The sequence below is a fragment of the Carassius auratus genome, chromosome 32 (assembly GCF_003368295.1).
Source record: "Carassius auratus strain Wakin chromosome 32, ASM336829v1, whole genome shotgun sequence".
Classification (NCBI taxonomy): domain Eukaryota; kingdom Metazoa; phylum Chordata; class Actinopteri; order Cypriniformes; family Cyprinidae; genus Carassius; species Carassius auratus.
In genome coordinates, this window is record NC_039274.1 from 7068595 (window position 1) to 7140683 (window position 72089).

A 72089-nucleotide genomic window follows, 5' to 3' on the forward strand; every position below is an offset into this window, starting at 1 on the left:
AAGTTGATAACACTGGCAATGACACTTTTCATTAACATGAATCTGCATAAGTTTCAGCAATTATGTGCTTGGACTGAAGCCCTCAAGCAACATACCACATTCAGCAGCTCTGTTTTTAAAATGACTGGAACTAAAGTAGCTGCAATAACTTACAGCAGCAGTGTTTAAAAAAATTATTCTGAATTTAAGAAGTCATTATTATAGATAGAAAGGGGCCCAGTCTGAGATACCTGCTCTACTGGGACATTATGGCATAATCAATGCATCCGGAAATACAGATACTTTTATATTGTAAATAAGAATAACAAAATAATGACTGCATCATATTCAAATAAATAATTTAATACGCCTGGTTTTAACTTTATTTATAAAATAATAATAATAGGCATTGGCTGTAATTTCATTTTGTCCTGTAAGTCAACCTGACTCTGATTATTTTCATGAAATTACATGATTAGCTGCTAGTGCAAAATATCACAAAATGATGCTGACAAGACTTGTCTAAACTGGTCCAGTCCCATGTTAGATTTTTTTGCAGTAGCTTTTGTACTAAACAAATATTAAGGTTCAGTTTATACATAAAAACATATATTTTTTTAACCAGTTCCTTCATATTATAATTGCATTTTATTTTTGTCTTGTTTAAAGGGACCATGTGTTAGCTGTATGGCTTGAGGCAAAGAATATGATGTTCTCCAATGAATCTCTGCCATAAGAGGGCACCAGAAGCACAAAACACAGGTTTTCCTCTCTGAATGTGTAAAAAGAAGCAGCTCTGTTTATAAGAAAGAAGCTCTATTGAAGTGCTACATTATTAAAAAAAAAATCGGTATAATGTGGTTTCGGGAGTCTCCTATAATAGGATTACATGCATACAAGGTTTAATATCAACTAACTTTCCAGCAATTCTCACATGATTCGTTCAAAGCAGTTCAAAGATTCTGTCCCTCCTTTCCGTGAACCTGCTCTGCTCTGATTCGTCAGATGTCCTGACAATCTGTTGTGCAATTTTCACTTTTGCCTCGGGTTGTTTTTCATGTCAGCGGGTTGAAGTGACCCCAATAACATGATATTTTGCCACAGGAATAGGGATTTTACTGGAGGAACCCCGCTAAAAAACGTTTGTTCACCCCCCAGAATGTTTTTTTTTTTTTTTTTTTTTTTTTTTTTTTACCGGTAAGACCCTCGAAAAGCGATTGGGCTAGTTTTAGGCTAGTTTTGAGTAGCAATTAGGTGGGTTTTATTTGCGAAAACCTGGTAACGCTCATCCTGAAAGGTGTTTCAGTGGAGCACGTGGTACAAATAAACAGAATACTCATCCATCTTTCAACAGCAAGGGTTTTGTGAATACTTCGGTTCCGTAGCTGGTTATCCTCACACATGCGCTCTAAAACTCTATAGAGCATCACAGTCCCGCCCACAGCCCGAGAGAGCTCTGGTGCCGGAAGTAAATTTCCCATTAATTTCTCCCATTGACTTTCGGAAAAATCCGTATCTAAAGAGTTTTAGAGCATGTGTGAGGATAACCAGCTACGACTGAACTCATAAGCATATAACATATCATTTCGAGTGAAAAAATTAAGAGAAAATCCAAAAAAAGTCAAAGGTACAAGACTGTGTACATGTTTTCATTTCGAGCGCAGGAACTACTCATCCCATAAACCACTGCGCCCCATTGAATTCGACTGAAGCCCACAGCCGCGAACGAGGCAACGAGCCTTTTCAGTGACTTCCAAATCTGATAACGGCCGCTCGCGCGAACTTTTTCCTCCAGTGAATTTTATTTTATATAGTGAATTTACAATCGTGTAAATAAATAGTGTTTTATATAGGTATTGTGTATTGATTTTTATATTTATCATCGTGTATTTTATATATTGTGTGCGTGTGTGAAAGTGGTTAACAATAAGGTCAGCAACATGGTGCAGTGCTTTGTACCTGACTGCAATCACCGCTCCGTCGTCAACACATGTCGTTGCCATTACACAAATGTGCAGTTAAAGGCACAAAAAGGTATGCCTAGGCTAAATATTGTTTTGACGGTGGCATTATAAAATGCTTGATATGACTCATACAATGAAGGCTACAGTAGCCTAGCTAAGTTACCAACCTCTCTGCAAAACTCTCAAGGCAACCATGGAGATCATGATTGCACTGATAAGTCTACCGTGCAAAAACGCAACACAGGTTTTTGTTTTATTTAAATTTTTTATTAATCTTCAGTCTTCACGGACCTTCACGGGGTTTAACCAGACGGTTACAGGAGCTCCACCTACTGTCTATTAGAGGTGGGCAGATCGATACTAATATCGATAATATCGATACCAACGTTGGTATCGGTATTGATCGATACCAACGGGAAAATATCGATACTTAAGTTTCAGTTTCTCTCGTTTTGCCACCTGGCCGTGTTTGTCAAAATGCTGCTGCTGTCACAGAGCAGAGCAAGCAGTGTTGCCAGATTGGACTAAATATTTCCAGCCCAACTACAGCTTAAAACCCGCCCATTAAAAAAAATACCAGCCCAAAATACATACTGTTATTAAAAGTGTTATAGAATAAAACACACCATTTTTTTTCTTATTAAACAACCAGACTAACAAATCGCACATTGGAGAGCACAAGGCTCGCCCCAAGTATATCCAGTGCATCTTTTTTTATTTATATATATATATATATATATATATATATATATATATATATATATATATATATATATATATATATATGATAATTTTAATAAAACACAAGGTCTACATCATTTTTTATTGTTCTTGTGCTACTATTGTCAGAACTACAGTTCTCTTCTAATAGGCCAATTCTCAAATCATTTCATTATACTTTTATTTTTGTATTAGTAGATTACTTACAAATTTGTGCTTAATTACCAACTATTTTTTTTTTTTATATTATCATTATTAATTAATATTAAATTATTATTATTATTTAACTTATAGACCACTGGGCAATCAACATGAATTCTCGTTTTCCTTCTTTTAATTTTAAATAAAATAATGACTGAATGATACACTGAATCATCATCAGCTATTACGTTTCAGAAACGATCAAACATCAGAATTGTACATCAAAATAAAACTGTAGGCTAATAGCATAAACACGCTTACCTTTTAATATGAAGTTAACGTAGATAATTGATGAAACTGATGAAAACGTCTTTATTATAGAACAATTCTAGAACTATTTAAAGATAGGACCTACTTTGTACAGTCACAACCAGTTTGATTAATAGATTAAGTCAAATCTCTCCAGCAACTGCCTGGGAGGTTTGAATGTTGCCGAGGTAAACCCATTCTGATCAGGCCAGTGCGCACATCCATGATGCTGGAGAGTAAATGTAGTCCCATGCGATTCATAGTGTCATCTTTTAAAAGCGAGACAAGGGAAAATGCCCGCTCAACATGGGCATTGGAAACAGGCAGAACAAGAAGCCTTGTGCCAATTCCTTGAAACACTTGTGCCAAAGAGCATGCTCTTTCAAATCATTTAACTGTGCTCTGATTTCTGATTGACAGTATTTACAAAATGCCTTTGTATCATCGCCTACCACAGGTGTAATCCATGTTTTTAAAGACTGGTCGCTCTCCCATTCCTTTCTGTAGGACTTTTTATATTTACCACACTTTGGCATGATGATGATGATGAATGATGATCACTGATGATGATAATGCAGTTTTGACTATATAACGAATTAGCCTACAACAACCCGCCAATCAAGCTTGAAGTCTGATTGGACAGGATTCCCCTGAACCTTATTGGCTAAGCTGAACCATACCTAATTTAAACATCATCCTACATTAGCTATATAATTTATTTTATAGTTAGTTTTCATTAAAAAAAAATAAAGAATACTGTTTATAGTCAAAAATAAAAACCCGCCTGTTGTATCAAAAACCAGCCCAAATTTTAAAGACCCGCCCAATGCATTTTTTTCCGGTAGGACGTGACCAAAAGGAGCCCAATTGGGCGGGAGCCCGCCCAATCTGGCAACACTGAGAGCAAGCTCTAAGAGTGCTGCTCGTGCTCGACACTGCTCTCCGCCCCCTCTCCTGTGTTGTACCGTCACGTGACTCACCACTAGCGCTACCACCAGCAGTCAGGCGCGCGCACCGCTCAGCCGCGCATTTCTAACAGCAGTCAGTCAGAGGCGGAGAGAAAGAAGAGCGTTGTATGGCTGTATTTTCAGGCCGATCTACCCTTTTTGTGTTACCTGTGAAAGGGATACTAGTTTCTATATTTAAACTTCACCTAGATGTGCACCAGAATTAATTATTTTTTATTATTTTATCAATAACTGATCCTCCAAGAGCAGTGGATATTACAAGGCGCCTATCAGAAATGATTGTGAAGGACCTGCAGCCTCTTTCCATAGTGGAAGATGTCGGCTTCAGGAATTTTGTATAAGGAGAATTTGTTTTACATTGTGAAGTAAAACGTTGTGACTTTAAGAAAACAATCCTGAAAAGAAGTGCACAAGAGGAGAAACATTTTTTATTAACATGCTACTTGAAAAGAGAATTTGTTTTTACATTTTTTATATTTGTGAAGTAATCATTTTGTAACTTTGTTTATTTAAATAAATCAGAAGTAACCAAAAGTTGTTTCTGAACAAAAGCTTTCGTAGTACTGATTAATAACCCAAAATGCAAATCACAAAAACAAATTAAAAGTCATGAAAATTCATTTAGATTTAGGTTGAAGACGCATCCACCTTAATTATTAAAAAGTATCGATATTGGTATCGGTATCGGCGATACTGGCCCTGTATTTACTTGGTATCGGATCGATACCAAATCTAGCGGTATCGCACACCTCTACTGTCTATGGCTCCACCAATCAGAAGCAACATTGTGGGATTGTTCAGGATTGTGGGTAATGAAGTACTTAGTCAAGACATCGCGAATAAAAGGCATTTATATAAAAACAAGGTTAGTGCCCCATGATCCTTTTACGTTTATATGAGCATATACTATCGCTTAGTACAGCTGTAGCTGTTTTTAAGTCTACCATGTATGGTTACGTTTTTATGGCTTATTTTCCAAATGTCAATGCAGAAATTGCATTGAATTTTTACTTTCGGCACCAGCTGTTGGCGGGACTGTGATGCTCTATTCGAATTACTAATGACTCATTTCAGTGTCGATTCTTTCTTTTGGGAGAAGAAAGGTGCGTCCCAAATCGCCTACTTAAGCACTATATATATATATATATATATTCCAAAAAGAAAAAGTGCACTTTAAACACCTGGGTGATGCACTTAAATAACCAGAAAAAAATGAAGTGTGTACTGTTGGACACTCAACTGTTGCAGCTGTAATTACGTAATGAAGGGGGAGGTGCTATCAGACTCCGATTATAAATGACAAAATAACCTTTTATAATTCATACACTACATGGTTGAGTACATAGTAGTGTATGTAAGGGATAATGTACATACAGCCTTCAGGCATATACAGGACCCCTCCGCTTTTCATCGGGGTCCTGATCATCCTGTCAGGGTTTATTCTTATAGGCTGTGTCCAAATTCAGGGTCTGCATCCTCCTTAGGATCCTTCCTACCCGGTTGAAGGAGGAGGGGTCCTCCAATGACCGCAAAACCCGGAAGTCGGTGTTTGTGAATTTGGACCATAGACAGTAAAAGAAATGGACACAGCGACCCCATTGGAACTCAATTGAGACAAGTGAAGCCCATTTTTAGCGTTTTTTAGCACTTACGTTTCTGACGCGCAGACTCAAACTAAGCTTAATGACATCAGCAACCTGTCTGACAGATGTAACTCTTCTAGTAGCTGTGCGTGCAAACTGCCATCGTTAATCTTGCAGAGACGGCGAGCTTGAGTGGGGAGTTCTTTGGTGTGAGTGAGCAGGAGTAAGTATTCTGATTAATTATTTTGTATAGTATTTTAAAATGTAACGCCAGTATGCCATATTAAGTTAATTGCCTGCGAGCTTCTCCTCCTGTCTGTACGGTAATGTGACAGAGAGACAAGTGGTTATGACGCAATCGTTAGCCTATTTTTTACAAAAACTGTTTCTACGGGGCCATAATGTAACATATAAGGTAATGGAGCCCTTTATACATTGTCGTGTATCTTTAGAAATAAATAATAGACAAACGGGGTCTTTAAACGCCTCAGATGTAAAGTTATTCGCTGTCAAAGTGACGCCAAAATGAATGGGAGTCAATGGGAATGCTAACGCAAGTAAAGTTCTGCTACAAGATGGCGGCACGCGGCCGACTTCAACTTCCGGTCGACAGTAGACAGTAAAAGAAATGGACACAGCGACCCCATTGCATTCAACGGAGACAAGTGAAGTCAATTAGAAGCACGCACTTCCTGGGGTCGAGCGTACTGCTGAGCTTGATGACGTAGATGTCACGTGAGCAACCTGTCTGACAATTGTAAGTCTTCTTATAGCTGTGCCAAGGTAAATTTGAATCACCCACCAAATCTTGCAGACGTTGTTGAATAATTTTGTCCCGTGTCTTTTATGGACCCTCTATGGGCTTCTCCCTTGACTTCATGCCTCCTACTGTGCGACAGAGAGTCGCAGGTTATGACACAATCATTAGCCTATTTTTTACAAAAACTGCTTCTACGGGGCCACAACGTAAGATACAAGATAATTGGGCCTTTTATACGTTTTCGTGTTTCTTTAGAAATAATTAATGGACAAATGGAGTCTTTAAACACCTCAGATGTAAAGTTATTTGCTGTCAAAGTGACGCCAAATTGAATGGGAGTCAATAGAATGCTAACAGCAGGTGGGGGTCAGTTAACCAATGGTTGCGCCCAGGGATGCTTCAATAAAATATGAAGCCCTGCCCCCCTGTTTATTCTGCGAGAACAACCGGCTGGATGTACATTATCCCACTTATCACTAGGGATGGGTACCGAAACCCGGTATTAAAATGGCCCCGGGGCTAAATTATGAAAGACCGTAGTATCAGTAAGATCTGACGGTATCGGTGCTGCTTTCGTTACTGGAGGGGGAAAAAAATTAATGTAGGCCTACTATGGATTTTTTCTTAATAATGTTATTGTGCACATTTTATCTCACCAAATATTTCTAATGTGCGATCATATTAAGTTGTTTGTCTGTGAGATCTGCGAGATCTGTAATGCGCGCCGCGGAGGCTTTCTGTCAGTCACACACACACACACACACATCACAACGAGCGCAGCGCACGCACACAGTACGAAAACTCCCACTTAATAATAAAGAGTGAGGATGGCAAAGAGATTTGCTTAATAATGTTATGGTGCACATTTTATCTTAGTAAACATTTGTAATGTGTGATCATATTCAGACGTTTGTCTGTGAGATCTGCGAGATCAGTTATGCGCACCGCGGAGGCTGTCTGTCAGTCACACACACACATAACAAGAACGAGCGCGGCGCACACACACGCATAAGGGGCATTCACATATCACTCAAGTTCGTTATTTCAAATGTAGGCGCGCTATGCGCACTCATAATGGAAGCGACGCGCACGCGGTGCGACAAGCTCGTTTTTTTGTTTCATTTTTTCTTTTCAGAATCCCGCAAGCGCACCGCAGGTCATGTAACTTCCTCATCTTTTCCGTAACAACGTTGAAAGCTCAGCCAAGATGAAGAAACAGCTGATAGCTGATATTAATTTAGTAGCGGTGCTACTGTAAGCAGTTTTTAGTGCTGCAAATCCATTTATCCATTGCTGAAATTTCCGCATCTTCAAGGAGAGAGCAGGTCATGGTTGCTTAGCAACGGCAGACTCCTCAGGAGCGCAAGTGCCCGAAGGATTTTTTTTTGGGGGGGGGGGGGGGGGGTATCAGAAAGCTTCGTAGCGTTTTCCACGCGTTTTTAGACGCGATATGTGAACGGCCCCTTACAGTATGAAAACTCCTGCTTAATACAAAGAGTGATGATGGCGGAGACAGCTAAACATTCCAAAGTGTGGTTATACTTCACTAGAGTTGATGCAAACAACGCTCGTTGTCATAAGTGCAACAAAATTTTTGCATGTAAGGGCTGAAACACAAGCAATCTGTCAAAGAATCTTTCAAAAGTGCATTATGTGCAGACAAAGAAATGCAAAGTTTTCGACTGCCTAACGCAACACAAAGTATCGATAAGAATACCGTTAAAGTACCGAACCGTTAAGCAGTATCGGTAAGAGTAGTAATACCGTTAAAACCTTAACGATACCCATCCCTACTAATCACATGGCTACTTGCCACATAAGCAGAAAATTAGACACAAAATATTGATTTGAGTTGAAATATTTGCTATTTCATGCATACTGAGTTTTTTACACTGTTAAAGAGTTGGATTCCCATGCTAAACATGGACAAAGTTTCAAAAATTAAGTTGTACGTTTGAAGGAGTATTTCTGTTCCAAAAATACTCCTTCCGGTTTGTCACAAGTTTCGGAAAGTTTTTTTTCGAGTATGGCTCTGTGTGACGTTAGATGGAGCGGAATTTCCTTATATGGGTCCTAGGGCACTTCTGCCGGAAGAGCGCGCGCTCCCGTATAGCGAGGCTGAGCACAGATATTTCACTGATCAGAGCGATTCACTGATCAGAGCGAGAGCGTGGCGAAAAGTCACAAAAGAAGTGTGTTTTTGGTTGCCAGGGCAAGACAACCCTGCACAGATTACCAAAAAAAAAAACAGCATTAAGGGACCAGTGGATGGAGTTTATTTTTACAGAGCATCAGCGGAGTTGTGCAAGTGTTTGTGTTTGTTCCCTGCATTTCTAAAATGCTTGTTTTACAAACAAAGCCCAGTTTGACGACGGATTTGCGTATCGTTTATTTCTTAAGGATGATGCAATACCAACGAAAAAGGGTCACGATTGTGTGTTGGAACCCCAGGCGGTGAGTAAAACTGCTTAAAATATCTCTGCCTCCTTGTTAGTGCGTCCGCCTCCCATCGGAGACCCGGGTTCGAGCCCCGCTCGAAGCGAGTCGTTGCTGCTGCTGCTCTCGTTCAGTTTCAGCCTCTGGATCTGATTCTGGATCATAAATATATGGCTGAATCTGACTGTTAGCCATGGTTTGTTTTGGATGATGTTTTTTTCCTCACGGTAAAGTCACAGCTTCCAAACGCTCTCAACGCAAAAGCCTACTCGCGCTTGTGATTCTTTAGCTCCGCCCACACGTCACGCTCGTGTTTTTCCGGGAAAAATCGGTACAGACTATCTTTCTCTTATGAATATAATAAAACTAAATACTTTTTGGAGTTATGAAGGATGCAGTACTACTCTATAGGTACTCAAGATTAACAGGATATTGAGTGAAAACGAGCATTTCACCCCCCCCTTTAAAGCATCCAAAAGATTCGTAGCAAAATGGCAGCAGCTGCATTTGTTTAAAACAAGCGCTAGTCCACGATACCAGGATGACATAAGTAAATTGTACATCATTTTGAATCGAGTTTTAATATTTTATAAGCTTAACAATCGCAAAGCTTCCACCAAGAAAAACAAAGGCAATATTGAAAATGGCATAATAGGGGCACTTTAAAATTAAATCTATATATGGCCTTTGCGTAGGCCTGTAGCTACACAGGTAACACTAAGAAATATAATTTAAAAAAAAATTGAAATCAATAAGCCACCTGATTCTGTCTTGACTCCTTCAATGTATTCTTTGGTATTCATTATTCACGACCATAAGCTTTAAAAATACTATCATTAGTATACAATAATAAATAATACATAGTATACACAAAAAATATATAATTTTATTAATGTTTATTTAATCCAATCAAGTAGCCTAGGTCATTTTGCTCAAACCAAAACCAAAATTTAAATTAATTTGTTTAGAATCTCTGCACAGGAGAGTTGGTGTTGTTTCAAAAGGAAAAATATATTGGTATTAGCAGTTGTCTAAAATAAGTTGGAAAATATTGTATATTGGCAAAATTCCAATATCATGCATCCCTACCATTATTAAGCAGCACACCTGTAATAAACATAAATAATAGTGTTTCTTGAGAACCAAATTAGCATATTAGAATGATTTTTGAAGGATTATGTGACACTGCATTAATGGTTGCTGAAAATTCAGCATTGTCATAAAAGGAATAAATACAATTGAATTTTTTTTTAAAACCATAAACAGTTATTTAATTATTTAATTATTTTTATTACACCATAACATTACCGAATATATATATATATATATATTGTACAAATACAAAATGCAAAGAGGTCCACAGCAATTATTTAGAAATTGCAATATTTCAAAAAATGTTTTATTATTATTATATTTTTTTTTCAAATAAATGAAGCCTTGGTGAGCATAAAAAAAAAATTATAATTATCGATCACAAGCTTCGAACGGTAGTGTAACATTGAAATGTAGAATACACATAAGTGTATAAGTGTTTGAAGACTGTAAACAGAAAATGCAAATGCAGAAGGACATGGCTTTAGGCAACCAAAAATGGAAACCTTAATTACAGACTACTACAACGATCCCACATCATTTGTGGTCTTGTTGCTTGCAGTTCCTTGAAAATAAATATTTAAACTGACAGACACCAACTCCCTTCACTTAAAGTGTATCACTTTAAGACAAAAATCTTGCAAGAAAAGACAATCACAAAGTTACAGACTCTAGTTAGCAGTAGATATGCTGATAATGTCCACAGTATGATGTCTACATTCTGGTGCGCACCCATATATATTTGGTCAAGTTGAAAACTATTACTCTTCTGTGAATGTGTGTGACTGAGCTGTTACCTATTAACTTTTTGGAACAGACTGCTATGTGTACACTCATGTCTTACCAAGGTACAGTATTTACCATTTCCTTGCAGACAAAATCCAAAAAAAGCTTTTCCCTGTAAAGCTGAAAACTCTGAGAGACACTGTATATTTGAGCCTATTAATGGTACAATAGTCTTAGTGAATAATCTATATACAAAGACTGTAATAGATATGGGTTTTAACAGCTGAAAAATGAAACGATTACAAATAACGGTTCTTTTCCTCGTCAAAATTGTGATTCATGTTTTAAGCCGGGAAACATGAGTTTGAGACTGAAAGAGCAAGGAGAAACTGTGAGACAGGCTAAAGTGTCTGTTTGTCCGAACAGGAGGAGGGGACTATGCAAATGGGTTGAGAGGAAGTGAGGGAAGACTATAGGAATGTGTTGGAGATTTCAGGGAGAGTTCAGCTGGGAACGTGCTATCTGCCAAAAGAAGAAAAACGGAGAGACAGATACTCATGATAAACGAATGAAAACATGCCCCATTTCACCGTGGTACCAGTGCAGGATAACTCTCTGTCCAACTATGATAGTCTAGAGGGAATAAACTGGGTGGATTACAGAGACACAGGACAGGGAGGATACCCTGGACATGGAGACACAGTTAGCTCAGATGGTAAGTTTGTTGATAGTTTTTTTTTATTCATCACTTTGTAAAAACCAGTCCTCTAGTCATAAGACTTGGGTTACCTCAAGAGCTGAGTTTAAAAGTACATTGAGTTTAAAAGTTTGATTTAACTCTAGTATTCTTGACACACATTATCAAGCTATCAGCAATACAGTAACCATGGCAATTGTTCAGTCACTAACATCACAGAACCCACTGACCACTTATATCCCAGTTTTTGGGAAAATCTGAAGGAGCTTTATCAAGTTGTCAAAGATGTATCATCATAAAATGAAATATATATAATATAAGGGGAAGGATTTAAGAGTAATTCAAACCGGGACACTTGGCACACTGCTGATATGCCAGACACTACACTGGTGTCAAAGGAAAACAATCAAGATCTAAAGCAGCAGTGGGACTGGAGGTCTGTTATAAAAGGACAGGCCTCAAGTATTCATAGACACAAAAGATGGAGCCTTCTCTCTTTGTGCCAAGACAGCAGCTGAGGGTTTAACTGGCATTGCGTTCCTCCATTTTGTTCCTTTCTCTAGCACATTTTAAAAGAGAGAAACAAACTCTATGATAGAGACATGTGCTGCCCAAAGGCAGGAATAAGAGACATCAGCATCTGTTTATACGGCATACGGAGAGACCACCAGGTCTGTGGAGAGTGAGACACAACTGTCTTTTTACCCTTTGTGTGGTGGAGTAAAAGGGTGTAAATGTGGGACTAAGGCTTTTGAAAATGGGAAATGCACACCATGCACAACACATGCAAATACGGTATATAGGTCTAGCTAATGTACTGTATATTAATTGGTTACTGTTAGTGAGGTCAAGAGAGTGTTGCTGGAGCCAGTCTTGTCATGTTTTTGCCTATAGGCTGTGTAAAAATCATTTTTGGTCATTGAGGTTGTAGATATCTTTGTACCAAATGAGTTTGTTTGATAAGCAAGGGTGTAGGCTGATGCAGAAGAGTGGTCTTATGTTGCAGTCACACTGGTGGATCATTTAACTTTAGGAGGGGCAGAGCAGACGGATGGTGTTCACACTGCTAACTTTGTTTTTTAGCGTGTCAGCTCAGGGATGTTTAGAGCAGGACTACACACTGCGGTCATTGTGCTGAAACAGGCCTGTAATGAAAAAGCATCAGCTCTCAGTAAAATCCTTGAACCACGTCATGACTTAATTCAACGTTACTTACAGGAAAATATCTGAAGAGAGGAAGGAAGGTAGATAAAGTGAGACTTTTTCCACATATATGAAATAAATAATGTAAAGTCCTATTCAGTGTCCCCAATAAGCTGTCAGAGACCATTAGAATAAGTTAGGAGAGATAACTGTATTCTTACACATAAGATGTAATCCCAGCTGGTTTTCTGACAAACTATTTTCTAACATATCTTGATCAGGTTTTTGTTATGGTTTTATGAGTTGTATGATCCAGTATGTTACCTCAACTAATGACCAGGGAGGTCATCCTCTTTATTACCTGAAGGAGTTATTTGGCACGGGAAAGCAACATAATGCTATTTTCGAGTGGGAGCTGTCTGTCAGCTCTTAACATCAAGAATGTCTCTGGCTTCTCAAGGTTACAGAAGATCCTCTTCCACTGACAGGGCCTGTATTGGTTTTTGTTGAAAGACAGACAGGCACAGAATGTCTTAAATTGACTTTTCTCTTAATAATCTCATAGGAAATTGTTTTGCAGACATATCATGATCAGAATCAGAGCTCATAAATAGGTACAGTATAAAGGCAGTATTCAATCTACTTTGGAGCCTACTGACGCGTCATCTAAAGCTCTTGTGCTGAATGGGGGCAAATCAAGCTCTCAAAATCTGCCAACATGGTACCAATTACACTAACATTGAAAAATTTGGGATCAGTATGATTTTTAAAAGAAAAAAATTTATTCAGCAAAGATGCATTGATCAGAGGTGACAGACATTTATAATTTATAATACTTTATATGTTTAGATAAAATAACTTATATGTTTGATGTTGTAAGCTGTATGAACTTACAAAAGACTTGCACAGAAATTGTTACCTTTATGCATATTATCTGCTTCATCTCATGTTTACAAATATATACCTACAAATTGTGGAGAGAAAAGTGGTTGTTATCTGAAAATAATGACTGCATCACGTAAACAGTCATCACCACACACACACACACACACACACACACACCTCCACTGTAGTTACATGAATCATAACAAGGGTAATTATCAAATACATTTTCATTAGAGAAACAAATTCATCCTGACATCACATGATAACAGGTTACTAAACAAGATAACAAATTCAACAATGTAAATAAAACTTGCAAAGGGAAAAAACAATGCAATAGACTAATATTAAAGGGATACTCCATCTCAAAATGAAAATTTTGTCATTTACCCCTATATCATTTCAAACCCGTAAAAGCTTAATCCATCTTCAGAACACGTTTTAAGATATTTTGGATAAAAACCGGTAGGGTTGAGACTGTCCCTGAGAGGAGAGGAATTGTTGAATAAAGTTGTTACTTTTGTTTTCTTTGTGTACAAAAAGTATTCTCGTTGCTTCATAACACTACAGTTGAATCAATGATGGCAGATGAACTATTCTGACGATATTTTTCATACTTTCCTGGACCTTGACACTGTTATTTATTTGGCAGTCTATAGGACAGTCTCAAGCTTCCCTGTTTTCGTCCAAGATATCTTAAATTGTGTTCCGAAGACAAACAAAGCTTTTATGGGTTTGGAATGACATTGGGGTAAGTGATTAATGTGAAAATTTTAATTTTGGGGTGGAGTAACCCTTTAACTTTTAATACCACAGTACATGCTGGGAAAAGCACAAATTAGACTTTTCAGTGTAAGCCTGTTGTTGATTTGACTTATAATTTAAAGTATATTCAAATAAATAAATAAATACATTAATAAGGCACTGCATTATTGGCATCATTGACTTTTTTCACGCTGTTGTTTTCATGGAGTTTTGAGTATATATTCTTTTGCTAATGTTTTAAATGATTATAACTTCAGCAGAGTACAGCTTCTTCTCCCTTGTTAACACAGATCAAAGCTTTCATTTATTCTGCTCTCCCAGCAGGGTCCAATTCCACAGACTCACTCAGCTGTACTCATCTAATTCTGAAAGCATATTACCAGTAATGGGCTATTGTGTAACAAACTTCTCTTCTCATAAAATATATATATACAAAAAATTAAAAAAACCTGTTAAACAGGCCCTTTTTGTTTGTAAATGCTAAAACACTCTGGTAAAAGTTTGGTTTTGTAAATAGCATTATCTTTAAACTGTTGAAAATATATTAAAATGAAAAACAGGCAATTTACACAATTAGAAAATAAGATCCAATTATTACTAAACTTACAAAAACAAAAACTTTCTGATCAATATGCTACATGATGGTCCTCCTTAAAAGAGGAATATTAATTACTTCTACAATCAAAGGTTCCACAAATTAAAGCTCTTCATATTTGGATTGATCCTCAGTCAAAAGTTTCATGGAGAGTAATCGAAGCTGACAAGATTAAACCACATAGGCTCCAATATATTTTATTTGCTGGCACAGGAAATAAAAATTATAAATATAAATTTGGCCCGTATGGCCAATTCTATTAAGGTATGGAAAAAGGTGGAACCTTTCAAATTTTGTAATAACACACCCTTATGGCACAACTTAAAGGTGCTGTAGGGAACTTCTGTAAAAAATATTTTTTATATATTTATTAAACCTGTCATTATGTCCTGACAGTAGAATATGAGACAGATAATCTGTGAAAAAAATCAAGCTCCTCTGGCTCCTCCCAGTGGTCCTATTGCCATTTGCAGAAAGTCATGCGCTCCCGGTAAAAAACAACCAATCAGGGCTGCGGTCTGTAACTTTGTTTGTGTTCAAAATGTAGAAAAATGAACATATTAAGCGAGTACACCATGAATCCATTTTCCAAACCGTGTTTTTGGCTTGTCCTGAATCACTAGGGTGCACCTATAATAAGTGTTTATATTCAGACTATTTTAGATTGCTTCGGGGGTACCGCGGCGGAGTAACCCAGTACCTTTGTGATTCTTCATAGACATAAACAGAGAGAAGTAGTTCCGGCTACGATGTTCTTCCGCAAGACGCAAGCAGTTCTGTTTATTAACCGCTAGAGCGTCTAAAGTTCCCTACTGCAGCTTTAAATTTTGGAAATGGAATGTCCAAAAAATTCCAAGCTCTTTTGGTCTACATTGGGCATAAACACTTGTGCTGACTTATATGATAACCAAGGACTTATCGGTGGACTGGGAGAGTGTGTGGTCTAATCTAATCTTAACTTCTAAAAACTTGGCTCATCGTTTTTTCCATTTCAAAGTCATCCATAGTGCATACGTAACTCCTTATAAGATGTTTAAAATGAAACTGCAATTCACCTATAACTGCTATATCTGTAACATGGTGTCAACAGATACTTTTCTCCACATGTTTTGGGAATGTCCAATTGCTGTCAACCTATGGACTCATGTGTAACAATAAAAACTCCATAATTATCGGGAAGAAGGAGGCGGGAACCGGCGGACAGTCAAATTACACTTTTATAATCAAAATAAAGACAAAACAGCGCGGTAGCCCCTCACGGACGACTGCCGCGCACAAACAAAACCAAAACACAAACTAAAATCCAGGCCTGGTCCTCTCTCGTCCGTCACTGTCGTCGCTCCTCTTTTATATCCTTCCATCTCCACTGTGGGCCTCGAGACTGGTGAGTGGAGCAGGTGTCGCTCATTTCCAAATCAATCCACCGGCCACGCCCCATTCCCACGGCTCTCAGCCCCGCCCCACTCGCCACATCATGTTTGATCCTTTTTACTACAACTTGATCACTTGTCCATGTCTTCTCAATGATGATTCTGATTCCTGTGCAAGTTCATTAAAGAAGAGAATGTTGATTGCTGGTTTTACAGCTGCAAAGAAGACAATAATACAAAATTGGTATACTCCGCATATGTGTGCAAAAACATTTGGATTCATAGCCTCCTTAAACTAGTGACTTGTGAATGTACAACAGAATGATTGAATAATGATTGAATAAGGCTGTTTTTTTTTTTTTTTGTTAGATTGTAAAATTGTCTGTTGCTACCCCTGTACTGCTTTATTGAATTAAAGAATCACAAAGAAATTAAAAAAAGGTATTGACGTGGCTAAAATGAAACCTGCATAAATGGCAAGCATTAATACAATGTAAAAGTCACTAATTTCCCATGTATATTATATCTTGCATTAAATTAATAATGTTAACATGACTGTTCTTAAAATACTCACTGGAGCTGCTGAAGTTGTAATAAAGGATCAGGAGAGTTGTCTTTGCCGGACGAACAGAGTGGGTTATGCAGTTAAGAACTTAATGAGCACAATGGTTATTCTCAAAATTCAAAACACTAATACAAATCATCACAGACAGAAGCACACATGAGTGAACACACACCTGCTGTTAGCAATGCTTACACACTGGATATTATTAAATTCACATCAAGCAAGCAAAGTACGCCCTTCGTAACACAAAAGATTGCTAGAAAGTGCTAAATCCGCCTATACAGCATGACTTTCACTCAATATGAAGACTTGAAATGTTGAATAAATGGGATATTTGGCAAATGTCACACAACCTTCTTACTAGCTTATTTCTTCGTTAATCAGCATTTGCATTTTCCAACACAACATGTTTTTGTCTCTTCAGCACTGTAGCCTATTCCACTTTTCAGGTATGCGCTAAATGCACAAAAGCTGGTCTACCTTTGGGCTATTGTTTGAGCAATAATTAGCAGATGTTTGAAAAGAGCTGTTTTCTGCAGCTGTTAAGCAAATGTGCCCGAGTCTTCCCTTGTACTGTGCTATAACAGCTTGTGTCAGTCACTTTTTTTTTTTAAGATTTGTGTATTATCTAAAAATACGTTCTAGTCCACTAGATTGGATAATTGTTGCTGTTGTAAGCATGCAAAGCAGGGGCGATTCTAGGATTTTTTCAACTGGAGGGCACAAGAGGTGCCACGATTAATACAGAGGGGCCAATCTTGTGTTGTTTGAACTGTATATCCAAATCATTTCAAGAGTTCAGTAACCTTTAAAATCAGTAATAAACAGTGATACCCTATTATATTTTAATAGCAGTTATTCACTGCTCTAAATTAAAAAAAAAAAAAAATCAAATACAATTTGTATTAACTTTTCACTTTACAAAAGTGAAAGAAAAACTGTAATAAATAAAATAATCTAATGTATGAATAGTGTACAACTAACAAATAATAATAATAATATAATTTATTTATAATAGCCTTATATAATATATATATATAATAGCCTTATTTATATAAATGCAGAATAACATTAATAATTCATAGAAATAAATACACAATTAATTAATTAATATAACTAATATAAATTTAATATAATTTCATTGTATGTTTTTGTTTATTATCCACGTCAAATTCAATTTGCATAGCATTAGTTGCAGTAAATTTGCATTGATGAATAAACAAAATCAACTTATGTCAAGGCTAATTAATCTTGAGCATATTGATTTAAAAATATCATATATCCATACTTTGTTAGAAAGCTACTTGTTCAAAAAGGTAGCTTTAATTTAACATGTAAAATATGTGGATCCTATAAAACAGTTTAGAATAGCTTAATTAGTCCAGTGTTATTTTAGTATTAGTTATTTATTTTGCGATTTAATCATGCATTAAATAATTATGTATGATTTTTTTTTGAGAATGTTTCTGGGTGTCATCAAATGACGTTTTGTCAATAACTTCTGTGAAGGGAGGGAGAGAGAGCTAGAGAGAGGGCTTTCCAGGGTGCAGACAGCAATCGCGGAGCACCATGGTGATTTAGAACGGCAACTGAATTTATTAGGAATCTACAGACGCAAATAGACTAAAGGTGTAGAAAAATAAAGTCCTATATGTGTATTTTTGACTTTTTTTTCACCACAAGTCTGAAAGAAGACATGTTACTGAAGACAAACAGCCCCAAATCTCAAAATTGACCAGTAAAAAAAACGATGTTTTTGCATGTGTCTCACCCATATAGACTTTAAAAAAAAAGTCTCACGTGTGGAGCGTTAGATAAACATTACACGATTTGTTTCGTCACCTCACTTGAGTGAAAAAAGTCGCTAATCGACTGCATGATTCAATAATGACTTTATTAGAATTGCTATTATAGTTTTTTTTTTTTTAAACCATTGCTTTAAATTGCGTTGTTGCCTATATCGGCGCGTTCGGCCGAAAAAAAAAAGTAAATCGTAACGCAGTAAACCCCTTTTACATTCAGCATCAGAGGAGCATAGTAAATATAATGATTAGCATCTTGGTCTGCTCTAGGAAATAACATCGTCATCGAACCTGGTCTGTCTAACACCGAAAGTCGTTAACGTTAGTCCCAAACACTTCTTGCACTGCAACAACTCGCTAATCGAAAAACATAAGCTATTTAAAATAGGTGCTTTTTTCGTTGGAAAACAGCAGCTCGCTATTCTTGGTCCTCGTTGAGAAGCATCGCGACGCAATCATGAGTTATTTACTAAACTGAAAGATTATACTTTGAATTTGTGAGTGACAGACAAGTAGTAGGGTGGGGGCACACTGGGGGGCCAATCAGTTTTCAGGAGGGGCCAGTGCCCCCATGGCCCCTCCCCTGGCTACGCCACTGATGCAAAGGCACTCTAAACACCACATGTGTGAGGTTAGTAGTTTTGGCTTTGATCTGCAGCTTTTGGTACAATCCTGTTAACGTGTCCGGACCTGCCACCCACGGTAAAGCATTCGCTTCCCGGACCCTGTCAGATCATTTCTGTTAGGCTTTGTGTGGAAACAATCCAGTAAACATATCTGGTATAAATAACAGTTCCTTTTAAACTTGTTTTGCTCAGTATACTGTTAACATCTTTGGAGTGTTCAAAAACTATCTACGTTTTATCTCACAGATTAAGGGAAGATGTATTTGTCTACGTATAACGCTAGATGGCAGCATTTGACTTTTTTTTCTTGGTTGCCTAAGTAATGTAATAGTATTGATTGATTGGTTGTTGATTGATTGAAAGAATTTTAGTACAATTGTAAATTCAGGATTTCATAGTATTTGGCATGTCTATTATCAAAGCAGGGAACATGTTAAGTGTCACAAATTTACTAATTTGATCAGTGATCAAATAAATAGTTTATTGAATTATTCATTTTGGCAGTGGCATTTCTAGGGATTCTGGGCCATTGCACTGATGTTGTCCTGGGGCCTCTTCTGGAACCCTCTCAACCTCTGGGCCCTATGCACTCTATCCCCTTTTCCCCCGGATAGTGACACCCCTGGATCCCAGGGATTCATTTGGATCCCAGATGTGTAATATCAGCTCAGATAATAAAGAACATAATAGTAATACTCCACTGGACAATGGCTATTCCATTTTCTGCTTTATTAGGCATTTTATGAAACGAGTGTTTAAAATGTGTTAACAGTCTGGATTCAACATTTTTGGAGGGACTTTGTTGGGATTTTGAGTGTGTGTGTGTGTGTGTTCATCACTCTAAATACTTGGTGTGCTTCTGCTCTCATATTAAATCTGTTGCAGGGTTTCTGATGTATCAGTTGATACTGTGTGAACTAGAGGGTCAGTGTGGGTGTAAATGTTGTGTGCATCCATATTTTAGCAAATGTACCATTGGCATGGGTTTGTGTGTGTGTGTAAATTCTGATCCCCTTTGCTCTCTCAGTAACAGTTAATAGTTCACATTGACCTGGATATAGACTATGAGCACAGCTCAGAGTGCTGTCTGCCTTGCTGTACATAGACAAACATGCTGATCCACAACAATGCTCATGCAAACTCTACCTATAATGGCAAATTAACTCTGGACGCAGGTGAGTGAGACCTATACCAAGCAAACTACAAGGGCAGAGATTTCAATTTAATCTTGACATCAGACCAGTTATTATCCTTTTATATTTTGTATTTGTGAGCAAGGATAGGTTATATGGTCACATTATTTTTGAGTTTATGAACTTATTAATTGCAAATTGAAGTCTGTGACATAAACTAATATTGTACGGAACATATTCCAATGTCTCTTTCTGAAATATCAGCTCGGATTTGGTCTTTTAAATTTCTGATGTCTAACTTCTACCCTCTGTAAATCAAAAAAATAAATAAATAAATCTGAACAATTGGATAGACTTGTGTATTCAGTGGAGGTGTCATACTCTCTAAATATTTCAAAGTAAGAAGCAGATATAAACCACAAACTGCATATTTCTGATGAACGAGACAAACTGGTATCTATCACACCATGCGTAATTAACTCCGGCACTGTATTCGGGAGCCTTGCTTTAGCAGTGTTTGTATTGACATTTGTTGTGAGAGCAGAGAGTGAGGGCACAAAACAATCAAACCGATTTAGTGTTCAGATTCAGTGACCTGATTAAAGGGAATAATAATGACTAAAAATAAATAAATCAGAAGCATGAATACAAGATGTGTTTAATGCTTAGTGCCAATGCTAGAAAAGGGTTCCAACATACTTGAGCAGCAAGTATTACTTTTTATTACATTAAATAATTATAAAGGAATACAAATTGAGCTTTAGCATTTATTTGTTTCACTTTTTATTTACATATCTGAGGAGGATCATATTTTTCAAAATAAAGTAAATGACACTTGATTCAGTTCTTGCACAATTACACAATGTGAGAGTGTAAAGAGCAGGACATTGATCACAGGAAATTACATCACTGAATGTGGGCAAAGCTTACAGTTTTTCTGAGAAAAAAATTGTCTTTCTTTTTCTCTCTGGTAAAGAAAAATCCCATCATCAGCTGAATGGCAGTAAATATTAGACCAATCTAGATAAAATTAATTATATTTGTGTGATAATACAAGAAATGGAAAAATATATAGAACATATATAAAATATATAGATATAATAATAAATATACAAAAATAATTATAAATAATAATAATAATAATAATAATAATAATAATAATAATAATAGGTAAAATAACAAAGGAAAATAAAAGTCAATTACATAAAATTGGAGATGATAATCTGTTGGTAAAGGCTTCATTAATTAATAAATTTAAAATCTAAACCACGTGCAACCACTACATATCAATGATGTATATGTCTGTTAAATCCAGTAAATAAAGTTTAAATACCAACCGTCCCTCCAGGTCATGGAAATCATAAAGAAGACAGTCCTTTCCTCGGCACTTCTGACTCAGCATCTAAGGGGAATGACTACTACGACAAAAACTTGGCCCTGTTTGAGGTTCATTTTCAATTTGTATTTCCTTCTCTTCGTAACATTGCCCACTAAATACATAATCTATAATATATTATAATAAATGAGAATGTTTTCATGTTATGTTGTGTAGAATTCTGCTATATGTTTTAATATGTTTGTTACTGAAGTGTATCTTTCCATAGGAAGAGCTGGATAGCCGGCCGAAGGTCTCATTTCTTCTCAGTCGGCTGGTCAGTTACACAAATGTTACTCAGGGAGCCAAAGAACATGAAGAGGCAGAAAGTGCCGATGCATCCAGAAGACAAGTGCCCAAGGTTACAAAGTGTTATTTTCACTATAATCAAAAAAGGCAACATTTTATTCACTGTAACCAAAACATCCGCAACAATGTTGCTCTGAAAGACTTTTCTCTTTTCTACTTTGTTCTCTGTAGTCTCCAAATATGGGCACACTGATGGGAGTGTATCTGCCGTGTCTGCAGAACATCTTTGGTGTGATTCTCTTTCTGCGTCTCACCTGGATAGTAGGAACAGCAGGTGTCGTCCAATCCTTCCTCATCGTTCTCATGTGCTGTTCCTGTGTGAGTTGTTGCAGACACACCCTGTCAAACACATGATCAGGTTCTCTGAAAATTCAGAAACCAAAAAGTGCAGATGTGCGTGCAAAGTAGGATATTCATTTCACAGTGTAAACAGCTGCTGTTTTTATGAGTTTTTGAGAGTGCTTAAAATGTTCTATGATAATGTAAATGTTCTGTGCTTTCTTTCTGTACAATGAAAGTGTTATAATTAGTAAATTACAATGTTTTTTATTAAATTCAGATTAAATACAAAGTCAGTCATATTAAAAATACCATGTCACCCATATTTGGTACTTGAGTAAAGATACGGGTTTTTATGCATATATATAATACTTAGCCCATTATAGATCAACTAACAATTATCCTCTATAAACATGCAAAATGCATTTACTTACAGTGTATAAATATTTGAGAATCAGGATATTTAATGATGTAGTTAACATATCTGGGAATATTTCAAATAAAAAGGAATATTTAAATAATAAAAAATAACAATAAAATAAAATGAGTGCATGGCACCAATGCATGGGAATATGAAATAAGGTAAAATATGATATGGAGAAATAAAAATAGTAAGCCAGTAAATAAAGGTTAACACTGACCATTCATCAGCAGTTGGCAGAGTGCTAAGATGATAAAAAAAAAAAAGCTAATAACTGTTCACTAGCCTGATGCTCTGTAGATAAAAAGTGTTCTTAAGTCATGTTGTGAACGAGTGAATTCTCTGGTAACTTCCCTCGGACAGCAGTGTCACAAAGGTTGTGTACAGTCTTTTATTATTTGTGTGCTTTTCTCAGACAGTGTGTCTGATAAGTAGCATTTTGAAACATGCAAGCTTTATATTAACTTAAATAGCAAGCTTGCATGCTACATTTAGACACATGGAGGAAAATATTTATAAGCTGTTATGCATTAGCCTGGAAAACATATATTAAATTAATCATTTTAATTTATTAGATTACGTTGCTACTATTATTGGCTAACCCTCAAATGTAGCTGTTATTAAAAATAAATATAAGTAAAATGTTTGGTCTATGTATTTATTTTAACAGACGATGTTAACAGCAATCTCGATGAGTGCCATAGCCACCAACGGTGTAGTTCCAGGTAATTTTAAATGTTTCTACTCTATTATATATTGTATATATATATATAATAACATTTCATAAAAACAGTACATCATAAAGAAAACTGTTAATAATTATCTTCCTACAGCTAATATTGTACATTAAAAAGAAATATACGTACTGAAGTACATAATCCACTTAATGTTGGATTATGATTATGACAAGGTTGATAATAGCTGTTGTTATTTTCCAAAATGTATTTAGTTACCTTTTTGTTTTTTTTGTCAGCTGGTGGGGCCTATTTCATGATATCTCGGTCTCTGGGCCCTGAGTTTGGTGGTGCAGTTGGTCTCTGTTTTTATTTGGGCACAACCTTTGCTGCTGCCATGTACATACTGGGAGCAATTGAAATATTTCTGGTCAGTCTCATTATTATGACAACATACACACAATGATCCAAACCCCGAAATGATCCAGCACTGAAAATAATCATTCATCAACTCTTATTGTCTACAGAAATATCTGATTCCTCAGGCTGCCATATTCCATCCCGCAGATATTCATGCAGGGAGTGGTGCGATGCTGAATAACATGCGGGTGTACGGCACAATATGTTTGAGCCTTATGGCTGTGGTTGTCTTTGTGGGGGTCAAGTATGTCAACAAACTCGCCTCTCTTTTCCTGGCCTGTGTCATAATCTCCATTGTTTCCATCTATGCCGGAGCTGTCAAATCCATCTTCCACCCTCCTGAGTTTCCGTGAGTCCTAATATGTTGCTAATCAAAACAATACATAAAATGTTATACTGTATCTGGATTATTGGAAATAATATACATAACAGGCCTATGTTGAAAGAATAAAGTCTATTTATAGCTTAATTTTTCATTATTTTTGGATTGAAAACTTCTTATATTTTAATTATTTTACACAGTTTTCTTTTGATGCAGAATAAAAATATAATTCAATACAAATAAGTAAATAAGAACTTGTAGTTTTTATTCTCTCTCATTTAAACTGCGTAGGATCTGCATGTTAGGAAACCGGACATTGGCTCGTGATTTGTTTGATGTCTGTGGGAAGACAGTAGTTGTTGGTAATGACACGGTTCCCAGCCAACTGTGGAAGAACTTCTGCAGCTCTGAGAATTCCAGCAGTGCTCACTGTGACGAGTACTTCCTCCAGAACAATGTTACAGAGATCCAGGGCATTCCTGGGCTGGCCAGTGGGATCATTAAAGGTAGGGAGACACGGGTCTGGTCCATGGCATGTCATCTAGGTCAAAAAGGAAAGAAAAGATTACAGATTAGAAAATTACTAGATATATTTAAAGGCTCTCTTTTTTGTGGACACTTGCTATTTAACATGTATTATATGTGGCTTTGCACATTTTCATTAGGACTGCTTTTTGTATGTGTGTATGTGCAGAAAACTTGTGGGGGGATTACATGGAGAAAGGACAGATTCTGGAAAAGCCAAGTCTGCCTTCTGTTGATGTCCATGGCTCCATGGAGACCTTTGGCTTCTATGTGTCCGCTGACATCGCCACATCCTTCACCCTCTTGGTTGGGATCTTTTTCCCTTCTGCCACAGGTAAAATTCATGTCTGAAAATGAAAAAAAAAAAAAAAAATTGAAAGAAAGTAAGCACAAGCCATTGGAAGGAGAATGTAGCTCTTTTCAATTGCTCCTTGAACTGCAAGTAACAAAATCTTGGCAATCTGTTAAGGTGCAGTTGATGCAAAACAGCTATAGACCTTAGTGTGGTAGCGCCGGTGACCGTGATTTCACCAAATACAACATGTTCCTGGATCAACATCCTTGTTGATCCTGGAACAACATTCCAATTAACCAATCAGAATTAAGGTATAACTTTTCAGGAAATATCTGTTTTAGGCTTATGATCAGGGTTAGGTGCTTCAACACCCTTGTTAATCAGCTATGGGTAGGGTTAGGGGTAGAGACTGAGTTTAGTCTATATTTTTGGACAGTAATGTTGATCCAGGATTAACAAAAGATGTTGATCCTTTGAACATGTCTTACTTGGCAAAATCACGGCAGCCAGAATGATGTGTGTAATAAGTGAGATAATGTCAGCTGAATGTACACTTTATTTTATTTGTATTTTCTAAGTACTATGTGAGGAAAAAATGACTTGAAATTTAGTGTTTTTGTCTGCATCTCTGGGACAGGCATAATGGCAGGATCAAACCGATCTGGAGATCTGAGAGATGCACAGAAGTCTATACCAATAGGGACGATCCTGGCTATAACAACTACCTCTCTTGTCTGTATCCTTTTTGCTGTTGGTAGTACTGATATATTACAGTATGTTTAAAACAAGAATTTAGCTATTACTCATATTGACAGTATGTTATTTTTTTTTTGAGTAGTTTTATTTAGCATTCAAAATTCCATAGGAGACCTTGACTCCATTGATAGACTTCAGCTCTGTGGTTCTGTTTGGGGCCTGCATTGAGGGTGTGGTGCTGAGAGATAAGTAAGTAATGTAGAGATTGCAAATACAGAATTTTTCATGGAAACAAGCATGTTGTGCCTCATGTGTTCTTGCGTACACCTTTTAGATTTGGAGATGCTGTCAATAAAAACTTGGTGGTTGGCACATTGTCTTGGCCCTCTCCCTGGGTCATTGTGATTGGCTCCTTCTTCTCCACAGTGGGTGCAGGACTTCAGTCCCTGACAGGAGCTCCTCGCCTCCTGCAAGCCATTGCTAAAGATAACATCATTCCTTTTCTTAGAGTAAGAGATCTCCTGATATATGATCAGAAAAAAAACACACATCTTTTTTTACCTTGCTGCTTTTCTTCATTACAATACCAGTTTGAGTGCACAGTATAAAATATAAGCAAGCTGAGCTTTTATCTGTGGTTCATAATGTGTTGTAGATCTACTGTGTTTTAAACCTTAAAACATGACTGATGAAGTTAAAAAGAATTTCAGGAACATGAAAATGCAGTTCCTGAATTATATTTGCTTCCTTTTCTGAAATGCCAAACCACAAAAGAAATAAAGAAAGGATTTGCATATGAAAAATGTTTTTCCTAAAATGCAAATATGTGATGACTGCTGGCTGCTGCTTTCTGTCCCTGTGTGTCAATGTGTTTGCACATGCACAGGTTTTTGGACATGGTAAAGCTAATGGAGAGCCCACGTGGGCCCTGCTGCTGACGGGACTCATAGCTGAGCTCGGCATCCTCATTGCGTCACTGGATATGGTTGCTCCTATTCTCTCCATGTGAGGACAAAGCATAAATATACACACAGATACATCATTATCACACAAACTCAATGATCAAAATTCCCTAATAAGAAGTCATTTTATATTGAATATCGTGTTAATTTCACCAGCTAATAAGAAAGATGCTTAATCATGTAAAAAAAAAAAATAACCTGAAATGTCATTGCATGTATTACATGACACTTATTGTAATATGTATATCTGTTTGTTCACGTTACAGGTTTTTCCTGATGTGTTATCTTTTTGTAAACTTGGCGTGTGCAGTACAAACACTTTTAAGAACGCCAAACTGGAGGCCTCGGTTCAGATACTACCACTGGTAAGTGTGCATTAAAATTGTGTTTGCATACATCCAGGTCTATCTTATTTGTGCAAATCCAAAGAACTTCTTTTGTAGTCACATTTGAATTCAGGTCAAAGGTGATCTGACTGGCATTCAGCCTTTGCGATCCACTATTTCCTTCTTGCAGATATGTAAAAATTACTTCCAATAAAACAATTCGAGCTATAACAATAGTGTGGTTATAAGCTATAACAATAGAGCTATAACAATAGTGTGGTTATAAGCTATAACAATAGAGCTATAACAATAGTGGTTCTCAATTCCAGTCCTCGTGACCCCCTTCTATGACCTTTTCTTATGTTTCTCTGTTAACAAACCTGATTCAGATAATCAGCTTGCTAGAAGTGAGCTCCGTGCATTAACTGTGTTCCCATTGACATGGTGCCTACACTGTGTTTATTGCTCCCTACTTCCTGAGCGGGAGAAATCTTTTGAAGTTTACCTCACTTCAGAACATTCTTTCACGGATTTGCGCTGCGCAACATCTTCACACATGGACAAGTGTGACATGATCATATACCTCTGTAAATAAATACAATTTAAATGAACGTCTCACACTTCAGTGCACCTTCAATGGAACATACACAGTACATTCACTTCGAACCGGAATCAAGGCAGAATATCCTGTGATGTCCAGTTCGTAGGGCACTTACATTCGAATAGAACAAACGTCTGAAGCGATAAAAGCGACATACAAAATGTGCTGAGCAGGGGGTGCGAGGACTGGAATTGAGAACCGCTGGTGTAGAGTAAAATAATGGGTCTTTTTTTATTAAATGCTCTCTGTTCTCTCCCTCTCAGGGCTCTGTCTTTTCTGGGCATGACTATGTGTGTAGCGCTTATGTTCATCTCCTCTTGGTACTATGCCATTGTAGCGATGGGCATTGCTGGTATGATCTACAAGTACATCGAGTATCAGGGGTAGGTGATTTCCAATTACATCCATAAAACTAACATACAGTAAATCACTGGGAAACAACAAAAGAGTCATTTGCATTCTCCATCTTTAGTTCACAAATCTCTGGCTATATTTTTTTCGCTTTTAGAGCAGAGAAGGAATGGGGGGACGGGATCCGCGGCTTGTCTCTTAGTGCCGCCCGTTATTCTCTTCTTCGCCTGGAGGCTGGACCACCCCACACCAAAAACTGGAGGTTCGTTTGTCACAGACAATGTGTATTCCACAATAAATGACTACTGTACATACTGTAGAATACATTATATAATCCAAATCACTGAAGATAATATATAAAAAGATGTTAGATCAAAAAGTGAAGATAAATGCTAACTTAAAATATTATCCGCTGATATTTTTCACTGAACCATTTCAACCGATTTCAACCTGTCAAATAATTACTCAACCTTGAGCCAATAGCCTTCGAGTATGAGATGTGACAGATTATGCGATTTGTTGAATGTAGTGAACGAATACGCCCTTCAATGAACAAGTTTCATATGAGTCTAGAGATCTTATCGTTCGTGAACGAAATGACTGAACTGGTACCCATGTCGCTCTTGCACGAGTTGAATGATTTAGTACATCTCGTTCATGAATGAAATGACTGAACTGAAACACATGTCATTCGTGAACGAGCTGAATGAACGGATACATGTCATTAGTGAATGAAATTAACTGTTACATAGCTTATCTCGTTCGTGAACGTAATGAATGAGAGTAAACCGGGTTAGTCTGCCATTTAGCATGTCAATATCGGAAAATGCAAAGGTACAGCATTGGTCACATACGCTTGTTTTGATATTTAGCAACTCCACGTTTAATCCCCGATTTATGAATGTGAATATATAATATACAAACTGTCTGACCAAACAATTAAAATGCTAATTAGGCAAGAAAACCTTGTGCTTTGTTCATCTAAACAACTTAATTAGACTTTATATATTGAATGCAATTATACACACATTTTAATAAAGCCAGATCAGTTTTTGTAACAAGTGAATACGTTCGTTGACTAAAGACATAACACATAATACATTGTTTTTTGCCATCTGCTGGCATATTTTGTGTAATACGAAGAAATGATAACTGAACGAATCATTGAACGATTCTGAACGAATCATTTTGGTGAACGAACTGAAAATGAACGAATCTCTAGAAAGAATCATAATTTCCACCACTAGTTCGAGAGAACAAGAATAGCAGAGCGGTATGAGGTGGCCCGGTATATATGGAGGTTTGGAAGTCAGGTGATTGTTTGAGGCGTGGCCCTGCTCCCGAACTTTAGTTAACCTCACTTAACTCCATAATGTTTAAGAAGCCAGAAGATATTGTTTGAATAACATACTCCTCTAGGCGTACTTCAAACAGTGTTTGTACTGTCACTAATACATGAGTATTGCAGCATTCAAAAGTTTGGGGTTGGTAAGATGTCCTAATGTTTATGAAAGAAGTATCTCATACTCACCAAGATTGAGCATAACATTTATTTGATCGTTTAAATACAGTAAAAGCAGTAATACTGTCAAACATGATTAAACTGTTTTCTATTTGAATATATTTGTAAAAACAAGTCCTGTCATGTCAATTAAATGTGTCTGTGCTGACTAAATGTAATCATTTCTTTTAAACAGTAGAGTATGCATACATATTGAAAAGCAGTTATGTTAGATACTATACACATTTTATTTGTAATATCATGTTTTTTTAATATAAATAATAATTACACTACAGTCTCATTAAGATGAAATTGTTAATAGGCCACAACTGCTGGTTCTTCTGAAGTTGGATGAGGACCTGCATGTGAAGTATCCCAGAATGCTCACCTTTGCCTCGCAGCTGAAGGCAGGAAAAGGTCTAACCATAGTAGGATCAGTGATAAAGGGCAACTTCCTGGAATGCTATGGGGAAACACAAGCGTCAGAACAGGTGAGGAAGTTACGTGACTTAGTGTACACACACTTTCAGCATCACCACGACTGTAACTCCGATCCTAAATTACGGATGCAAATGCATTGATGGTCACTTTATACTTAATGAACTTACAGCCATATTCAATATTTGTAGTTGCCACAAAATTAGGTCTACTGTCTTTGCAGCTCTGCGTCAGTCTCTCTGGAGTGTGCCGAGAGATAGTAAAAGGCAACATTTAGACTAAATTAGGTTTCTACCCTCCACCAGGCAATAAAGAACATGATGGAGATTGAGCGGGTGAAAGGCTTCTGTCAAGTGGTTGTCGCCTCCAAAGTGAGAGAGGGTATCGCGCACCTCATCCAGTCTTGTGGTCTGGGAGGCATGAAACATAATACAGTCGTTATGGGTTGGCCGTATGGCTGGAGACAGAGTGAAGACCCACGAGCTTGGAAAACCTTTATTAGTAAGAACAAGAGTTTGGGAAAGGTTTATTTGAATTATAGAAAGGCTGGCGATAATCTTCTCCTCTTTCATATTATTTCACTTGCAGATACAGTGCGGTGCACTACAGCTGCCCACCTTGCTCTGATGGTCCCAAAAAATGTGTCATTGTATCCCAGCAGAGCATGTGAGCGGAGTTGAGCGGTGAGAATCTCCGCTAATCGCTCACGGAACTGTTCACCCCTCCGCTCGCCCGCTCAAAGCTACATCAGGCTGCTCCGCTCATTATCGCTCAGCGCTCAACTCAGTTTGCTTCGCGCTCCACTCAAATTGCCCACCACTTGCTCCAAAAAAGAAAAAAAAATCTTGACTTTTAGCTTAGACCACAGCCCTATCTCCTAAAGAACTAATGAGCAACAACAACATTTTTCAAATAGAAATGTTTTATTTCAAATTACAAATTAGTCACAAAAATTCCTGTAAAATTAAACGAATAAATGGGCCTCATAATATAAATACAAATTATATAAACAAAAATATACATAAACATACATAATTTTAAAAGTAAATTAACTATTAGCCAACATTCTTATAACTGAACTTTTGGGCAGCATGCAGGATTAAATATTAAATTGTCTTATATCAATTGTAGGTCTACCAAAAAAAAAAAAAAAAACTGCTGTAAAATTAAACGAATGAATGGGCCTAATAATATAAATAAAAATTATATAAACAAAAATATACATAAACGTTTCTAAAAGTAAATTAACTATTAGGCAACATTCTTATAACTGAACTTTTGTGCAGCGCGCGGGATTACATTTTTAATTGGTTTATATCAATTGTACAAAAAAAACTGCTGTAAAATTAAAGGAATTAATGGGCTTAATAATATAGCCTAAATAAAAATTATATAAACAGAAATATACATACACGTTTTAAAAGTAAATTAACTATAAGGCCAACATTCTTATAACTGAACTTTCGGCAGAATTAAAATTTAAATTGGCTTATATCAATTGTACCAAAAAAAAAAAAAAACTGCTGTAAAATTAAACGAATGAATGGGCCTAATAATACAAATAAAAATTATATAAACAAAAATATACATAAACGTTTCTAAAAGTAAATTAACTATTAGGCAACATTCACAGCGAGCAGGATTACATTTTAAATTGGCTTATATCAATTCAACCAAAAAAAGAAAAAAACTGCTGTAAAATTAAACGAATTAATGGGCCTAAATATATAAATAAAAATATACAGGCTATAGGCCTACATCAAAGTTTTAAAATGAACTATTAGGCCAAAATTCTTAACTGAACTTTTGCGCATGAGTGCATGTGGATTTCAATTTAAATTGGCTTTGTTGTCAAACTAAAAGAATTGCTTTCCTTATCTACAGTTCTTTTGAGTTCACCTTCAAGAACACAAGTTTGGACAATGTCTGAGGCTTCAGACTCATGCGGTGGTTTCTTGAGAGCAAGCCAGCAGCAGAGAAAACTCTCTCTGCGCTCGCAGACCCGCTTGGGATGCTGAACACAATGCGAGCTACTTTAGACAGGCGGGGAAAAGATGTTGAGTTTTCTTTCCAAAATCGAATGACATCTGCGTCCGGGTTCTGTCTCGGGGATGAGAGGTAATTTTCAACTTCACCTTTGGCGTCTCCGGTAATGCGTTGCTGCTCGTTGAAGTATGACCCGAAGAGACGAGCTCTTTTTGGTTCAGGCTCGGGATTCAGGTCAGCGGCGGGTGGTGTGTCGGTCTCGGGTGTCCCACTGGGAGCATTAATTTCCTCCGCTTCTTTTATGAGGAGGTCACGGATCTCCCCGAGTTTGTTGCATACAGACTCATCTCGGATTATCCATTCTGTCTTGAAACGGGGATCTAACACTGATGCTAAAATGAGATGTTTATCAGTATAGTATATCCCATAGCGAGTTGACACGTTGTTTGCCAATGTTTCTGCAAAAGCAGCGATGCCCATTGGAAGTGCAGCGTGAGTGTCATCGGTGAGCAGGGATTTTATTTCTGTGACAGCAGGCAGGATCATCCCCAGGTTCCCCAGCTCTTTCTGCATTTTTTCTGTGAGGTCTGCCAGAGGTGTCAGGACACTGACAAGGTGCGTAAGCTGGCGTACTTGATTCAGGGTGATGTTAGAAACATTAGACTTGAGTTTGTTTTGCCATAACGGGTCTTTTTGGAACAGCCGGATGACCGACTGAATCATCCGAAGCTGGCTGCTCCATCGAGTGGCGCAGGCATTTGCGGGACGGACCCCTAATTGGTCTGTTTCCTCTGTGTTCAGGGTGCTCTTTCGTACACTTTTCACCAGCTTGCCGACTTTCACTAACAGCCTATTAATGTTATCGTGCTCATTAATGGCATCTTTGATGGCCAGCTGAAGCATGTGAATGGGGCATCTCAGATGTAAATTTGACACAGTAAAGTACTGATTTATCATAGTGTCTACATTAGTTGTTATCACTTCCACATGGACTTGCGAGGGCGCTGGTGGTTCCTCATCCTCCTCTTCATGTTCAGTGCTGCTGCTGGCATCCGCGGTCACTTCATCCTCCGCCTCCTCTTCAGTGCCAGGGAGGAGGTTAAACGCCTTGATCATGTTGCTGCCACTGTCAGTGACGACACGAATCACACGTCGTTGCACGTTCCAATATTTCAGTACACTTTCATAGTTTTGATAAATACGATCTGCGGTGTGGTGCCCTTGTATGTGCTCACAGCCCAACAAAACCGTGTGCCCCCCGAACGTCCCATCAATGAAACTGGCCACGATGCCAAGGAAGCTGTGCCCTCTTCTACTGGTCCAAATGTCCGCTGACAGAACGAGCCCATCACCATTCTGCAGTAGGTCTCGCAGTTTGGCTTCCATCTCTTCCAGAGCATGGGGCATGAGCGTGTCCCGTACGGTGTTGTAGCATGGGGGTGCGTAGCCCGGTTGAGCTGCGCTGGCGAAGTGTTGCATCCCTTCGCGTTCTCCTATACTCAGCGGTTCATAGTCCATGTAAATCATTTTAAAAAATGCTACATCCAGCTCTCTTTTTCTCTCCCTTGTTATGGTTGGGGCTTTGCGTACAGTGAAGAAACTTTTGAATTCCTTAACCGTTGTCTCTTGTTGCTGCTGCTCCTCCTCTCGCTCTATTAAATACAAATTCACAGACGACACAAATGAAATAAAATGAACCATTATGCCTTCTTGAATGACACATTTTTTTTTTTTTTATATTACGCTATATTTAATTTACACTTTGTTACAAGTTACCGTATTCAATTTGCTAACCTTTGGCTTCCTTCACAGCGTGTTCGCGCAGCACACTTTCATGCTTTCGGGAAATGTGCCTTTTTAGATTCCAAAAGGAACCTTTACTTACTGAAACAATGTCTCCACATTCGTTTTCTTGTGCCACATTGTCACTGTTAGTTCGTTTTTTAATAGTACACCTGTATGATTTCTCGTTTTCTTTTTTGAAGTACTTTTTGAACTCCATTATTGAGCCGAGTTTTGAATGAAAATAGTCCGTTGATGACAGTAAAAGACAGATGGATTGTGGGTCAGGCTGGACTGAGCATGCTTCAGACTCATGGTGAGCAGAGCGAAATTGGAGCGGGAAATAGATCGACGCTCCATCCTTTTAAAAATGCCTCTCTGCGCTCAGTCTAAGACCCGCCCGCTCACGCTCTCCGCTCGCTCCCACTCCACTCCGCTCACATGCTCTGTATCCCAGTAATCATGAGCGCTTTTCTGATGGATATATTGATGTGTGGTGGATTGTCCATGATGGTGGAATGCTCATGCTTCTGCCTTTCCTTCTCAAACAACATAAGGTGAACAGTTAATCATTTAAAATACAAATGACATCATTTAGATGTTAGAAAAAGACTCCATAGGAATTCATTAGAATGATCTTTCTGGCAATATATTTTTTTTTCTGACAACCAATAAATCAGCACAGTATTTTTTCATCACATATATATTTTTTGGGTTCTTGTACTTCAGGTCTGGCGTAAATGTAAGATGCGCATCTTCACTGTGGCTCAAATGGACGATAACAGCATTCAGATGAAGAAGGATCTGGCAACCTTCCTGTACCAGCTCAGATTAGAAGCAGAGGTGGAAGTGGTTGAGATGGTATACAGAACACTTTATTTTTACCAGTAATACTTCACATCCCACCCTATCACATAATGTATTTATGTCATTATAATTTCATGATGTCAAATGTTGTCATTTGCAGCATGACAGCGATATCTCAGCATATACGTATGAGCGGACACTGATGATGGAGCAGAGGTCGCAGATGCTAAAGCAAATGAGGCTGTCCTGTGCAGAGAGAGACAGAGAGGTACTGTGACATTCACTTGTGAAATATGTCTCTTTTGTACTAACACTGTAGCTACAGGGTGTTCACTGTTTGTTTACCAATAATGCAGAAATATATACATAAATATATTATGAAATGACAAGCGATACACCCTTGCACACTATTTCTTTTTTTTTTTTGTTGTTTAAGTATTTTCAGATAATTTTGTCTACTGAAATGTAGTCATTGTATTATTTCATGCAAAAAAATTCCAAACCATAAATTAATATTGTGCATTACATTTTTTTTTTTCAAATTCAATTTCCTACATTTTGTGACCTAAATATCATAAATAAAGTAAAAAAGCTTAACAAATAGGGACAGTGCCAACTATGACTATATTCTGCATTCATTACTATATTCTATTTTATTCTATTCCATTCTATTCTACTATGACACTGATGATGGTGTGATATTGCAAATATTTTGTCTTTGTACTGAGCACTTTTGGTATTTTTAATAATACTTTAATATGTAAAGTTTTTTTGTATGTTTGATTTTCACTTCAATCTATGCGTTTTTTTGTTTTTGTTTTTGAACCAGAAGAATAATGTGATGTAGTGCATATCTCAATGTCTGGCATGATCGTTGACACGGTTATTTGTAAAAGTTAATATGCAAGTATTTTTTCATCCAGGCCGCTCATTTTGTGTACAGAATACATATTACATTTATTAAACGAATAATTTGTAGATAAAATGCATTACTTATCAAAACAACCCTTTTTCTGTGTTATTATTCACAAAATGAATACAACATTTTGTGGTTTAGATTTTTGTACACAAACTGTGATGACGTTAAAGTATGATGGAAACATACTGACTTATGTATTTCTGTTTACAAAATGCATAAAGTGTACATTTTATAATGAAATTCAGCATTTCATGTCACAAAATGAGGGCTGTCATATTGATGCTCCATGCTAGTGACACATTTAATGTCCTAATGACTGTAAAAGTAAGAAGTGTGGTCTTAAGTGTGGTCTCATTACTCTTCTCTGTAGGCCCAGCTAGTGAAAGACAGACACTCATTGATAAGAATGGGCAGTCTATACTCAGATGAAGAAGAGGAAACCATTGAAGTATTACCAGAGAAAAACCAGATGACCTGGACTAGTGAAAAAATAGAAGCAGAGAGACGAAACCGAAGCAATGCACCAGAAAACTTCAGAGAACTAATTAGCATTAAACCGTGAGTAAGCAAGCATGAACAAGAGCTGGAATGCCATCACTGTATTTGATACAAAGTAGTGGGTTTTACTTCTTATGCTTTTATAATAGACCTATTTGTTTTTTATGGTTAGCATAAAGAGGACAGGGTCATTGATATTTCTTCCTTGTTGTATTTGTCTTGTTTTTACATAAGTAAACTATGTGGGTGTGCATGCTTGTGTACTTTCAGTGTGGTATTACCTATAATCCTGAAAGGTCCTAGTTTATTTCATTATTTTTTTTTTATTCCACACATTTGCCAAATGTATTGATCCACTTTAGTTTAAATCAAAAGTCTGTGTGTTTGTTACAGTGACCAGTCTAACGTTCGGCGGATGCACACAGCCGTGAAGCTGAACGAGGTTATTGTTAATAGATCGCATGATGCCAGACTTGTGCTGCTCAACATGCCAGGACCTCCACGCAACCCAGAGGGAGATGAAAACTGTATCCTTCCCAAAGAATTATATACCTTAAACTACTATATTAAAGCTTTCTTTTGCTGGTTTGCTTCATTTTTGGTCAAATGTAGATACATCCAACATGAAAATGTCCTGTTATTTATTCTGTAAATATATTGCTTCTTCTCATGCTGTTTCTTTAACTCCGATTTCAGATATGGAGTTTCTTGAGGTGTTAACTGAAGGGCTAGAGAGAGTGCTGCTTGTAAGAGGTGGAGGTCGTGAGGTCATCACTATCTATTCCTGAATGGCCAAAGATCCTTACATACTTTAGACTACTGTTTCTGTATCTAGTGCAAGTCAAAAAATGCCAGCCTAAACATATCATAGTTCATAAAAAGGAGGTTTTACACTAAAGTGCACTATTTGATTAATTAATTTCACTTTAAATAATTCAATGGCTCGTTTGTGTACTTATTCAGCTGAACCCCTTTCACATTCACAGCATAACATTCAGAATCACTTTGCCGTTTATGTTTGCTACACCAAAAAACTGATGATTCTAACAACAACATTTCTTACGTATGACATTAAGTAGACAATCCCGACTTTTCACTGGTTTTGCCACCATTGATAAATGCCAATCGCTGATGTAGCATCATAAAATTTCAAGCATGCTATTAGTTCAGAAAATATTGTGGCTTGGGAAAGAACCAAGAAAATATTTCTCATCAGTTAACAGTAGCTCATTTAGGAGATAATTATTCTGTATCCTTTTAATATAAAAATACATGCATAACATCATTCTGTAGAGGGCGACTAAATGAAAAACGACCACATTGATTATCTTGACTTTCACTGCCCAAGAAACAGATCTAGTGCTTCCTGGTATAAGACTGCCATTCAGAATGCAAGTGCTAAACTTACATTTTTATGTGAGTGCTTGTATTTTTTTATTTATTCTGTCTTTATTTATTTGCAGAAACTCTCCATTGTATCGAAAGTTATAGCTTTAGAAAATAACCAAAGGAGCTGAAATGGAATGGATAGATTTTGTAATATATAACTGCATTGTAAAACTTTTTTAAGAGAAAAAAAATTCTTTGTAAATGAACTATTCAACAATCTGCATTTTATTACACAACTCACATTGAGAATGAGACATTTTGGATACTGATACAAAGTCTTTATTCTTTTTTTTAGGGCATGATTACTGTACAGACAATATACATTTGTTATACAAATAGAAGAATATATGGAAGACTGTACAGACTAACAGCATTTATGGAATGTGTTACATCTGTACAGTGTTTTATATTAAAGATAAAGATTAAACACTTAATTAAACATGCAGTTGACTTATGTATAGTATTAAGAAAAACATTTTAAAAACGAAAATATGAAAAGGCTGCAATAAAGTGCACTATGACGTGCACATGACTTCTGTATTATATCATCTTATTTTTGCCTCAGAAAAGACGACCTCTAACTTGCCAACTTGTTGATTAAAAACAGGTGTTATTGCATTGTAAAGTTGACAAATATTTTTTCCTCCCATAATAAATAAGTACAGTATTATCGAAAACAGATTGTCTCATCTGCTTAGAAATACAAGCATACGCTATGGCTCTCTGGTGCTTCCAAAAGATTCATCTTGTTTGTTTGAGCAGTTCATCAGAGTTTAAGGTAGAAGGGCATGCTAGAAGAGGTGATAGGAGTGTTTGAAAAATGTGTTTGGAAAGACATCATGTAATTATAATAATAATAATAAAACATTAATTTTGTATAAAAATATTTTTTTATATCTACTGCTGCAAAAGGGAAATACCAGACAGATCGAAAGAAACAGATGCTTCTTACTGATATGCTAAAGAAGTGCAAGATAATGCAACAATGCGGTTTATTACCTCATTTTGTTTTCTCATGTGAACTGTTCACTAGCAATGCATACCAAGAAACCGTTATAACGTATGGTCTTCATAAACTTTTACCAAACATAACAGTTTCCAAAACTGTCAAAGCACCTAAATGTGTCAGTTTCAGTCAGCAAATTGACTTCAAGTGTACCTCTGGTCTTGTTGAGGTTTGGTTTTGTTGGCCAAGCAGTCTGTGGTAAAGATTCATTTGTATATAGTCTCTGGTCGGTTGATTCATTGTTTTGTTAGATTACTGTAACTGGATCCAAAGTAAGATGAAGCAGATTAAAGCTTTCGCAGGCATCAATGGAGCATTTCCATTTCCGTGGCTTCTTTTAGGCAAGACCGGCTGGATCAGCATCACACGACAGCTGTTGTTCACTTCCGAAAGTGAGATTTCAACCTCACTGGGTGAAATTTGCAGCAAATCATCCCGTACCTTTTAACATATGGAGAGAGACAAATATTTAACAAATATCCAACTGTGCTCTGATCATACTTGAGTGAAATACTTTTAATAAACAAACTATAAGAATGTGTAATACTCACAGAATTTCAGTACACAGGTCCTTAATTTGAATTAAATGAATGTTGATTTTTTAAAAATGTGTTTTGAAATTACATGTATTAATATATTTTAGAACTAAAAAGGAAAAAATAGGCCACCAGAAGACATGGTGGGCTGTATGAAAAAAAAACCACACTTAAAACCTGTCAACAGAATTTTGTCTGACAGTGGTCATATAAAAGAACTGCTGCAATAAGTGCAAAAAATGAAAAAAATTACCTTTGCTAATGCTATCTTTTGTAGTCTACAGAGCATATTAGTTACTAACCTAAACTAAGTGAAGACAGAGTGTAACCACAAATCACTGACCTGCCTGTTTACACAGTGCAAGAAGGAAGGCTGTCTACTCAGCATGCATTAAAATAAACTACAATTAAATTACGTATTTCCCCCGTTTGCTCAGAATTACTCACTGCTGCACGGTGCTGCCTAATCTGTGTGTACTCTTTGCTCCTTATGTTTTTGAGTGTGTGGCGTGAGAACAGTGCCAAACACATGAGAGTATGCAGCCCTGATGTAATAGAAACATTCTCTCTGGTCTGTTTGTTTTATTAAGATCAGAGAGATTTGAGACGTAAGGTAGTGGTGCTTTTTGACGTGGATGTTTCAATAACAGACTGTCATTTCAAAGAAGAGGGATAGATGAGGGTGGGAAATAGTGGCTGTAATATAATGAGCTAAATTAATGGAGATCACTGATAGCAGGACAAAAGGCGGTAGGAGTTTTTAAAGAAGATAAAATAAAGGAACTGGAAGGAATTTCCATTTGGCCGTAAAGATCACCATTGTATTATAAGAAAGAAATGAGCTAGGAATAAAACGTAAGAATATGTGTGAGAAAGTTTAGACAATAATCTGGCTATGCAAATTAAGTATATGTGGACTATGTTATGTTTACGAATGTCAATTGCAGTATTTATACTGCCTCTAAAGATTTATACACATCTTAACTGACCTAATTAAACTAGGAACGGAAAACAAGAATTTATTCCCTGACCTTCTCAACTTTTCGGAACACTCTGAGGAAGTTCAGTCTTAGCACTCCAGCCAGCTCTTCCTCAGTCCAGTTCCTTGATATCAGCTCCTCAATTAGTGCTGGATATTTGGAGACGTCCTCCAGGCCTTTAGGGAATCTGTAATAATACAGGCACGCATAAACACAGAGACATACAGATAAGCATAATCCGCATGCTTTTCTTTGTGATTCTTGGAGATATGAATGTTTCGGAATGGATTTTAATATTGTAAAATGTGTTAACTGGTGCTGAGAGTACTACAATAATATCGGTAGCTAAAAAAATATTTTTGGTTTAAATTCTGCAGAGGTCTCCTCATGTTTACGGCAGAATTACACAAGCATGGATTCCATGGAGGTACGTTAGGCTAAGAAGGTTGCGTAAACTCAATTCAGTAACGTCAGATGTATTTGAGATCTTTACTTGCCCTTGTGCCCCATCATAGTCTGCTCCAATCCCAATGCTTTCCGCTCCAATCACCCGCTTTATATGATCAAAATGATCTATAAAAACATACGTTTAAAATGAAAACCTAAAAATAAAATACAAAAATAAAGAAATATTGTCTTACCAGCCACAATAGACACATTTGCGTTATTTGAACATGCTACAAAACTGCTGTAGAAGTTCACCATGATAAGCCCGCCATTTTCTTTCTAGAAAGAAAGCAAATGTTGCTATTTTCAAAATATCATACATGTCATACTGGTAAAAGTGGAGAAAAAACACAAAGTGATAAGTGACATTTTTCTGTTACTGTGTTTTCAGTAAAACTGGCATTTTGGAGATTTTTTTATAATTTTTAGCTATGTTAAATGTAGCAAAACAAATGGAGGTCTCACCAGCATCATCAGCAGGTTGTCAGGTACGTTGCGAACATTGTTACAGATAGCATAGGCTGAGGAGTGGCTGAAAATAACTGGAGCAGCAGAATGTTTCAGCACAGCTCTGGTTGTCTCCCACGAGCTATGGGACAGATCAACCAGCATTCCCAATCTGTTCATCTCATACACAACTGCCTGGGGAAAGACATGATCAAGCAATTCAATTCATTAATTACTCATGTAAAGCAGTTAGTTTGGATCCATTCAGTTTAATTCTACAAATCAAGGAAGGCAGGGTAAATTTGTAGACCTTTACCCATTTGGAGTTTTACTGTGCATTCTCTAATGTAAATCAAAAATAATCTGCGCCAATGTGAATTCCACCACAAAACTGGTTCTAAAAATACAGTCGTAACAAAGTAAATTCATCATAATCATGATTTTTCTTTGAGTGTACTTGATTCATATAACATAATAGGTCCACTTTGTGCAATATTGTAATAATATGTTATGATAGACAACTTTTATATGTAATTTGCCAGCAATTGCAACACATACACTCAGAAAAAAATTTATTCAGTGGTAATGATGAACTACTGTGCAAACAGGATATATAAATCACCATCTTCAATATTTTAGTAACTCCAGGATCAAGGCATTTTTTTAAGCAGAAAGAAAACTTAAAACTTTGAAAGTCTTTGAACTTTTGTTTTTTAAGTCTTTCAGCTTTTTTTGTCTCTAGTCTTTGGGTTCATAACGGGGACACAAGACAGGGTTTTCCAAATACAGAAGAGAATGAAAGAGGCCTTTAATACCAGGTCAAATTTCCCACTAAATACAAATGTTACTTTGGTTCAACAATCTTGCATTAAACTTTATTTTCTTATATGATCTGTTTTACGTTGTTTTATCAACTACTGATTCATCAAGAAAAACTTACCTTGCCAAAATCTGTCAGGCTGTTATTCTTCCGCTGGTAATTTGGGTAAAAACTAGATGAGCTCTCAGCCCTAAACATAACATTATAGGAGAAAGTTTAAAGGGGGGGGTGAAATGCTCGTTTTCACTCAATATCCTGTTAATCTTGAGTACCTATAGAGTAGTACTGCATCCTTCATAACTCCAAAAAGTCTTTAGTTTTATTATATTCATAAGAGAAAGATAGTCTGTACCGATTTTTCCCGGAAAAACACGAGTGGCTGGAGGCGTGACGTGTGGGCGGAGCTAAAGAATCACGAGCACCAGTAGGCTTTTGTGTTGAGAGCATGTGGAAACTGTGACATTACCCAGAGCCGTTGAAAAACATATTAAAGGCTCTGACATTACCGTGAGGGAAAAACCATCATCCAAATCAAACCATGGCTAACAGTCAGATTCAGCCGTTTATTTATGATCCAGAATCAGATCCCGAGGCTGAAACTGAACGAGAGCAGCAGCAGCAACGACTCGCTCCGAGCGGGGCTCAAACCCGAGTCTCGGGGAGGCGGACGCACTAACAAGGAGGCAGAGATATTTGAAGCAGTTTTACTCACCGCCTGCGGTTCCAACACACGATCGTGCCCTTTTACGTTGGGAATGCATCATCCTTAAGAAATAAACGATACGTCCGTCGTCAAACTAGGCCTTGTTTGTAAAACAAGCATCTTCGAAATGCAGGGAACAAACACAAACACTTGCACAACTCCGTTGATGCTCTGTAAAAATAAACTCCATCCACTGGTCCCTTAATGCTGTTTTTTTTGGGTAATCTGTGCAGGGTTGTCTTGCCCTGGCAACCAAAAACACACTTCTTTTGTGACTTCTCCCGACGCTCTCGCTCTGATCAGTGAATCGCTCTGATCAGTGAATGTCTCTGCTCTCAGTGCTCTGCTATACGGGAGCGCACGCTCTTCCGGCAGAAGTGCCCATATAAGGAAATTCTGCTCCATCTAACGTCACACAGAGCCATACTCGAAAAAAACTTTCCGAAACTTGTGACAAACCGGAAGTAGTATTTTGGGAACAAAAATACTCCTTCAAACGTACAACTTAATTTTTGAAACTTTGTCCATGTTTAGCATGGGAATCCAACTCTTTAACAGTGTAAAAAACTCAGTATGCATGAAATAGCATTTCACCCCCCCTTTAATAATGTAACTACATGAAATGGACAAATAAAAATTCAGGGACAGTATGTCTAAGTAAGCAGTATAAGTTGTGTTTGCGCTCTCAATTCAGTATTAAAACTTGTTTGTACACATTATTATCATAAGCTTATGTTGTACATGTATGATGAGTATTTACCATGGGGTGTTGCAGGTATGTGTGAGGGCCATGGATCTTACTCCAAGCTGGTAGAACATGCGTAGTGCTGGTAAACTACTGTCGATGGAGTGGCCTCCCTCGATACTGATTAGACATGCGATTTTTGTACTGTTCCTCATTCCTTAAACACACATACACAATTTTTTTTACATACATACATATATACATATATATATATATATATATATATATATATATATATATATATATATATATATGCCATAGTCTTAGTTCGTTCTCAATTATATTACACAACATCTATTCCTAGTACTACCCTTACTTCACAAAGAACACTTCTATAAAATGCTGTTCATATGTTTGGGGTCAGTAAGGTTTTTTTTTTTTTTAAGAAACGTATACTTTTGTCATGCATTAACAAAAGTAATAGTTTCTAGTAGACATCTATTGATTTAAAACAATTTCTGATAAACACTGTTATCTTAAACTTTCTATTCATCAAAGAATATATTACAGTTTCCACAAATATATTAAGCAGCACAACTGTTTTCAATATCGATAAGACATGCTACATTTTGTTACATTTTATATAACTTCACAAATGTTTCAATATATATATAAATTATAATAATATTTAACTATGTTACGGTTTTACTTAATTTGATCAAATAAATGCAGCCTTGGTGAATATGAGACTTTAAAACCATTAAAATATCAACCCTAAGCTTTTTTTTTTTTTAAATGTGAAATGCAATCTAGATGTTTTACAGTGTTACATAGGGACAGCAATCCAATCATGTTGAGTGAGTATATCCCCAGGCTTAATTGTCTCTTCTCTTTTCACTTACACAAGTGTAGGCTAGAATCTTGTTCATTTGGAATTGACTGGAGATCATTTATAACATCCTCTCTGGATACAGACTTCTGAAAAAACTGTCATGTCATTAAGATTTCTATGATCAAACTATCCCTGGAGAGGCTAAAAGTTATATCGTTACTTAACCTCATGAGATTATAAACCTGCATGAAATTTTTTCTTCAGTGGAACATAAAAATAGATATTCTGAAGAATGTTGGCAGCCAGTTTTGGTGACCATTGACTTGCATTGTGTGGAGAAAGAAAAACATTTCTCCAAATACCTTTTTATATTCCACAGAAGGAAATAAAGTCATGATAAATTATGAGTTTTAATTTTTGTGTGAATTTTCCCTCTAAGCAACAAACAGTTAGAAGATATACAGTATGAAAGATAACAGGGTAAAGCCTCTGTTCAACTGGACTGGCAGGAGCCCCAGAGGCTTTTCATCTTTTCATTGAGTATGCTCTAAAATATGGAGAAATAAAATTAATACATGTTTGGACTAAAAGTAATAACTAAAGTCACTGGAAGACAAAAATGAATATTATATTGTCTACCTGCAGCAGAACTCCCTCAACTCAAACTCAGTTGATTTTGAGATTACATAACCTATAAACATCAATATTACAACAAAAGTCTCTCTATATTAGGCTATTATTTTATTTTTTCTAAACTATTCAAAATTAAAATAAAATGACTTCAGGTCAGGTGGAGGATGAGGTGCAATAGTACCTTCAGCTGTGGTGACCAGTTCCATCTCTGGGTTTTCAGTACACATACGACGGATTACATCAATCTGTTCCAAGGTCAGTCTGACAGCATCTTTGTCCTGAGCCGTGCACAACACGTACGCTGCAAAAACCTGACAAATATCAAGGATTTATTTATCTCATATCATGAACAAAATGATCAAAACAGCAAACTGGCCACTTACTTTTAGTCCAAAATGTATAAGAATGATAAATTTGGGGAGAAATTGTGAAGTGAAGTGACATTCAGCCAAGTATAAAGCATCCAGTATACACAAATATAGGTGTGTGATATAAAATTTACAAATGATACTAAATAGCAAAGTGCAGTACAGGATAGTTAAAGATACAGATTATAAATAAGATCAGCCAAGAGAAATTACCTGTCCTCCAACATGACCAGCAGTGAGGCGTGTAATATCTGTAGCCACATTAGAAATGTTATGTAAACTGAAATTGTTCAATTGGTTTTTAAAGTGCATCCTCAGACGTAGTGCCAAGTCATTGTGTCTGAGTAAAGAGAAAGAGAAGCAGTCTGAAATCAAAAGACATCACAACACTATTTTTATTGCCAAATGGTCCTTCTCTGAAGCCATTTGCTGTCCAGTATTCTCAGCTATACACAGGAATGGACTAAACCAATAAGTGAAGTAAGCAAGCGCCTAGGGACCCGGAGAATCATCAGATACTGTTGCAACTTTTGCCAAGTGCTCCAGTCTGTATTTATTTAAATAGGTTTCTATTTACAATGTTTTTGCAGCATCTAGCAATGCAGCCAGTCACAGACATATCTGATTTCTAACCACCGAAGATTTGTTCTAAAGAACAGCTAGATTACATATTCAGTTTGTTTCTCACCAAACCCTATCGTATGCCTTCAGAACACTTGGAATATGAGACGAGTTGTATGGGATTATTTTATGACAAGACTCACTGCTCTTAAATGGACAAGTGTAAGGTTTTTTTTTTTTCGTTTTTTTTTTTTTTTTTTTTTTTTTTTTTGAGATCTGTGATTCAAATGCAGCTTTAGAACAACATCAGGTTGACTAAATATTTTCTACATTTAGCTATAGGCCCTAGTACCCCACAGACAACTTGTTAATAGGTAAAAAAATAATTAAAATAAAATAAACTATGACATAGTGGGACAGGAGAATAAGGGTTACAAAAGTAGAAGAACATAATGTGTTGGGGCCCCATACCGGGAATTTCCTCAGAGCCCCCAAAATCCCCAAGTCTGCCCCAGGTCACATTATAGGCCTAGTATAAACCAGTGAGGGTTAAAACACAGATTAAAAATACACATGAATGAAAGTGATACGCAAGTCGTACCCATCAATTAGTGGATATTTTGTCATAATATCCAGGGTTGTACTGCTTTCGGATATTACTCCATGTAGAAGCGAGAGAAGGGTGCATATGAACCACCATTTCCATGCACCTCTGATGCTTTTTTCTTTGTATATTAACATCCTATGGAGCTGGAAAAAAAATTACAATTAAAAAAAACAGATCTGAAATAACTGGAAGCATCTCTGGCATGCACAGTAACCAGAGGCAAAACTGTTTAAAAACACCTTGAATTTATAAACCAAGCTTAATCACATTAGATTTCAATATGAACTATACAGAAATGAAGGACTCAAGAAATATTTCATATAAATATTTATGACAATCAGAAAATTTCAGTTAGTTAGTGACTAGTTGAATTACTGAGAAGTTGATTTTAAATGTGAGAAATGGCTGAAAGGAAAGACCCGGTTTCAAAAGTGCCCTTTATTTGTTTCCATTAATTGAAACCTTTGTTTCATATGTTATGAAAACATATACAGTAGTAACTTTCAGACTTTGTCATAGGCGTAGCCCACTCCACCGGATGATTTCAATTTAATAAACTGCACAAAATGACTCATTAAAAACTTTATCAACTTTCTGGCAACAGGATATCGTCAGCAAACCCACAGGCCACATAGTCTACACTTCAGTGATAACATCTGCTGCTAAAACGTCGATGGGGTATTGTTCATGTTTTACTAACATCAATGGAACATACAGCTTAAAAACATTAGGCTATTTTTTATGTGTCCAACAAATGCTTCTCTCTTATGTGTTGTGTGAACGCCTCACTATTAGACACCGTGTATTCAAATAACTGTACATTATTTTCCTGCAATTAAGATGTTCAACATTACTGTACAGTATGTAATAGTTACGTGTGCGTATCCTTACAGTAAACCTAACTGTCTTTGAAAATAAACACCAGGAGGAAAAAGTAGTGAACAGTAAAGTCTTAGAAATCCGGATCTCCCTCTCCTCTACTGTATGTCAATTAGTATCAAGCAAGCCTGAAATGTCCATCTTTAAAATACACAGTGGCTCGTATATTACAAATGCCATTACTCACCGCGTCGGGAGGTTTGCTTTAAAATACTCATGGACGTGAAGAGATGTTTCTGCTGTGTGGAGTTATCTGTTTTTTTCTCAGCTTGCCCATGTGTTTTTCTTTACCGTATGTTTCAGTTTATCACTCTTGGTGGTTTGCCCCTCGGAGAAGTGTCGCCCCCTTCCGCGTGTTGTTTGTAGGCACATAAACACTAACGTGAATGAACTATGATTGGAAGCACCTGAAAAACGTTAGCCTTTGGTAAAATCAAATGTTCTGTCTGATTTTGTCACACGCTATAACATGTTAGATAAATTAATTGGTTACATTTACATATTTTGTAAAAAAAAAAAAATGTAATAATAAATAAATAAATGAATAAATAAATAAAAAGTAATGTTCTCAGAAAACACACAATGTATGATATTATGAGTCAATAGTTCTAAAATATTTTTTAGAAGCTGGACTTATTAAAGCTTAATTAAAGTAAAAAAAAACTCTAAGAAAATTAAATAAAAAAATATTAAATAGATATTGAAAAAGCACAATGTATCATGCTGATTATCTTCTTTAAAAACAAAACAAAACAAAAAAGGTCTACAGCAGAACTTAAGCTTAAATGTGTGACAAATGTCAACTTACAAATCCATACTAAAGCCATCCTAACTTCATATCGACACAAATTGATTTTCAGAGAGAAATTCACACACACACACACACACACACACACAAGGAAGCGCTTTTGCTCACACTAGGCTAATTGCCTTTTGCAAGTATAAGAGGCAGCTGTTTTTATGAAGATAATAATTTCATCAGTTATTCTTCTAGGGCTTAAATATATAAAGAAATATAATAAACAATGCATTTCTTCTAACATTTTTCATTAACATTATAATTTCATTATCAAGAAATTCAAAGGGAAAGGCAGACTATGTCATATAATGTTAATACATTTCATATTAATACAATTATTTATTTATTTTTACTTTTCCACAGTCTTCAAATGTACAGTATTTGCCATCAGACAACTTGAACTGACTGATTCATTCTTTTTACCAGCTCAGGTCTCAGTGAGCTGTCAGGAGAGGCATTGAGAAATGCAGTGGCACATTCTTCTTGCTTATTTTCGAACCTTCAGAATGTACTACTCTGGTAGGTCTACCTGACAAAACATCTCTTCATCCTGGTGTACCTGAAAACCAGTAAATGGATAATGGCAGTCAGATAAAAATTAGAATTTTCTAATTACTAATTACTCACATGTGGCCAATGGGAATTAACAAAATGTAATTATTGTATGGCATAATATTGTTACTATTTAAACATAAAACAATTCATATGGGCAATTTCGTTTCTACCTGCAGTAGAATAATCATATTCACAGATTCAACTGAACTGCCAGGTAGCCAGTTAGAATCTGGGAACCTGTAAAAAATTTATTTACTCTATATATAGTCCACATAGGTACCCAAAACAAAATCATCCTAAAGTATGATTAAAAACTGATTTTAGGAAATGTCTAACATTCTACTTAAGAGCAAAAATAAAACTCTGTTAATTAAAAAGCATAATAAAAAGCAATAAAGGCAATATGAAAAATGAATGGATATTTTTCAGTGTACCATGAAAATGGAAGAGGTGACTGTGGAGCTCTGTTTGTATGACTGCCATGCACAGGGCCGGACTGTGACGGAGTGTGTTTTTTCTTTTTTTCCTTTTTTGTGTGTGTGTGTGTGTGTGTGTGTGTGTGTATGTGTATATATATCACAAATGTTTGTTTATATACTGATGGTGGACTTCACTTTTACAACACTTGCCAAAGAACTCCATGGCTCACATATACACTTACCATTAGGCAATAAATTTTTATATTTGTTAAAACAACTTTATATAGTAGCCTACTTGTTTTCACATGCATACAGGCTTAAGATACACACATGCAATCAGGTTCACATGCACGCAGTAAGTGTGCATACCATGGGAAAACCCCAGCAGGCCACATACAGTGAGATCCCCAGAGGACACAAACAAACACATCAGAAGAAACAATACACATATGGCTGCTCGGAGTCATGGTGGAGGATAACAAGCACTATGAAACACAAACACACAATATCTTAGATTACAATGAATACATACTGTAACACTAAGAAGGTAATGGCAAAATCATACAGATGCACAACAAAATGCTTTTATAAGTTTTATGACCTTTTTAACCTCATTGTTGCTGTCCAGTGACAGCACTTACATAAAGAATGATGCTGATTTGAAATCATAATCTTCTCTAATACTTAAACTAAAATGAAAATTATTTTTAATAAACACACTAGTGATTTAAGGACTCTATTATCATTTATAATGTTAACCCTGAAATTGATATGGACTCGGGTGGTCACATGGTAGGTCATCTGGTAGGTTTCTCTCTTAGGTATCTGGACATTAACTGAAAATATGTTTACTCACATGCCCAAAATCATCTTTGCAGAGCTGGGCTATCAGCTGGAGAAAGTAGCCTGAAGAGATGAACAAAGTAATGTAGGCCAATACTAGCAGTATTATTGTACATTTGCTCTAATCACAGCAAACACCTAAAACGAAAACACACATTTTGAAGAATAGGCAGGACCATGTTTATTGTAAAAAAAATAAAAAAATAAAAAAAGGAATGAACTGTGAAAGTCATATAATGATCAGAATCAGAATTCCCTTTTTTTTTCGCCAGTTGTGTCCAAACACATGAGGAATTTGTGCTGGTACACACATACATACAGAAAAAAAAATTAAATAGTAAGCCTTAACAATTAATAATAATAATAATAATAATAATAATAATGTGTATGAATCTGGAACAGTAGATTTATCTACAGATTTGTACATTGTTTACTCTATATGCAGCTGTATAAATAAAGAGATATGTATTATGTATTTACATAATACTTGAGAAAGAGCCAATAATTAAAGATTGAAAATGAATTAGAGAAATGATTACAGAACATAGGTAATGATTTATGTGTTACCAGTTTAATAAGCTGGAGATGGCATAAGGGAAAAACTGTTTTTATGTCTAGATGTTCTAGTGCACAGAGATCTTTAGCGTTTGCCTGAGAGGAGAAGTTTGTGTCCAGGGTGAGAGGGGTCTTTGATGATGTCACATGCCCATTTCTTCACTTCGGAGTTGTACAAGTCCTGAAGGTTGGGCAGGTACACTCCAATGATCCGTCCTGCGTTCCTTACAGTCCGTTGCAGTCTTCTTAAATCTGATTTGCTGGCTGACCCAAACCAGACCGTTGTAGTAGTGCACAGAATCAACTAAATAACAGCTGAGTAAAACTGTGTCATCTGTGCCTGTGGCAGGTTGAACTTTTTCAGCTGATGAAGGAAGTACAACCTCTGCTGGGCCTTTTTCACAAGGGAGTCCCACTTCAGGTCCTGAGAGATGGTGGTGCCCAGGAACCTGAATGACTCTCCAGCAGTAACAGTGCTGTCCACGATGGTGTAAAGGGGGAGACCTCCTGAAGTTCACTATCATCTCCACAGTTTTGTGCGTGTTCAGCTCCAGGTTTTTGTGACTGCACCGGACAGCCAGCTGCTCAACCTCTTGTCTGTAAGCAGACTCGTCTCCTTCCTGGATGAAGTAGTGTCATCTACAAACTTCAGGAGTTTGACAGAGGGGTCAGTGGAGGTACAGTCATTTGTGTAGAAGAAGAAGTGCAGAAGGGAGAGATCACAGCCCTGAGGAGCTCATGGTGTGGTTGTTGGATGTGAGTTTTCCCAGCCTCACTAGCTGCTGTCTGTCTGTCTGTCAGCTGTTGATCCACTGATGGAGGTGGGTACAGAGAGTTGTGTGAGTTTATTCTGAAGGGTATCCGGGACCTGTTTGCTCAGTAAGCAAACTGCAGGGGGTTTAGCAAGGGTCCAGTAATGTCCTTCATGTAGGCCAGCACCAGTCTCTCAATTGACTTCATGACGACAGATGTTAAAGCAACAAGTCTGTAGTCATTAATTCCTATGATTTTTGGTTTCTTGGGTAGCCTACAGGGATGATGGTGGAACATTTGAAGCAGGAGGAGACTACACACAGCTCCAGGGATCTGTTGAAGATCAGTGTGAAGAAGGAAGATAGCTGGACAGCACAGGCAGGTTTGGAGGTAGGTTGGAGAGACACTCTCTGGGCCTTTGGTTTTTCCGTACCTTTGACTAGGTTTACAGGACAGTGTTTTCTTCTTACAGCATAGTAGTCTACTTGATCTGTGGAGTCCATGAAGCTATTTCTGCTTATCATGAATTCATGAGCACACTTTTTTTTTTTCTGGAGACCCATTGTCTGCTCATCTTTTTTTTTCCAGAACAATTTTTTCATTACTTATTTTGTTTCCTTCAAATTTCTGATTTTCTTGTAAACACCACAAAAATTGATTTACAGAATGTACAACCCTCAAGGTATTAACATTTATATGTATTAAAAACACCAATATTGCTTGTATCATAAGGGTTCTTCTTGGAGTCAAACACCTGTAAGATAAAGTGTACACTAATGAATCACACAAATCACAGCGTTAGCAACAGCACGGAGGATTCATTAAAGGCACATATGACCCTTAATTGAATATTGAGTGCATTGATTTTCATTATCATTGATATAATAATCTGTTGTCTGGTAAAATCCTTTATTATTGAATTTGGAGCATATTGATACTCTTATTCATACCTGAGCTACATCCACACATATTTGTGCACTTTAATTTGTGCTTTCTGCTTTTTCATGCATATGCAGTATCTGAGAATTATACTTTACCATTCCAACGTTTGTGATCAGTAAAACTTTATTTATTTATTTTTGTCGAAATGTTTTTGAAATATTTGAATGGCAGTGAAGTTGGTCTCTTCAAAAATAAATTGTATAAACCACGTGAAATGAAATGTTTATTTCATTCACTCAAAAACAAAAAAAAAGCATGTTTTAGAGAAATGTTCTAAAAAGTGCCACAAGGTGGGACCATCGAGTCGAGTCATTTGTCTCATCCATGGACTTGTAGAAGATTCCTATGCTCTTATTGCAGTAACGTCTGTTTGGATCATGTTTTTGTGTCTTTATGTTTATTTATTTTTATCTTTTAATATTTCACTATAGAAACAAGCCCAATGACGTGATTATCATTTTTAACATATTGTTTAACTACCTGCTAAGTGATATAGACCTATAACCTCAAAATAATATAAGTCTAGACACAAGAGCATCAGTATCAATTAATATGATTATCATTTCAGAAACTTGCTAATTACTAATTGTCACATATATTATTTTGAGATTTGAGAACATCAGCATGAATGAGACATTATTGACTCATATTTGGCTTTCTGACAAATATGGCATATAAGCGTGCGAAATATTGAACAGGTGGGTTGGTTCAAAATTCAAGTTAACTTCAAAAAGGTAGCCTTTACCCAGTAAACTTTTATCGTTCCACAAGGTGCATTTGTTGATATCCAGGGGAAATACAGTCTAATGGTTCTCAAGAGTTGCAGAGCAACAACCAAATCAGACATAGCCGACGTAATAACGTATTGTATGACTGTATTCAAATCGCAGACGGACCAAAAATTCGAAATAAAACATGTAATCAGCCATTAAACTGGGTTGTTATTTAGTGTGAATGAACGTTCATTTAAACATTACGTCATCGTGTCACGTCCTTCCCCCGGTCTAGAGGCACTCGAGTCCGCGCGAGCTGGCGGCCTTTCTAAGCGCGCGGCAGTCATCAGCCTGCAAATTCAAATGCAGTCAAGCCTGATCGGCTCTCGAGCTCATGTTAACAGACAATTAATCAACCGGTTGATTACAGCGTGCTGCGAGCACTGAAGTTGACCGAAGGCGATATGTGCGATACCATTCATCAACGTGTCACAGGAGCTACAAAGACTCGAGCTGGAATGGAGCGAGATGTTTTTGATTAAACGCTTCCAAGGAGATGAACCAAACAAACGTTGCCATGAACCAGTGTGTTTGGTTACACACACACAGAGGGCAGGGAAGGCTGCCGGAGCCAGGTGCCGGGCTGTTGTGTTTGTCTATGGTGTGGATGCCATGGCAATAGAGGGACCAGCGTCGACGTCCTGTCTGTCCCTCAGGGGAGACTTACCATAGTTGCTAAGTCCGCGTATTATACGCTGTAAGGTAGCTTAATGTTTTATTTTTACAATGTTTTTGTAATGTATTAATTATCACTGTAATAATAATAATAATAATAATAATAAAAAGTAGGCATAGCATACTAATACTTAGAGTATATTTGGTTTGAATAGACAATATTTTAGTAGGCTATAAATATGTCCCATTTGAAGCTCTTGTATTTTTTCTAATTTCCCATCTCTCTAATCCTCACAGGTGATTGGAGATGAGTTTTGTTCCTGCTTTGTTGCAGTTTGCTGATTTTTGTAAAATAACTTATGTTTTTGCTTTTCAGATTAAAAGAGTAGTTTAAATGTAATATGTTGCAGGCTCAGTTATTGGTAATTGATAATAAATAATATTGATGATAAAAAAAGAAAGAGGTTTCAACCTTACAAAACCAGGAATGACAAGAGACGTCCAAGTTGATTTTTTTAACAACATCATGATGCATCAACTGCAGTTGTTTTTAATGTACTTTATTATTTTTTTTAAATAGACTAAAATACAAAAACAAACAAAAAAACACACCAAAAGTCATTTAGTGACGGTTTATAGAAAGGCAGTTTCCAGTTTCAGTAACACAGTAAACTAACTAAAACATAGATATGACAATGCATTTTTGGAAATAATAAGAGAAGGGTAGCTAATACACAAATAAAGCTGGTTTACCGTTATCCTTTGAATAATGACATTTTTTGACAAGTTTCAGCAATGAATATTGTTAGAACTTAACGAAAGCAATTACGCAGGTCCATCAATACACATGTTAGAAGAAATAAATCTCTTAAAGGGCTTACTGTGTTTCGCTTCTCCGTCTGAAGCATTGCAACGTTTGGATGGACCTTTCTCGTAACTATTAAACAAAAACATCAAATACACCACTTATCTGTTTCCCCACTTGAAGAGCTGTCTTCATGCTTGCTCTTTGAGATTTTCACCTGAAATCCTACATACTGTACAGCAGATGCTGATCTGCATAAAAGGAGTTAGACCAGTCCTCACCAGTTCCTTCTTACTATTCTTTCAACCTTCTAATGGAAACCCACTGTATTATGTTTAAAGACAAACATTTACAACAGTTCCTGTGTTACATTGCATAGTGGCTGTTTGATTTTACAGGTCAAAGTTCAAGTTTGGGTTTGGTCCAGACCTAAGTGCTAATAAAGATGAAGCTCAGAGCTTGTTGACATGGAGACAGTGTGGCCTTACTTGGCCTTCGTCTTCTCCTCGTAAGTCCCAGCGTTCTTGTAGGCCCCTACATAGCCAGTGTGCTCCACAATCTCCTCCCGTCCACCTTTTCCTTTGCCTTTCCCACTCTCATCAAAGCGCTCCTTGTGTGAGCCCGTATATTTAGATGTGTCGGTTAACCGATCCACGGTGCCAGTTTTTGCCACTTTCTAAAATGGTTAAAACAACAACAACAACAACAAAAAACACAAATTAATAAAGAAATTAATAAAACTATTGAATTACAGCAATATCTGTCAAAGCTGGAGAGCAATATACAGAGTAATATATATATGTGTGTGTGTGTGTGTGTGCGTGCTCTTGTTTTTGTGACATATGATATCAGGACACAACTCTGTATAATGACATGGGTATGACACAGGTATTACAAGGAGAGGGCGACTTATGAGGACATAACCCATGTCCCCATTTTTCAAAATGCTTATGAACCATACAGAAAGAAGTGTTTTTTTTTGTTTTTTTGAAAAGCAAAAATGCAAGTTTCCTGTGAGGGTTAGGGTTAGGTGTAGGGTTGGTGTAGGGCCGTAGAATATACAGTTTGTACAGTATAAAAAAACATTACACCTATGGGATGTCCCCACTTTCACAAAAACAAACGTGTGTGTGTGTGTGTGTGTGTGTGTGTGTGTAGGAATAACAGTGATATCATAAATGGAAAATATAATAAAAATGGAACTAGAAATTACCCATAATATGTGCAACAGCACACCAAATTATTATTTTTTATTTAATCAGATGATCTGCACAAGGCTGTTTCAGCCTGCCTCAGCAGAGCCTTTTCTTCATTGAATGAATTCCACATATACATCACATATTCCTGCAACTTCTTTTGAACTTTTAACTAGTTGCCAGGTTTGATTTAATATCGTTTGATTTGTTACTGCCCTCGAAGTGCTGAACCGTCTGAGGAATGATGTAGTAGAACCTTATTAGTGTTTCGCAGTCTTGCTTCTGGAGGTCCACCAACACTATTCATTGTAGGTATCTCACTAATCACATCCAAATGACACATCCAGCTGAGTTCATAGAGAGTTCTACATCTACAGATGGGCTGAATTATGTGTTAGATACAGGAGACATCCAATTTGTGCTGCGTTGAAGAAGCATCATGAGCAACAACTGCTTGGCAGACTTTGTTTTTCTTAGTTCATCTTATATTTGCAAATATTCAGGCAATACACTCCCATATTCTTGTGACATCAAATATATTTCTGAAAGAAGTTGATGCAGCCTAGTAACTGAATGGATGATGTCATTAGAATTGACTTGCAGTGAAGTAGGATGAAATGGCACACCGATAACCTTTCTGTCTTCTTGCTTTATTCTTTAGGATTATTCAATGCATTTATTTGAGTAAAAAACAATACAGTCACTTCATTATTATTGTCAACTATTATTACAAATAATATTTAAATATTTAAATAATTGTTTTTCTATTTAAATGTTTTAAATTGTAAATTATTCTTGTGATGCAAAGCTGAATTTTCAGCTGCCATTACTCCAGACTTCAGTGTCACATGATCTATCAGAAATCATATTAATATGCTGATTTGGTACTCAAGAAGGTACACAAGTGATTATTTTCCAGGATTCTCTGACAAATCAAAAGTTAAAAAGAACACCATTTATTTGAAATAGAAATCTGTAACATTAAAAATGTATTTACCGATCAGTCACTTATTATCAATTTAATGCATCTATGCAGAATAAAAATATGAATTTATTATTATAAAGTATTACTGATTCAAAACTTTTGTTTGGTAGTATATATATCACTATTATTTTAAAATGGCAACACTGATTTTGATGCACAGTATAGTCACATTTATTTTTCACATGCCTCAGATGATTGTTTTCAAATGGTTGGCTTACCGTTACACCGACGTTGGCAGGTTCTTTGCCCTCGATTAGCTTATATATGGACTGCAGTGCCTCTTCTTTGCTTTGATTTTTGAACCTCTTTGGGGCCAATTCTTCTAGAGCTTTCTGGAACTCCTCATATGTTATGACCCGAGATGTTTTTGCTCTGAATAATATGGTAAACATAAACTTTTCATTATTTCTGTTACATTGCCAGTACAGTGTTTATTTTTCTATGAAAATATTAATATTTACATTTAACATTTTATGTGGTTTATTTTGCATGCACTGTAAAAAAAACCAAAACAAAAAAACAAGGTATATTAAGATTTAAATAGCCATCTGAACACAAAATTATTTATAAAAAAAAACTCACTTGACTTTTGTGAAGACAATATCTACATCAGTGCCGGTGACATTCTTGCTGTCAATAACTTTGCAGTCTTTGCACAGTTTAGCCCAGTTTTTGCCGTTCATCTCCTTTCCAGTGGCTTTGGTGTCACCATGAACAGCAAACTTCTTAAAGGAGGTCAGAAGCTGGTCCATTTCTGTGCTTTCTGCCATATTGGGTATTCTGCCAAATAAATAGTAAGACTATGACCCCATGAAACAGTTTCCAACAAGAAAGAGATGTATTAACTGTCCAAATAAAACATCTGCAATTGTGGCATGATCACGTTTTAATTAGACTAAAGATATTAAAGAAAAGACAGAATAATGTGGTACACTTTAAAAAAGAAGCATTGCATTGCATTATTATCTGATAGGAATCTCAGATGTGTATTATTCAGTATACACACATAATGTCTACAGCCTCAGGTTGTACAGATAAGGTTGAGTCCAGACAACAAAGCATCTTTTGCTCTGATTTAGCATTTCTGCCTGATCCAAGTTATCTGCATTATCTAAATTGTCCTGTGATTTTGGCTTTGAGATATTTCACTGATGGTATTCTTGTTACAGATCTTTGGAAAAAACTTCTTCAGCAGGTCACCCTCTTTTCCGTTGCATTTTGAATGGCCTGAATGAATAAAATACCAGTTAAAGAACCAGCCAAAAGTAACACATTGGGTGTGTGTGGAGCAACAGAGCACGGTGTAAAATTTAAAGGCTGGAATGACTGAGCACTCAGCAGACGGCTAATTATTCACTTCAGACAAAAGACACTTCACAAAAGACAAAAACATACTGATATTAGAATTTACTAAACATTTTCAGATGGCCTCTTTCTCTCCTTAGTAGTTTTGCTCTTTTTTTCTTTTTCTTTAGTGTGCTGTTAAGAGAACTCAGCCAGCTTCCTAATATGATACAAAACCATGTATCATATGATACAGTATCATATCATGTATCATAGTGATGAAGTGCCCTGTCAGTCACTATGAAAATCTGTTATTTACTATAAATATAAAGTTTTAAAAATCATTCTAATTCTACTAGGGATGTTCACAGCACAACCATAACAATAAAGACACAGAGGAACAATATCGTTGGGATCAATTCCATAAATGGCTGCCCACTGCTCCGGGTGTGTGTGCACTGCTGTGTGTGTGCACTTTGGATGGGTTAAATGCAGAGCACGTATGGTTCACCATACTTGGCTGTATGTCATGTTTCTTTTTTACTTTCAGATATAAATGGGATTATTGGCATTGGTGATGTAAAGTACAAGAATGCATGGACTTGCAATTTCAAAGGATCTGTGAATGTGTTTGGAAAACATGGAATTTCAGAAGTGAGGCCTAGACTTCTAGACGTTCTTGGTGTGTCTCCACAATACAGCCATTGTAAATGGAGGTGAGAGTAGGTGTGTGGATGGTCTGATGTGTCTCGGAGTTATTGTGGAATGTTTCAGATGGATGTCAGAAGTTTGGCAGCCGATGGCCTCATGGAGAGGTGATGAGTGTACAGCAGCAGTGGGTGCTTGCCCTGGCTTTAACTCATACTGCTTCAGCCATCTGTAAGTCTCCGCAGCTCACACACACACATCAAACAGTCTCTAATGCTCGGCAAGGCTGCATTTATTTGATCAAAAATACAATAAAAACAGCAATATTCTGAAATATTTTCTATGTTCCTGTATTTGAAAATGTAATTTATTCCTGTGATAGCAAAGCTGAATTTTCAGCAGCTGTTAGTCCAGAGTCGCACGATCTTTCAGAAATCATTCCAATTTGCCGATTTGGCACTAAAGAAACATTTCTTATATTATAATCAATGTTGAAAACAGTTGTGCTGCTTAGTTTTTTTTTTTGTTTTTTTTTTTTGCTGATAAATTTTATCAGGATTCTTTGATGAATGTGAAGTTCAAATGAACAGCATTTATTTGAAAATAGAAATATTTGATAATATTATACATTTATTTTCTGTCATATTTGATTCATTTATAATGTGTTCTTGCTGAATAAAAATAAAGGTATTTCCTATTTGTTGTGAAGAATGAATCCCAAAATTGTCGCACCACGTTGTAATCATCAAACGGTTCCTCAATCACTGAACAACTGAAGTAATCTCATTTTATAAGTCATCATGCTTAACATTTTGCATGAGTGTGCTGTGAATTTCCTTAATACAGTGTGTGAGGGATCGTGTGCGAGCTGCTGCTGAGGTTATGCACACACAGGCGTCTGGATAAAGACATCATTGTGAATGTGAGCCTCACCCTTCTAACACGCATGCACAGGCAGTCGTCCACATAAGCACACACTGCCCACCTCCCAAGAGATCCCCTCACTCAGGACAAGACTTTGTGGAAGTGTCCATGGAAACCATTGTATTAAAGACGGAAACAGAGACACACGTATCCACCCATCCAGACAAAACACACAAACAAACAGTAGACCCATCAAAATAACAAAGGCACGTCCTGAAGACTTTACGAGCAAATCACAATCATCTGTTTCAGCCCTTGAGATTTATAGCTAAACCTGGATTTCATACTGAAGTATAACAGATTTAATATACAGTATGATAATCACTTCACAAACAATAAAACGTTACATGTTTTAAAGACAACTTAATGACTGTTTACTTGAGAAGACAGACCCTGTAATTAACCTGATGATATCAGTAGTGTTTTGTTCAACATTTATGATATGAATGGCATCGTAATGTGCCAATTTGCCACTGGGAAAACATCATGTAATATATTTAGCCTATAAATAATTGCAATCTAAATCATTTTAATTAGTGGCAGTTATAATTATAGAAAGTGAACATGATTTAATCTTCTGGCACTTGATGGCCCTCAGTCACACTGCAGATGTTGCAGTCAGAACATGTTACACTGTCCACTGAAAACATTTTAAGTTTTAAATTCCTACATTTTTAATTCATTTTTGCAATTAAAACATTATATTTTTACCCAGTTTGACTTCTGTGCTATTTATTTATGGGGGAAACATGCCAACAACAATTTAAAAAAGCCATGACGAGTATTCCATTCAGCACAGTTTCTCATAGCAATGATTGCAAATTTAAAACTTGCTTCAAATTTGGCAAAATCTGTAGCATATGTCATGTGTCTTGAAATAACACCACTATGTGTTTATGTAAGCTTATGTACTGAATTCACATTGTACTGTGCAGCCATACTCATATAAGGCATGTTTCTAAATGTAAACAACAGCTGCTGATGCATGGTGTATTATGGGTCCATATGATTTTCTGTGTGCATGCATATAACGAATAAGACGAGTCCATGTATGCATGTTTACCAGACTGCATTTGTATATGAAGACATTCTATCACATTAGTTTCAGTAAAATTTCTCTTACCTGTGCTACTGACTTCCAGCTGCAGGCAATCCACACACACGCACACACGCTCCCGGGTCTGCACAACTTCTATCCTGTCCTGCTCTGTCTCTCTCTCTCTTTTTCTGTCTCTCCTGTTTCTCCCTTCTGAAATGGACTTTAAAGGGTGAGGGCTTGTTATCATCTGTTTATTCCTGTATCCATGGAGCCGTCCTGTTTAACATTAAGGGATGGCAATAAAAGAGAGAGAGGAAGAGAGTGTGTGTGTGAAGGAGAGAGAGAAAGAAAGAGAGCCTACTCGAGTTGTAGTGACCAGGGTCATTTATCAGTCGGGGTGAATTGGAGACTTGAGCACAGAAACATAGAGAAGCCAGAAAAAGATTGAAACACTGTCCAGGGTGTGGCACTTGTTTGTTTGTTTTTTTTGTTGTTGTTGTTGTTTTTTTGTGGTTTGTGTTCATCTTGTGTTTTACCATTGCTGTGTTTGTATGTAGATGCTACTCATTCAGTGGTGTGAATGTGTAAGAAGAGAGCGAGGAATGCGATTCATCCAGCACTGCATGCATGTGTTAGTATGCGTGTGTGAGAATGCTCATCCAATACTGCCTGTGTGTGTCCATACTTAGCTACACCTTCGAACCAGATTGGTCCCCAGAAGTGCTCAAGCCAAATCTGGCAAAACCTCTATTTTAAGGACATTCAGGAACTATGTCATTTCTACAATTCAGTCAATTGTAGAGGCTGGGTTTCAGCAAACGAAATGATCGAAACCTGACATACATCATCAAGTGATTTTAGCATTAAAATAAAAATAAAAAATAAATAAATACATGCACCGATAAATTGTTCACAGATCAACAGCATGCATTTAGGAAATAAATTAATTTTCATTGCATGCTGCTTTAAACGCTATGGCATGCTTGATTCTTTTTGGTCAACAGAAGCTTTGAGGATTCAAATATTTTTCAATGATTACCATTGCTCATCTAGGAAATGGTCATACTCTGTCTCTATTTAAGCTAATAAAATAATTAAACCATTTAATGTCCAAGTATTTATTTAGGTAGATGTGTTATAAGTAGAATCAATATAAAGTCAATATATTGATATATATATATTTCAATAAATATGCTAAATTTATTAAAGAAAATACTTAAAAAAATAAACCAATTAAAATATTATTGGTTAAATATTGCAAATATATTGTGGATATGCAAAAAAAAATGTTATTAGCGTTTTTGTATGCATGTACTTCTCTTTAAAAAAAACTTTGGAGTGTTGCCATTCTAAATAATGATCTAATGAAATCATCTTTCATCACTCACTTGACCTGATTACATTACAGATGACAGCACTGAGACTTGCTATGGAAAAGAAAAACTACACACCACGGCAATACATTGGGTGTGTGGTGTGTGTTTAAGAGGAAGGGAACAAGACATTGTGTTCATTTACCGATCAAAGCCATCAAAACTAAGAATACGTTTGTCAGCATTTAAACACTGAAATATAAAGTGTCTTCATTTTATTTCGGTTTTATAAAGTTTCCTACATGAAGGGAAGCCATCAGTTGAAAAGCAAACAACTTCATCGTAAATACAGCAGACATACCAAAGTAAATATCTTGTCCAATATGAGGGGCCTTTGAATATGGTGTTGGAAAATGGGGGGCCTTCAGGTCAATAAGACTGAGAACCAGTGTTTAAAAAAAATATATTATAGTGGCACCCCCCTTTGAAAGTGGAAAGCCACTGCATTCATGTCACATTTAAGAGACTGAGCCAATAAACAACACCCACCTATTCTACGCTACCCTGAAAAACATTCAGATTCTGAAATGTAAAACAAAAAAATATTCAGGAGCGCACACGGTTGTAGACATTATCATTTAATATGGGAACATACCGGATTGGATTATTTCTTTCTGTTAAAATAATGATTTCGACCATAGATGTGTGACTTGCACTCAGCCCTGTTAAACTTTTATGTTTCAATAAAGTGTTGAGTGATGTCTGTTACACATTCAGTGGCTTAGACACACACTGTATATCTCTATGACCTTTTGATGATTGACACGTTTAGTGGGTGTATGCAAGTTGTCATGGAAACACATTGTTGTGATATCAAACTTCACAGAGAAAATGGCGCGCAGAAAGTGAACGGTCCAGTATCTGCCGTAGTGTAATATTTACAGTGCACAACATGTCAAGCAGACTAAATTCTTGCACTACAGCATTTCAGCACATCAGAGACGGGACATGACATGCATTTACCACAGAATTTCAGTTCATATCCTGTTTCACCCTCCCACTCGCAGCACCTCTTTATCACCCATATTATTTTAGCATGCAACAAATCAGTTTTATACTCACAAATTAAAAACATGAAAGCTGACCAGTCAGAGGTGGTTTTAATGCAGTATTCATCATGGAATTGGAATATTTTATCGTAACTGCTCTTTATTGCATGATTCAATGTGCATATGAGGAAGTGGTCAGCAGATCCAAAATCCAGCCGCAATCCAAAAATATCCAGTTTTCTCATTAGCTTCATTTACTTAGCTGCTTTTCTATGCAAACGAATGTCTCTGCATCCACTCATTTAACACTGTGAAAGTAGAGAAAACCATAGCCAACAGGAAACAGATGTGCACCTCAGAACCAAAGGTCTGGAGCTGCTGGTTTGTGTCTTTGCATGTTTGATGTATAATGGAAAGAATCAACTCTTATGTCCCCACTGACTGTTCATTAGGCTAGCTGGTTTTTGCATGTGACCGAATATGAAGCGTGTAAAGTGTTTTCAAAGTCTGCTTGTATGTATAACCATTGGAAAATCTAGTACTGCATCTATCTGTCCAGCAGTGACCACTGGTGTCCACAACAATGCTGTGATTTAATGAACACAAGCGGTGGGAAGGGCATCAAACACTCACTAAATATTTCAGCTTTTGTTTTAACTGTTGTCATAGAGACTATTGCTGCTAGCATATGTTTTTGTCTTTCCATTTTTATCTGGTTAAGGACTATAGAGGATCTCTCAGGCATCGGCGATGCATCGGTTCTCTCAGTTAATGTACTTGATTTCGAACACAAGCGAACACCGATTTGCCTCTGATTTTGGCCTTTTGTTTACAGCACAGTATCCACTAATTGTAGTGCTAAAATAGCTGGCTGTCAATATTTAGTTTGTTTAGTACTTTTAACAAAACACATTGTTTCAAAAGCTTTAGAGTATCATGATGTTAACGTTTATAATAGTCGCATTTAGCAGATTAGAGCTGTACGATAATATACTTTACATTTGACTTTTTATATGTATTAGTTTGCTGGTGTACAGTATATGTGAGGGTAACATTTGATGGGCCTGCTTGTTGTAGGATGAAAAAAAAAAAACTAACATGGCTGGAGCTTTGAATATCAAATCCCTTGATCTCACTATCCCATACGGACAACAAAAGCTAAATTTTCATCAGTGTGCACCGTATAATTCATGAGATGTCACAATGCAAGTCATAATAAGGTCTTTGTTTGACTATGATGATCAGAACAGTCTATGAATCTGTTTGACTGACAATAGTTTGAACACATTATGAACCAGCCAAGGTGAATTCTGAAAACTCATCTGTGGTGAATAATTGCGTGCAGTGTGCTCCTGTCTCCAGCCAAAAGCTTTCTGTCAGTAATACTGCTGCTGCTGTCACTGAGTCCTGTCACAAGTTCTGCTGCATGCCTCTCTTCAGCAGAGCAACTCTGACTGACATGTATAACTGTTACCATGTTATAGTGTCCTGAAGCCATGGTTACTGTGGGCACACAGCACTGCAGAAACAGCCACCTGGGTTTTACAAGGACTATATCCAAGACCAAAAATAAATCGCAACTAGTCGTCCTTGAAATAGTACATTTTTAAACATATTTTAAAGGCTTATAAAAAAATATATCTATGAAAATGTTAATATACATAAGAAGGATTTTAAAAGCAGAATAGGCAGCACAGTTTTATAGTAGCTTGACATTAAAAGGATGTAGGAGCAGAACGTGATATTGAGCTTTGAAAGCAGGATAGGAAGGAAAGTCTGAAAGATTTTATACAGCTGGTCAGGGAACAGGATCCATCTCATCTGTGCTATTTTCAAAACCAAAACAATACCCCCATTCTCAAGGAAAGAAAATCACAAGAGTAACTGCCAATGATGTCATACATCAGATGTTGGTAAATAAACTTCAGTGGTTAACCACACTCTTATTTGGATATCGTGACTCAAGAAAGGTCTGACATTTCATGTCCCATGTCTCTATGCAACCATATTGAACAAGTTTTCATCTTAACCCTCTGGAGTCTAAAGGTATTTTTGGGGCCTGGAGAAGTTTTGTCATGCCCTGATATTTGTCAAAAATGTGTCATTTTTCAAACTTTTGTTTCAGTTGCTTATAAACATCTAAATGGCTAAAGTCTAATCTCACTGTAATCAGCACAAACTGGGCTGTAATAATATATGAGCAACATGTATGTACATGATTGTGTTTTTGAGAAAAAAATTGTTTATGCGTTGTGTATTTTTAAAACTAAAAATGTTAAATCACTTGAATAAGGCAATAAAACACATACAGAACATTGGTTACCAGAACTGGAGCTTGTAGCCTAGAATCTTTCTTTCTAAAGATTATGTGAAAATCTTCGTTTACTCACTCACAGGAAACATTGATTTAAATTTGCAAAGACACTTTTTGATGGTAAAAGTCATATGTGAGTCGGCATCAACTATCATGAATATCATTGTGATTTACACCTGAGAAGACAGGCTTTCAGTCAGCCTTCTCCAGTCACACAATCCTTTGGAGTCTAAAAAGAGTTTCCCCCAACTCCACGTTTGACCATTACATAATATTGTTTTCGCCTACGAAATGACTTTAACAACAGGCTTTCTGTCAACTTTCTGACCTGGCAGAGAACAGTATTAGTGTTCTCAACTGATAAGCCCATGAATATGCAGTATTGAAATATACTGGTAGGACCTACATCAGGTGTTTGTGTGACATGATTGTGTGCAGGTTTATGCTACTGAAAGCTTTGTCACTACAGTTCTACACAATCACACAATCAAAAAATAACTTACATTCTTCCTAGAGCAATATATGAATATTGGATATTTGGGTAATTTCTCAACTGAGTCTCCAAGTTGTCATGAATTTGTATTACCCAAGTGTTGCTATAGACACCCGTGACTATTTTTGCTTTGGATTCTGAATTAATTGATGTGTGCACTAGTATGGACTGTAGAACCTTAAAAAGGAATGTACAGTACTTGGAAAAATGTCTACTATTGATTCATGACACAAAAACAGGGCAGCAATCATGCAATGATACATGTGCTCTTTTTAATAATAAACATTTTCATATTGCTTCCCCATCGGGCCATCATTCAGCTACTCCCTCTACCCAAAACATCATGTCCCAAGAATGTTTTGGTTCATAAATAAACAACTGTGTAACTAGGTTGTCTCGATAGTGCACACTGTGACTCAAGTTCACTCATAGAAAACTGGACCTGATTCAATCAACCAGAACCAGACATATAAAAGCTTATAAAAACAAAAACGAAATGCAACAATTAAATTACAAAAATAATTTTAAATTGGTAACTAAAAACAAAAACGTACAGATAATGAAAATAAAAACTTTGGCATTTAATATATATAAATAAATAGTTAAGAAGGGCAGCACTACATTAAGTATTTAAAAACATAGTTGTGCAATGCTTCGGCAAGGTCATAGTGAAAGGTACTGGAATCACTGAAAGGCTAAATAAGTTAGTTTATAATTTATATAGTGTTGTGGAATCCTCAAAAAAAAATTAGATGAGGGCTCAAGTCCAATGCTACAATTCACAATCAACAATTTCATGACTAAATATACGGTATATAAGTAAATCTGATGACCCGCTGAAAACATATCTAAATGCAACTTTGAACAACGACAACCAGCATTAGATGTTTTGTCAAGCAAAAGGTCAGACAACAAATTCTCTCTGCTGACATTCGGTGGTGTTTTGCATAGGTTGCATCAGGTTCTGAGTGCTACATCAGTTTTATTCTCATCTTACTAAAGCAGCTCAAGTTTTTTAATGGAGAAACAAAGCCGATTGCGTGCCCCATGAGTCCAGACTAGTGGTGATGCGTCTCTGTAGTAGTCACTACACTGATTCTGGGTTTAGTGTCCTCCATATTTTTCTTTTTGCCTGTCTGTTTGTGTTTCGCCACATGGGGACTTTCCTCTGTGATAATGCCCTCTAGGGACATGGCAGGCTCTCCGCTTTCCCGACTCACGAACATAGACGGATTATGGGATACCATCCCAAACCTCTGCTCTCCAGCTTTACGAACGGCTGCTTTCCTCTTGGTCCTGGGCTGAGGGGAGGGTAAAGCTTGTCCAGCTGCTGAGGAAGGCAAAGCACACTGGAGAGATGAGGAATAGCTGGTAGCAGACATGGCAGCATTAATAGTCCCGGCCAGGGCTGCACTGCCAAGCCGTGCCATTGCTACAGGGATCTCCTCCAGAGATTCTGCAGAGTCAGAATGATACTCAGCAGGGGGACCAGCGGCTTGAACGGGTGCAAAAGGGGGAAGGGAGGCCCGCAGGGGGAATGCTGGGAAGGGTAAGCGATGACCAAGAGAGGAGGAGACAGTGGTGGCAGCTACAGAGGAATCTATTTGTGTAAAGGGCAGACACAAACCACAAAGGTAACTCAGACTCTGATTCACCAATATCAAGAGCACTGAAAAACACCACAAGGACTTTTTTAAAAGCATTTGCTACAGTTATTTCAGAATCGATTAAATGTTGTATTTTTACAAGATTATACTGGGAAAACACATGCTTAACTCAAACAATTAAACTTGTAAAAAAAAAAAAAACTTTTGCAAGTAAAAAAAAACAAAAAAAAAAAAACCCTTTGGTAAATGATGATGATGACAAAATTATGACAAACTATCATTATAAAAAGCAGAAATTTATCTCATAATTATGACTTCTATGAATTCCTCATAATTCCGACTGTCACTTTTTACCCAAATTTCTACTTTATGACAAAATTATTAAAAGAATTAAAAAATATGACAAACTCATTTAAAAAGTTGAAACTTCTCATAATTTTGACTTTTATTACTTTAAAAACGTCAAACAACTCCTTCAACTATTTTAAGTTTATCTCATCATTTTGACAGTAGAAATGATGAGATAAACTTAAAATAGTTGAAGGAGTTGTTTGACTTATCTCAATGACTGTCATAATTTCAACTTTGTCATTATTATTTTTAATGTCAAAATTATGATTTACTAATGGATGTTTTATGTGGCAGAAACAAACTTCAATAGTTACTAGATCAAATATTTGCACAAGGCACACAGGCAGTTCAGGAGAACAGAACTAATCAAACACAGTAATTACGTACAACTAACAATGCAACACAAGCTAAAATAAAAGGTATAAATCAGGGAAAGACAATTGCTCTATGAACAAATGTTTTATTCTTCTTTTATAGTTTTGCTATTCTTCAGTCTAAAGCAAACAGGGTGTTGTTCAGTGATTCAGATCTACCACCCTGTTTAATATTATAACATAGCAACGTCTTCCATAACTTACTAATCTCCTAAACCAGTGACGCACTGTTAGGATTAGTCTACATTCTATCATAGTTCTCATGTTCAGTATGTGATATGCTGCTAATATGTTGCAGCACTGTACTTTTTTATCTGATCTGTGTTTGTAAACATAAACATGTAGCTATAAAATTTTAGGCACTTAAACGAATACATAAAACACATGCATGAATAATATCAGCGTTTTATACCTATACGTCCAGGAACTGTTTTTACTATTTCTATTACTCTCATCTCTATTCAGGCCTGGACTCTAATCTTCAGTTTCCTAAAATGAATCACTCTGTTCTATTCCACATTTTGTAAATTACTTTAGATAAAAGTTTCTGCTAAATAAATAAATAAACACACTACTAGGGCTGCACGATATTGGGAAAAAATGACATTGCGATATTTTATTTTTCTGCGATATATTTTGCGAAAAAATTTCTTACAAACAAAAATGGGGTGAGCACACTTACATTCTCATTTTAAATGATTTAAACATCAACACCATCGTGTCAATTGATTAATATGCGCGAGGGAGAGAGAGCAAGACAGCGCTCGTGTTGTTTGAAGACGGTGAGCGTGTGACCATGGCTCTCTCTCCCTCCCTGTCTCGCGAACGCGCGCTCTCTCTCTCGCGTGCTCTCCGCGAATCACATACGTCAAGGGCCGGGAACAGCTGGCCCATACAGTTAATGAATAAACGGATCAACTACAACAGCCTACATCGCACATCCTGCGATGTGACTATCGTGGATTCGTACATCGCGATATCGATGCTTAAAGACACATCGTGCAGCCCTTCACACTACTATTCAAACGTTTTGGGTCAGTAAGTGGCAGTAAAGACTTACACTGTTACAAAACATTACCATTTAAAAAAAAAAAGTTGATCTTTTGACGTTTCAGCCCTTGTGAGCATAACAGGTTTCTTTTGAATCGACCTCAAACTTTGAACAGTAGTGAAAAGTAAAGAGATATTATAGACGTAAGTTGATCGCGCATGTGTGTCTTACCCTGCTCAGCAGAAGTCTTTGGCAAGCCTTTGGTGGTGCTGGGGTCAATAGGCCGGTCACTGTTTACCTCAGCTGCAAGTTTGCACACTTTCCTCTTTTTTTTCTATAGAAATAAATTAAACAGTTTTACCACATAATGAGGGAGACAGACGTTTAACGTAAGTAGAGTGTACAGGGCACTGGCTGTATAATTAGACCTTAAAATTAGTATTAATTTGTTTTGTGTGTGCAGGTTGTGGTGTGTGTGCTGATGTGTCACACCTGTGTGTGTTTGTGAGGGTGAGGAGATACTTTGTTCTCTTTTAGGACAGCAGGGAGGAGCTCTTCTTCACCCACGTGTTCAGAAGAGCCTCTGACCCGGCCGTTGCCATAACGCCTGCGGAGAGACGCCCATTACTCAAAGTTGTTTGCACAAATGACCAAACAACAATTTTACATTCACTTATTTACTTCAGATGTTATACCATAGACAACATTTTTTCAAAAGAAGATGCATCCACTGTCTTCAAAGATCTTTTGCTATGACTGCTAAAAGTTCCAAGAGCCAAATAAAAAAAAAAAAAAAAGTAATGACAAGTCGTTCCAAAACTTTGGAAATTCTATGGAATCACTCATCACCCAACATGGCCATTAGTCTGACAGGACATCACATCACATCGCTTTGACACTGTTGGCTTTTGTCCACATGCAATCATACATCCACACTTCCTGTTACACAGACTGTTCAAACCTGTCCCAGACACAATGTAACATACAATAGTGATCAAAATAGACATAAGAGTCTTATATCTTAGCTTACTAACAATCATTTTTATTGTACAGACTATTATAATCTCACATTCAACGTGAAATTCATATTCATAATTTCATTACTTTTTTCAATGAAAACAATTAAAGTCTGTTACTGAATAGACAATTTACCATGGAGGCCTTTAATGTTGCATAATAATAACCTGGAAATTGAAATGCCGTGGGAAACAATCCTGCCCCATTGAAAATAAAATTGTATGAAAGCCTGTTTTGCAATCGCTGTTATGCTCTGTTTCTTTTTGTAAATGAGCAAAACAGGCCACAGTAAATGCTCCTGCAGAACTGGTCCAGTTAGGAGCCTGGAAAGGTAACAAATGAAACAGGGCTTTGTCAATGAAACAAAAACCTTACAAAAATATGGATTATTGTAAAATGTGGATAGAGAGTTTGACTCCTAATCCTAGGGTTGTGGGTTCGAGTCTCGGGCTGGCAATACCACGACTAAGGTGCCCTTGAGCAAGGCACCGAACCCCAGCTGCTCCTCCGGCACTGCTGCATATATAGCTGCCCGCTGCTCTGGGTGTGTGCTCACAGTGTGTGTGTGCACTTTTGGATGGGTTAAATGCAGAACACGAATTATGGGTTTACGAGTATGGGTCACCATACTTGGCTGTATGTCACATCACGTTTGTTACTTTGTCAGCTAATGGATCAGTCCTTCCAGATATAAAAATCAAGTTTAGAATAATAAAAAAAAGAAAAATAAAGAAAAAATCTGAAACTGATGCTCTCACATTTTAACTGCCCCACAAAAAGCATTAGTGTCCTTTCTTCCTTTCCAGCTGAGCTCTCAAAGGGTTGTCATGATACCATAATTGGCCAGTAAAATAAATGAGGTTATCTGTATTTTTTGGGTCAGTGACAAAGGAATCAGTCAACCCCTTTAGGAAAGAGTGGATGAACTTTATTTGCTCCTTTGTTCATCTAAAATTACCCCAGATTCATTTACAAACAAAAGACACAATTCACCGCAGGATTTGTGGAAAGCTTGAAACTAACAGTCAATGCTGTGGTGACTATATTGGATCAGACAGTAATCTCACAACACACAAGTTTGAGTAACTTTTTTACTTGGTCAATATTGCTTCGTCTGTGATTACGGATCGTTTGATATGAACGGAGTATTTAGGCGTTTTTGACCTAAATCACAGCAGCGTCCATCTGTGATTAACAGCTCACTGTCAAACATACATAACTGTTAGCCAATCATAGCAGTGGCCATTTAAAGAAAAATAATTGATAATAATAAATTTTGCACGGTAATGTATATAACATAACATAACTCGAGTCATTGACCATGTAATATTTTTAAGTATGCTATCATTTTATTAATCCAGCTGGCAAAACTCACGCTTGGGAGCTCATGCCGGTGGGATCCTCTACCTGCATCTCAGGGTTGGTGTAGCCAAGTGTCCCATCATAACTGACCTGGTGCTGCAGCAAAACAATGATAGAAATTAAATTATGGTGAGAGAGCGTTACCAGGCATATCAGAGATACATTACAATTGCTTCAAAAAGGAGTAGTGGTCCCACATAAAACATTACTTTTTGCATTGTAAACAAAGAATTATATGATCCAAATTAGACACTGAATGTCTTTCAAATTAACCCTACGATGCACCACCATAAGAAAAATAATAATAATAAATTATTGGCAAAAATAATGTACCCATATTACATTTGCTCAAACTAGCTGAATATAATGCCACCAGCTGTTTTATTCAATAAATTAACTGTAATCAAATCTTCAGTTCTTTATATGCTGGGACTCATTTTAGCAACACAACCATCATCATCCAATAAATCTGCAATATGTGCATATGGATGGATGTTTTTGTTGTTGTTTGCTTTTTTAGTGAACAGAAGTGTAGAATCTAAGAATATGTGTGAGCAAATTTGTGTCTTAGGGCTGTGAGGTACTGATGGCACTTATGTGCTTGTGTATGTGGTAACATGAAATTAGTGAAACACCAGCCAACACAACAATCTACAAATAGTGAGCCAAAGCAAACAGTTCTTAAAGAACAGTATAGTCACATGCACACCGCTCAAGCGCTCTACTGAGGTGTACTACTGAGTTAAGGCTGGGGTCAACTTACATATCCCTTCTGGAAAAAAACTAACTAATATCTCAACCTCTCTAGGTAAGAGATAGCACACGTTTAGAATAGTGAAAGTCTATTGTATGTTACATACTTCATTTTAACTGTTCACATACGGTTCAAAAGTTTGGGGTTAAACTTTAAGTCTAAAATATGCTTATGGTCACCAAGGCTGCATTTCTTTATACTTCAAAATAATATTACAGTTTAATTAACCATTTATTTCTGTGAGGGCAGAGCTGAATTTTCATCAGTCTTCAGTGTCACATAGCACTACAGAAATCATTCTATGCAGATTTGGTGTTCAAACATGTATTTTTATTAATCAATGTTGAAAAGCGTTGTGCTGCTTAATATTAAACTGATTCTTTATTTAAGATTTATTTTATAAATGGAAAGTTCAAAAGGACACTATGTATTTGATTTAATTTATTAGATTGTCAAAAAATATTATACTGTCAAAGTTTAAAATGTTACTATCATGCCTTCTTAAAGCCATATTTTTAAAGCACAGTGCTAAAGGTCCATCAAGGCAGGTTCACACTGTCCTCTGAACACAAACCATGTGCTCTGTGGCAGGAAGTGAACTCATGGTGTTAGGTCATTTCCTATAGTTTAGTGTGAGCTCAACGTCCCGCCCATGGGAGGATTTGGCAGCATCCTGGTGGAGAAGTTTTCCTG

At 36.7% G+C, this 72089-nt stretch overlaps 4 protein-coding genes across 6 annotated transcripts in view; 1 reads left to right on the forward strand and 3 right to left on the reverse strand.

Annotated features, from left to right (window-relative positions):
• Nucleotides 1-11138: 11138 nt before the first annotated feature.
• LOC113051476 (solute carrier family 12 member 4-like) lies at nucleotides 11139-36701 on the forward strand. Its single transcript, XM_026215248.1, has 25 exons — nucleotides 11139-11393; nucleotides 21605-21702; nucleotides 21861-21992; nucleotides 22112-22258; nucleotides 23311-23365; nucleotides 23614-23744; nucleotides 23842-24083; nucleotides 24348-24562; nucleotides 24751-24915; nucleotides 25514-25612; nucleotides 25764-25821; nucleotides 25907-26081; nucleotides 26459-26577; nucleotides 26801-26899; nucleotides 27725-27844; nucleotides 27970-28074; nucleotides 29636-29804; nucleotides 30057-30252; nucleotides 30340-30399; nucleotides 33967-34076; nucleotides 34249-34380; nucleotides 34487-34594; nucleotides 35616-35803; nucleotides 36137-36270; nucleotides 36440-36701. The coding sequence occupies exons 1-25, from the start codon at nucleotides 11255-11257 to the stop codon at nucleotides 36529-36531; spliced, it is 3288 nt and encodes a 1095-aa protein (XP_026071033.1). The 5' UTR covers nucleotides 11139-11254; the 3' UTR covers nucleotides 36532-36701.
• Nucleotides 36702-37388: 687 nt separating this feature from the next.
• On the reverse strand, nucleotides 37389-46971 carry dpep2 (dipeptidase 2). Its single transcript, XM_026215250.1, has 11 exons — nucleotides 46824-46971; nucleotides 45752-45900; nucleotides 44803-44929; nucleotides 44403-44532; nucleotides 42832-42973; nucleotides 41489-41558; nucleotides 40567-40743; nucleotides 40296-40380; nucleotides 40152-40227; nucleotides 39706-39841; nucleotides 37389-38579 (listed from the first exon to the last, which is right to left on the reverse strand). The coding sequence occupies exons 2-11, from the start codon at nucleotides 45889-45891 to the stop codon at nucleotides 38391-38393; spliced, it is 1272 nt and encodes a 423-aa protein (XP_026071035.1). The 5' UTR covers nucleotides 45892-45900; nucleotides 46824-46971; the 3' UTR covers nucleotides 37389-38390.
• Nucleotides 46972-53430: 6459 nt separating this feature from the next.
• Nucleotides 53431-60249, reverse strand: LOC113051478 (tubulin polymerization-promoting protein family member 3-like). The gene is made up of 4 exons (XM_026215251.1): nucleotides 59856-60249; nucleotides 56459-56656; nucleotides 56095-56248; nucleotides 53431-54371 (listed from the first exon to the last, which is right to left on the reverse strand). Exons 2-4 carry the CDS (start codon nucleotides 56644-56646, stop codon nucleotides 54180-54182), a joined length of 534 nt encoding a protein of 177 aa, XP_026071036.1. The 5' UTR covers nucleotides 56647-56656; nucleotides 59856-60249; the 3' UTR covers nucleotides 53431-54179.
• A 4936-nt stretch (nucleotides 60250-65185) lies between these two features.
• The window catches only part of LOC113051479 (probable palmitoyltransferase ZDHHC1), a 13248-nt gene continuing 6344 nt past the window's right edge, over nucleotides 65186-72089 (reverse strand). For 2 of the 3 annotated variants that reach the window (XM_026215254.1, XM_026215252.1), the window contains exons 8-11: nucleotides 70656-70738; nucleotides 68756-68870; nucleotides 68495-68597; nucleotides 65186-66540 (exon numbers count right to left, since the gene is read on the reverse strand). In XM_026215254.1, the coding sequence (XP_026071039.1) occupies nucleotides 65999-66540; nucleotides 68495-68597; nucleotides 68756-68870; nucleotides 70656-70738 (843 nt within the window). In that variant the 3' untranslated portion in view covers nucleotides 65186-65998. The remainder of the gene's footprint in view (nucleotides 66541-68494; nucleotides 68598-68755; nucleotides 68871-70655; nucleotides 70739-72089) is intronic. The other variant, XM_026215253.1, reaches the window with a different exon arrangement.

Excerpts from the sequence above, each read along its gene's own strand:
- LOC113051476 (XM_026215248.1), top strand. The coding sequence starts at position 11,255 with ATGCCCCATTTCACCGTGGTACCAGTGCAGGATAACTCTCTGTCCAAC. Across the intron at positions 24,563-24,750 it reads GGCCAGTGGGATCATTAAAG|AAAACTTGTGGGGGGATTAC; the intron begins GTAGGGAGACAC and ends GTGTATGTGCAG. Across the intron at positions 34,381-34,486 it reads AGGTGGAAGTGGTTGAGATG|CATGACAGCGATATCTCAGC; the intron begins GTATACAGAACA and ends TGTCATTTGCAG.
- dpep2 (XM_026215250.1), bottom strand. The coding sequence starts at position 45,891 with ATGTTAATATACAAAGAAAAAAGCATCAGAGGTGCATGGAAATGGTGG. Across the intron at positions 41,559-42,831 it reads CATACCTGCAACACCCCATG|GGCTGAGAGCTCATCTAGTT; the intron begins GTAAATACTCAT and ends TGTTATGTTTAG. Across the intron at positions 38,580-39,705 it reads TGTTCCGAAAAGTTGAGAAG|GTACGGGATGATTTGCTGCA; the intron begins GTCAGGGAATAA and ends ATATGTTAAAAG.
- LOC113051478 (XM_026215251.1), bottom strand. The coding sequence starts at position 56,646 with ATGGCAGAAAGCACAGAAATGGACCAGCTTCTGACCTCCTTTAAGAAG. Across the intron at positions 56,249-56,458 it reads ATTGTCTTCACAAAAGTCAA|AGCAAAAACATCTCGGGTCA; the intron begins GTGAGTTTTTTT and ends CATATTATTCAG. Across the intron at positions 54,372-56,094 it reads CTGCCAACGTCGGTGTAACG|AAAGTGGCAAAAACTGGCAC; the intron begins GTAAGCCAACCA and ends TAACCATTTTAG.